Genomic DNA, 70,073 nt, shown 5'->3' on the forward strand with positions numbered 1-70,073 from the left:
GCAAGAAACTTATCCACTGACACTGTAGGAAATGGCCACACATAAACAAAAATGCATGGCCCAAAGAACAAAACCACCACAATGATGTGAGCTGAAAGCGTTGAGAGGGCCTTGGACAAACCACCTGAGGAGCGTTTCCACACAGTAGCAAGGATGAAGACATAGGAGATAATCAGTAAGAAGAAAGTGCCGGTGGAAATGAACCCACTGTTGGCAGTCACTATGAACTCCATTCTGTTCGTGTCTGCACAGGCAAGTTTGATGAACCAGGGAAGGTCACAGTAAAAGCTATCAATCTCATTAGGACCACAAAATGGCAAATGGACAACAAAAGCCAACTGGGCCACCGAGTGAAGGAGACCAATAACCCAAGCTCCAGACAGAAGCAGAGTGCACATCCGTGGGTTCATGATGGTCAGGTAGTGGAGGGGTTTGCATATGGCCACATATCTGTCCAGGGCCATGGCTATCAGTAGCACCATCTCAGACCCACCCAGAACGTGCAGGGCAAATATCTGTGTGACACATCCCTGGAATGAAATGGTATTGTTCCCAGAGTAAAGGTCAGAAAGCATCTTAGGAACCGTAACAGTAGATAGGCACATATCAATGAATGAAAGATTTGCCAAAAGGAAGTACAGCGGGGAATGCAAATGAGCATCAAAGGTCACTGTAAACACAACCAGGAGATTCCCTAGAACAATTATGACATAAAACAATGCAGAGAAAGCCAGAAGGAAGTGCTGCAATGGTCTGTAGGTAGAAAGCCCCAGGAACACAAATTCAAATACTGCTGAGTAATTGGTTGTATTCATTTGGCTTTGATTGTATTACCTGGAAGGTACAAAGGCAAGAAATTATAAAGCAATACACCAGTTATTTAAGGAAGCATATATAATTGGGTTTCAAATTTTATTATTAAATAAAACCTTTTTGATATTTACAATAGTCAAGATCCTTGATTCTGGCTTTGGCCTGACCAAGCCCTGGCCATCTGGCCACCCAGAGGGGCCATCTGAGGGAAGAAATCTGTCGTTCTGCATCTCTTCTCTCAAACTCTGGTAAATTTTTGTTAGAAAAAAAATGGCATTTAATAAAACATGAATTTTTCAAAATACTGAAAGGGCAAAGGCAAGGCATTTAGCATGTAAAATGAGTAACATATGATATTTGTCACTGAGCGTAATGGTCTCCAGTTGGGATCATCTTGTTGCTAATGGTAGAATTTCATTTTTTCTAATGGCTGTGCAGTATTCCACAAATCAGATGACCCACAATTTCTTTATGCGCTCCTCTTTTGAAGGATGTCTAGGTTGTTTCTATGTCTTCTCAATTGTGGATTGTGTTGTGATAAATACAGGATTGCAGGCCACTTTCTCATATGCAGATTTCACTTCTTTTGGATCTACTCCCAGGAGTGGGATAGCTGGGTCATACAGCAGATCAATTGTCTTAGCACTCTCCATAAAGACTTGCATAGTTACCGCACTGCACTACACTCCTACCACCAATGTATTAGGGTCCATTTGCCCCACATCCATGCCAGCATAAAAATATATGCAACATGTGTATAAATATATACTCATAGGTGAACTCTATAAAAGAAACTAGCAAATCAAGAAATGAAGATACGTTGCAGTGTGCATCATTGCTACAGAATAAAAGGAGAACTCCCAATGAAACTGTTAAATATGATATTACATTTTTCATCATTACCAATGCTGATCCCTACAATGCCATGCTACATTTAAATAACAGAATGTTGGACTTTAGACTGTTTCTGAAGAGCTATACTATTGTAATAATACAGAGAGAAATAGTTGGGGATTTGAAAGGGAGGAAGGAAAAGGCAGTGGAGGGATGAATCCCTACACTTACAAAACTGTATCGTGGAAAACAATAACAACAATAAAATAAAATAAGATAAAATGAAGCTCTACAAACCCAGGTATCAAGGTGAAACAAAGCAGAATAGGAAATGAACAAGTCTTCTTTTCACCTATTACTATGGCAAAATTCTCAGCAAGAGACTCATCTGGAAATGCAGCCTTTACATTTTTAATGGCATCTTTTCTAGAGCTATATAGATTTCTTGACTAAGAATGGAGCTTATTTTGAAAAACATAGAGAAGAAATGACAGAATTAGAAGCAAGAGAAAGAGACATAGTTGAGAACCCAGCAAGTTTAATATTCATCCAAAAATTATGAATCAACAATTGGTCTTTGAGGTGTATGCATATTTAATTGACCTTTAAACAATTGGTGGAAGACATGTCAACAGCATATACAGAATAACATGCAACAGACAGAGCTAATATCTGTTGACACACACTGTGCCAAGGAGGCTGCCTCTGGGTTCACTGTCTAATCCACATTTTCAGGAAGTTGGGATGCACTGTCAGGGCAGTAGGCTTCCATGCACTGAGGCTGATACACTCTCCAGACTCCCCTTGGTCCTCACAAGTTCTTTTCTACTTTTCTGCTGGCTAATAAAGTTTCCCAGATATTTATGTTCTCTTCCTCCTTAAAACATGCACTCCTTTATACTTCGGATTCATCCAAAATAACACTAAATTTCCTTTTCCCCCTTCACCCTTGGATCAGAAATGTCAAGCCTTGCATCCTAAAGAATGCCTTTCAGCTGCTCTCGTCTGCATTGCTTCTGGTGATGTCTGATTCTCATTAAATGAAACAGGAGCTGAAGCAACAGCACCAGCAAAAGTTGTGATATTATTTGCAAGATTCAAACATTCATCTAGATTTTCCAATCACCAGCAAACTATCTATTTATCCTCCAGTTCTAGACTATATTTAACTCAAATTTTGAATTCACATTCCATACCCTTCATTGATACTGAAATTATCTCAGTGCACACTCCTTATTTAAATATTCAACATCATTGACTATTTATATATGAGAAAACTGCTTTCCTCTTAAAAAGGAAATTAAAGATTACTATTGAGTTATTTTATATTCTTACCCAAAAATTTTTTTACTAATCTTTGTTATTCAAAAAGTGCTAAAACTGTCTGTGAAGATATATACAAATTTTTGTCTTTCTCCTATGTGTTAGGTGTATCTTCCCTATGATAACTTTTCAGTTATTTTTAATAAAGATTAGAAAATAATTTAAAAAGTAACATAATGCTTTTCCACTCCATATTCCCTTTAACACTGCTAAAAGTCAATTAGTAACCTAGTAAACAGTTTGTATGATACTTGACCAATTGAGTCAGTCACACGGAAAATATTTTCAAATGTCTTTTTTAAAACTATGTTCCTTCAAAAACTTGGGAATATTATAGGATTGTTTTAGGAACTTTTCTCTGACAATTTTATTTGTATATTTTCAGATGCAATAATTTTCTTAGTGTATTCCCTGTCCCTAAAATTTCTATGATACCAAAAGGTAGATAGATGATAGATAGATAGATAGATAGATAGATAGATAGATAGATAGATAGATAGATAGACCCCCTTTAAACAATGTAACATGTATGGGAAAAATGTATCAATGACTTAAACATCTTTCTCAAGTAAATATATCAGTCCAAGAATTTTATATTATGCCTGCATGTTGAATGTATGTTTTGAATTACTTAATCTTTTCTTTTTTGGTAAAAAAAACAAATAGCATCAAGAATCTTCATGTGGGAATAGATGTCAGTGTGTGACCCATGTGGCACTAACGAGAGTACAATAAAGACAAGAACATCATCACTTATGAGAAATAGCAGTGACAGTGATAAAAAAAAAGGGACATTAACAATCTCCGGTGATTTACTTAATCCTACCCAACAAGATTTTATGAGCCACCATACAAATCTCTGTAAAACGTAAGTATTTCTCCAGTTATTTTACATCCACTGATCCGTAAACTTCGAATAACTATCTTTAAAGAACCAAGTGACAACGGCACCAGAGGATAAGTAATGCAAAATGTCTATTCTCTCTAGTAAACCCCATACCGTAACACATTTTATTTTCAGGGTTCTGGTGCTAATCACAAAAAGACTGGTAGGACATTACCCTACTTCAGTTTCTTTTCACTCTTGTACCTGCTTGTCCACCAAGTATGAATCATGGTTTAGCCCTGGAACTACACTTGGGTTTCTCTGTGGTTTCAAGAGAAATATAACATAAATCCTACAGTAGAAACTGTCTCTGAAATCCTCTGAATAAATATGAGGAAGTAATATATTCACCAATATAAAGGTATGGGAAATGGAAAGGAAAAATAGTTCTAATCCCAGTGATTTTTCAAAAACCTTCAATGCACAACCCAGAACAGTGCATTTAGTAGTCCACTGTGCAAGACTCTAGTCTCCCCAGGAAGGTGCTAAGACAGCCACAACAATATTCTCTAGAACCACAAAACAGTCCAGATCCATAAACCAATCAATTATGTTTCCTGGGAAACATAAATTTTACTTTCTCTTGTTCAATGCTAGTAGTTAGGGGCATATTCAATAAATGTTTCTTGAATTGGGAAACAGCAAGTCCTTACACACACAGCATTTCAATGGACTAGCAACTTCAATCTCTCCACTTACCTGATCCAAAACACACAAGAAAAAGAGATGCTGAAGAAGTATGTCAGCTTAGGAATATATTCTGCGTAACGTTCTTTCCTTTGGTACTTGGTGGCTGTTACTAGTAAAGAATCAGGGTAAGTTAGACCTTCCATGGCCCTGACACCAGCCTGTACTGACCACATGTTGCATGGTGCCCTACTTGCCTCAGTCCAGTTATCTCGGGAATTCTGCCTTGGAATCCCCATGGCCTTAAGAGAGAAAGAATTTTAGAAGCTTCCTACACAGTAAGGTAACTGAAAGAAAAAAGAAAAAAATATCCATGGCACAATGTACACTGAGATGAAACTTCAAGGATAAACAAAGCTGCTGGGCAGCAGATTGTCTATAGTTGGCTATGTTGAAAGCTAATATCAGTGAAAAGTTGGTAGTTGTTAACAAGCTAAATAAGCCTACATTGTATCATTAATATAGCACATTAATAGAAGGTTTTTAGATTTACGATTACAACAGTGTAACTGTTGGGTTCTTAACACAATGTCAGACAAACTAAATTCCTGGAGTGCTACCAGAAAATAAATGTAAGCAAGTACAAAATCCGGTCTCAGGTGCCGTGGCATGCAGACCAAGTACTGTTCAGTATTGCAGACATCCCACATGGTTGCTGGCATGTGTCCTGGCTGTTCTGCTTACTGGTTTCGCTCCCTCCTGAAGCATCTGAGCAGACAGTGGTGGATGGGCCCCTCACTCACATGGGAGACCCAAGGGAAGCTCTTAGCTCCTGGCTTTGGACCAGCCCTGCTCTGGTGGTTGTGGTCATTTCGGGAGTGAACCAGCAAATGGAAGATCTCTCTCCTTCCTGCTCTTTGTTACTCTACCTGCCAAATTAAAATAAAAATACATCTTTATAAAAAATCCAATCTCACAATCCTAATCATAGCAAATCAGGGATATACTCATAAGCTCCTTTAAAGACATAGCATTATCTGAAATAAGGATGGCAATGTGAATATTCTTAACGAAGTTGCTATTATTTCTTGCCTGATCACTAAATATTTTGTCAAGTCCTTCATAAACGCTAATCTGTCAAATTTAAAGTGGTTGATAAATGTTGGGAGTTACTTTTTCAAAATCCAAGACAGAGAAGGTACGAACCTGAGTGTGATTTTAAAAGTTGGGTTATCAAAAGTGAGTGAACAAATGCATATTTAATAACAATATTCAGTCCCTTAAGATAATTAAAATCTGCCTTAAAATTAAACACAGATTGATAAACATAAAAATATGATGAATAAAGATAACATTTAGATGTACCACTTAAGAAGTAATGATGATAGGGCCCGGTGCAGTGGTGCAGTGGTTAAGGTCCTCGCCTTGCACGCCCGGGATCCCATATGGGCACCGGTTCTAATCCCAACAGCTCCACTTCCCATCCAGCTCCCTGCCTGTGGCCTGGGAAAGCAGTCGAGAACGGCCCAAAGCTTTGGGACCCTGCACCCGCATGGGAGACCCAGAAGAGGATCCTGGCTTCGGATTGGCTCAGCTCCAGCCGTTGCGGCCACCTGGGGAGTGAATCATCAGAGGGAAGATCTTCCTCTCTGTCTCTCCTCCCTGTATATCTGCCTTTCCAATAAAAATAAAATAAATCTTTTTTTTAAAAAAAGTAATGATGATTAGGAAATAAGTTTTCAGCTTATTCAACATCATGTTAAGTAGAGCATAAAGCTTGTAATTGCAAAGCAAATTGAAAGTAAGCTATTGCTAGGATGAATTTTTAATATCCTCACAAAAAATATGAAATATTCTAGGAAATGGATGTTAACTACCTAGATTAATTATAATTATTAAACATTATATTGATAGCTCATAACTTTACTATAGGCTTTTATGCACTGAACACTGCAAATTTACAAATAATGATTAAAGATTGCCATTTTAAAAAAAGAAAAGATATTATTGCAAAAATTAAAGGAAATAGGAACTAGTACATGATATATTAGGCTAACCCTCTGCCAGAGGCGTTGACACTCTGTATGGGGTCCAGTTCCAATCCTGTTTGCCCTACCTCTTCCCTTTTTTTTTTTAAATGAAGATTTCTTTGAATTTATTTGAAAGGCAGGTTTACAGAGAGAAGGAGAGTCAGGGAGAGAAAGATATTCCAGTGTTGGCTCCCCTGCTATGGAAGTGCTATCCTGACCCAGTCCAAAGACACCAGAACTCATAAACTTTCATCAGACTGGGAATGTTAGCAGAAAGCAGACTTCCTGCATGGGACTGTGGCTGTCTCACCAGCCAAGCATGGCTGAGGATGAATGGTGCCTCCCTTTGCCTGCTTACTCATTAGTTCCTTATAGCCAAGTACGGCCCCTTCCTCAAGTAATTGGTTTGATTGTTAGAATTCATTCCTGAAAAACATGTTTACCCCTTTACTGCTGTGGTGATTTTTACTTTACTTCCTTGTTTGCTATCTTTAGAAGGGCTTTCCCTGTTTACCTAGGTAACCTGCCTATTACACACACACACACACACACACACACACACACACACACCCTATTGAGTTCAATAAACTGGGCATTGCTTCAGTTGCCTTTCACTCCCTGTGTCCTGATATTTCTCAGCTCCATCATCTCACCTCAGGTCCCGGTCTCCTCAGAGGGATCATCCACAACCTGCCAAATGGCCACAACAGCCACAGCAAAGCTGATCCAAAGCTAGGAGCCAGGAACTTCTTCCAGGCCTCCCACATGGGTACAGGGGCCCCAAAATGTGAGTTATTCTGTGCTGATTTCCCAGGGCATAAGTAAGGAGCTGGATGGGAAGTAGAGCAGCCAGGACACAAACCAGCACCCATAAGGGATGCTGGCATGTGTAGATGGAAGCTTAGCCTGATAAGCCACCGTCTTGGTCTGGCTGCTCTACTTTCAACTCAACTCCTTGGTAAGATGCTTAGTAAACTATCAAAGCATGGCTCAGGTTCTTGGGCCCCTGGCTCCTGGTTTCTGCTCAAAAAAATCTCTGAGAGGATGGCTTCACATGTTCTGAGGCACAGGAGACAAGAAGTGCAAGCAGGCCCTTGGTTCACACACACAGTTGAAAAATATCATGGAAACCACAATACTGATTACTAGAGACCAAAAAGGGCGAGAAAGAGGGAGAACAGAGGCAGGTTGGCTAACAGAAAGCAAAGCCTAGTCAAGTGGAAGGAATCACGTTGAGTGCACTGCAGCACAATGGAGTGACTACAATCTACAGTTGCATGTAGTTTATGACTGGTGGAGGGGCAGAGCTCAATGATGCACACATGGGGAGCTGGTAGGGAGATAGAGATGGTGGGTGCTCTGATTGATCACTACAGATTGTGTATGCTTTCATGTGGTAAATGTCACATTATACTCCAGATTATGTACCATTACTACATGTATATTAAACATTCTAAGTAATAATAAAAATATCTAAAATAAATAGCAAACAAGTAGCAGACTGACAACATACCAGTATTAAACTGAATTCACTTGCCCACTACACAACTCATCTAAATTCTGCTAGCACTAAAACTGACACTGTGGTTCAATTTTACAAGATGATGGATGCAGAGAAAAGAGAAGCCTGTGTCATCCTAACAAACAGAAAACTCTGAAACTTCATTTTGTTCCATCTTTATAATCACTTTCTCCTGTATTTTGCTAGACTAAGTCGACTCCTGGTTTGAGAAGTGTCCCTTGGCATGTGAAGTCTCAATCCAACAGTAGGAAACTAAGGAATCTCCCAAGAGGTCGTGATGGTAAGGTTCCAGATTTGGGGCTTTCTCTAAAACACACTGCTGCACGTATTCCCAGTCCTGGCCGCACTCTAAAGGATGCCACCCTGAAGACAACACCTTCTACCAGCAAGTTTTCATCACACAAGCAAGTGGACTTCATCTCACACTTTCAGAATCAGAACCAAGCCCTATCACCAGAAGGATCCAGTCCCACGGCTGACTTCTGCACAGTGAGTTCACCACAAACTGCCTGGGTTTTGTAACTTCAGTTGTTTTTCCAACCACTTCCTTAAGTTTTCTTTTTCTGCAGCATTTCTCCATATCCACCTAGTATATATACTCTGACTATGTTATTTCATTGATCTGTCCACAGTAAAGATCACCAGTTTTCTCTCCCTATTAATTCTTGAGATTCCTGGACTCCTAATAACAGAGTTTTGTACAGTAACAAGCAGCAGCATCCTACGATCTTACACATTCACAACTGCCCAGATTTGGGAAGGAATGATTTTTCACAGATAATTCAATTTACCATAATATTTTCTAATCCCTTTCACAATTCTCCTTGTCCCAGCATTCAATAAAAGTAGCAAATGTGGGAAAACTCAATCATCATAATTAGTAGGGTGAAGTATACTCAACTATGGATTCAAAAAGACATTGAAATGACTTTAAGATAAACTTATACTTTTCCTATCATTTTGGGTTACTGAAATGTGTTAGTATCTGGATTCTCTAGATTCCAAAGTAATGAATGTTACTTAGAATAGAATAGAATATCTCAGTTCAGAAACCTGTTCTTCTCTGTTAGTTTCCTCAAAATCAAAATCTTCCCATAGCCGCCTATACTAGAAACTTTTATACCGAACTCTTTGGAGTCAAATATCAATTTACTCGCAGCTTCTGCCATATGCTAACTGTGTGACCTCAGAAAAACAAACACTTAAATATGCACAATTAAAGTAAATGTTATGATTATTCAAACACAAATCTAGAGTACTTAAAAGAGAACTGGTATATAATATCTGCTTTTTGAACTTCTAGTTTCTAACCCCCTCAGCCAAAAATAAGATGAAGCAAAAACAGAGATTAAAAAAAAGGAAAGTAGGAAGTAAAAAACAAATAAAAGGAAAGTAGAGAGGATGGGAAACGATAAGAGGGAGGGAAGAAAGAAAGGGAAAAAACCCAGCTTAGAAATATCAATATAATGTTCTCAATCTGGGATTAGGCTTTGCAGTTCTAAAATTCAAAGAATATTTCCACACTTGAACAAAAAAAAAAAAAAGATCTTCTGTTTCAAGAGTTGGGAATGGGGAAAAGCAAAACAAATGAAACAAATGACAATCCAGATCAAATCCTGCAAGGATCACAAGAAAAGTGAATATTGATAATTGATCATTGCAGAAATTATATAAACTACAATGTGATTTCTATAAAGAAGATATAGTGGAAACATAGGTTTTATACTTATTTACTGAATGAGTATGATATAAGAGTGCCAGTGAGGTTTGGGTAGAAAAAGAAGTGACTACAAGAAGTGACAATAAGAATCTGACTTAAAAAGAAAAAGTTTTTTTCAATGGTAAAAACAAAAAGTTGAAATATGTTTGGAAAATTCCAAGGTCCCTCACACGATCTAATGTCATTGGAACAACAGCCAGTAGTCCTGAGCAGTCCTCAGCAACAGAAGAACAGTAAACTTCCTTTGGGACTCAGGAGTGGAGCTTCCTCTGGTCCTTACTTAGTTCCAACTTTGGCTCCCCACTCTTTCTTGCAATGACCATCAAGGTCACTTTGGAGCCCCCAAAATTAGATGAGATAGACAGAGACCAATAAGGAAAGCTAAGAACAAAATAAAAGTCAGCTTGGACTCTTATATACCTCATTAGGTAGGACACAAAGATCAGTTACTCCTCACTAAGTGAAAAATTCTCTGCACACTCCTACTAAAACTGTTCTGCTCCTCAATCGTTAAAATATGTCTTGTAATAGTTATAAGTCTGTTTGGGCTATCCTAAAATTCACAAGGTTCAGTAAAAATAACACTTGAATATTATAAGCTGCTAAATATAAAAATCAAAAGAGACATGAGACAGCTGAATAGTACCCTAAAGCCATTTTAAAGTTTATACCAGCCAGTTATGTATAAACTAAAATTCAGATGTTAATAAAGAAGTTACAGGTTGTGGTTAAGAACTTACATTTTATAACATATTGGTCATTCAATACCCTGTCAATTAACTTCATGATGTTGTAAATTTCCAAGTTTTTTCCTGTTGTTGAAGTTGTGCAGTGGCCTTTCATTGGAGGGGATGATATTCTTTCACCTCTACTTTCAGACCAATGATAGTCTCCCAATGAAACTGTACAATAAGATGCTGGACTCTCTGCATGGTCCATGCCCACAATGAAAGATTAATGACTGGTTATGAACTGTACCTCTGTAAAATATGGATGAATTCAATATGAGGGGAGGGTTTGAGGAGTGGTTGGGGGAATCCCACAGCCTATGAAACTGTGGCATAAAATGAAACAATAAAAAAATTCCAAGGTCCACATGCAGGATTCAGTGGCACTTAGGGCACATGAATTCCACTGCATTTACCAGTGGATATAAGCTCTAGTTCTGACACTTCATCCCTCCACAGGATCTTCTCCGTGGAATAAGCAAATACCAAATGTGATCTGTTGTTAAAAATAATATACTTTACATCTGATACATTTATATTGTCAAATTTTAACATAATCATCCTCTTAATACTTATAACTGTACTATTTTCATTGCCCAATTTGATTTTAAAATCTACACTATTCAATCCAATACCAGCAGGAAAGGGGGGAGAGAATATATTCTGATTCCTCCACTGACTCAAACATTTTTCTTGGTTTCTATCCACAGGTGCTTTGAAACCAACTCCTGTACATGAGTCCATGGATGGTCTAAATCATTCTGTGGTTTCTGAGTTTGTATTACTGGGACTTTCCAGCTCCTGGGAAACCAAGGTTTTCCTCATGCTGACATTCTGCTTACTCTACGTAGGGATCATCCTGGGAAACCTCTTCATTGTCTTCTTGGTCATTGCTGACTCCCACTTGCATTCTCCTATGTACTTCCTGCTGGCCAACTTATCCTTAAATGATATTGGAGTTACCTCTACCACAGTTCCCAAGATGATCTCAGACCTTTTAAGAGAATACAAGGTCATCTCCTTTCAAAGTTGCATGGCTCAAATATGCTTCATCCACATCATGGGAGGAGTGGAAATGGTGTTACTCATGGCCATGGCATTCGACAGGTACATCGCAATCTGCAAGCCTCTTCACTACTTGAGCATCATGAGCCCTAAAAGATGCATCTTGTTTGTAGGCCTTGGCTGGGTAACTGGAGTGATCCATGCTCTGTCTCAGTTTGCTTTCATTATTGACTTGCCTTTCTGTGGCCCTAATGAAATAGACAGCTTTTACTGTGACTTTCCTAGGATAATAAAACTTGCCTGCACAGATGCAGCCAAGTTTGGGTTTGTTGTTGCTGCCAACAGTGGCTTCATGAGCATGGGCACCTTCTTCCTGCTAATCCTTTCCTATGTCTTCATTTTGGTCACTGTCTGGAAGCGTTCTTCAGGAGACTTATCCAAGGCACTAGCCACCTTGTCAGCTCACATCACAGTGGTTGTACTTTTTTTCACTCCATGTATATTTCTCTACATATGGCCTTTCCCCACATCATCCATTGACAAATATCTATTCATCGCTGACTTTGCAGTCACCCCTGCCTTAAATCCTGTCATTTACACATTAAGGAACAAAGAAATAAGAATAGCAATCAAACGATTGAGAAAACTCGGACGATTGGTGAGGATTTCCTGAGTGGATTTGTGTTTGGAGTTCTAAAACTGTACAAGCACCTGCCTGATCGACGTCTCCATGAGGACATTGCCAGTTAGCAGGCCAACGGGGGATGGACTCTACCTCACTGAACAGAATCAATTATTTTACATTCATGTTGAACTGTTACTTACCGCTTTTATTTCTAGAGAAAAGTGAATTCACTGCTAAAATGAGGTGTTTCAGCAGACAGCATCCATATAATGTTTTTAACTATTTAACTTATCACAAGTGACACTAAGAAAGGACATGATGAAATTTCTTATTTGCTGAAACATCACAAAAAAAGATTTATTCAAAGATTTCAAAAAATTCGTTATGAAAAGCCATGTGTGCATGTAAAAATATTTGGACCAAAATACATTATTTCTTCTTTCAATATTTCCATAATCTTTTTGAATTCACTCCATGAGCTGCAAACCAGTCTCCTAAGTATCAGAATTCCTCAATCATATCTTTGATGAGCATCTCTAGGATTGCTTAGAAGGGCTTCTAAATGTATGTATTTATTTAGAGACTGGCTTTTACATGCATCAATGGTAAATGACGAGAAGGAAGCCTGCTCACATTGATAAACAGAATTGAAGTGCAAGGCAAAGGTAGCCCTCTAGCAGACGTCATAACAATGGTTTAGAGTTATCTCGATGGAAAGGCAAAGTATTTCCAGTATTTCTGCATTTCTAATGTGTGCAAGTGTCCTTTTCTCTCCAGTGTCTCTCCCATATAAAGTATTCTGCATGTATGTTAGGAATCCAGAAAAAATCTGTCAGATAGATCCTCTGAAGTATACAATCAAGGACCAGTACCAATAAAATTAAAAAGGATAACTTCTAATATTTCTTTGTTAATTATGTAGGAAAATGGATTTCTTTGCTCTTTCATTTACTTGATAATGTCACTTTATATTAACTGTTACATGAGCATAAACATGCTCTGTTTTCCTCAGGTTCCATGAAGCCAGCAGTCCCAAAGGTGTCCATTCAGTAATGAGACTGGGTCAGTAAGTCGGTGGCAACATGCAGGCTCAGCTACCATAGCTTTCTGTCATCTGTCACTAACCTTAGTCCCAACAGTCCACTGTGACTGTTTCAAATTGACAAATTCATCTTCCAACATGTTATTACAAAATAAAGTAAAATTTAACCCAGATTCCCCAAATCAACAATAAAAAGTGGTGGACATTTTTTAAAACAACTTCACCTCTACCACTTGAGTCATTGCCTTTGATTCACTTTATGTCTTTGCATCTACATTTAAGAAAAGGCACCCTTGGGCCCGGCGCGGTGGCGCAAGTGGTTAAAGTCCTCGCCTAGCACGCCCAGGATCCCATATGGGCACCGGTTCTAATCCCAGCAGCCCCGCTTCCCTTCCAGCTCCCTGCCTGTGGCCTGGGAAAGCAGTTGAGGACTGCCCAAAGCTTTGGGACCCTGCACCCGCGTGGGAGACCCGGAAGAGGCTCCTGGCTTCGGATCGGCATAGTATCGGCCCGTTGCGCTCACTTGGGGAGTGAATCATCGGACGGAAGATCTTCCTCTCTGTCTCTCCTCTCTGTATATCTGCCTTTCCAATGAAAAAATAATAAAAATAAATCTTTAAAAAAAAAAAAATAAATCTTAAAAAAAAAAAAAAGAAAAGGCACCCTGATTCATGATGCTATGACTGTAGGACCACTGAAACTGCGGGACCCACAGACTTAGCCTGAGCAAGCTCTAAATCCCTCTTATGGGAAACTCAAAGCTCTAGAATGACTCATGCCCAAAGCTACTCCCTGCACATATAATTCCACACTCAACATAACGCTCTGCAGTAATACCGTTTATGCAAAAAAGCGTGGTGTTGTTCTCACCAGGTTCCAACTGCTTACAAGTTGGAAACAGCTTTATCCATGAAGATAGACTTACAACAAAGCTACTAAGATACACCTTACATAATTTGTTTTATACTCTTAACGTCTCTTTCTGCTTCCTTCACACTTACGCCAGCTAGCACAGAAAATGATAAACAACTTCCACCATTCCCATATTAGAATTTTTCCAGTTTTGCCAGAACTAATGAGGATTTCTGTGCATCTGATTACTGAGATTTCAGGACTCTCAAGCATAAGATGTTCCAGCATGAAATGGGATGCCTTCTATCCAACCCCAGATTTGCTTCAATTTCAAGATCTGGCAGTCCTGTACTCCTCTAATGACCCTCTCATGACGTGAAGTCCTGGCTTATGGGATGGCTTTGGAAACAGTAGCTAATATAGTTCCAAACCGAAAATTGGTTGCTGAAATAACCTTTTCACAAATTATAACAGGGAGAATTTGAGTGAAGCTTGTGGAAGAATACATGCGGTTATTCTCCTGGAAACAGTGTTAGGTCTTTAGAATATCACAGAGTCTGGACGGCGCCTTAGACGCAGAAGTAAGAAACCTCACATGTGCACACCAGACTTACTGCTTCCCAGCCTGAGAATTCAAGTAAGTTACACTTGCAGAAAAACAGCCTCTCACAAAAAGATCCACTTCATAGTGTTATTGTAAAAATAAAGTCAGACTGTGGACCATTATTGTTACAAAAAGCAGGTAGTGCTGCTGCCTTCAATGTTGCCATCCCATACGGACATCATTTCATGCCCCAGTCACTCCACCTCTGACCTAGCACCCTCCTGATAGCCTGTGGAAAGCATTACAAGAGATGGGCTGAGTTCTTGGGTCCATGCCATCCATGTGAGAAACCCAGAAGATTCTTCTGCCTTGGGCCTGACCCTGTGATAATAATCTTTCTACCTTTGCCTGTGCTTACAATACCATGATCCTCAAATAACAGAAAGCTCAACGTGTAACTTTTACTAGAGGGCTATACTACTGTGACAATATGGAGGAAAGGAAAGGAATAATCCCTATACCTACAAAACTGGATCATGGAAAATAGTAATAATAATATATTATTTTAGCCCACTGTCTAGTAGCATTCTTCAGGACACTTATCCTTGTCACTGGTCACAATTTCAAATCACATCATGGTGATGTGCAAGGCAGAAGAAAGAATCCCAGAATTGGAAGACATTTTCTTCAACATTAGAGAAACAACCCAAAAAACTGGAAGAGGAATTGAGTCAAGCTAAGAAAAGTATTCAAGAATTAAGAGACAATATTAAAAGATCAAATATAAGAGTTATAGGAATTCCAAATGACACAGAAAGAGAAGCTAGGTTTAAAAAATGTATTTAGCAAATAATAAAAGGAAACATCTCTAATCTGGAGAAGAATTGGGAAACAAAACACAGGAGGGGCACAGAACTCAATATATAATGAACCAAAAACAGTCATCACCATAATACCATTATAATCAAGTTCTCATCAATGGAACATAAGAAAAATATACCAAAATATGCACATTGAAAGAATCAGTTAGCACACAGAGGAACTCCAGCCAGACTCAGAGCTGACCTCCAGAGAATGTAGTGACATCCCAGATTCTAAAAGGAAAAATTTAAGCTGAGAGTAGCCTACTGAGCAAAGCCTTTCTTTGCCTTTGAAAATGAAAGAAAATGCTTCCATAGTAAAGAAATGCTCAAAGAATATACCTCTTCCAAACCTGCCCTGCAAATGATACCTTCAGATGTTTTATTGACAGGGAAAAGGAATAGCACCTACCAAAACCAAAGGCAAACATACAGAACATCTAATAAAACAACAGAAGACTAAATCAAACAATAAATAACCAATTGCTAAAGTAGCAGGACAAAACTATTATCTATCCATATCAGCCATGAATTTAAATGGCTAAGCTCATCAATCAAGTGCCATAGATTGGTGGGCTGGAGCAAAAACCAAAACTCATCTATCTGTTGTGTGCAGGAGACACATCTCACCAACAAAGGTAACCAGAATTGAAAGTGAAAGGACAGAAAAAGACATTCCAGGCTAATAGGGGAAAAAAAAACTGCTTTAGCCATTCTAAAACCAGATAATACAGACTTTACATAAAAATTAATAAAAGTGATGACTTTACATAAAAATTAATAAAAGTGATGAAGATCATCATATAATGTTCAAAGGATCTATTCAGCAGGAAGTGATCACCTTACTAGTTTCATATGATTTTTTTTTTTCATCTCCAATTTTACTTGGTTTTTCTCTCTTAATTTTCTTTGCTAGTCTGGCTAAAAGTTTGTTGTGCTCATCTTGTTTAAAATGCTTCTTTATTGTTGCAGTAAGTAGTCTTTTAGCTTCAATTCCACCTATTTTTGCTGTGATTTTATCATTTCTTATTTCCTGTGTATTTTTCTTTTTAATAAACCCTTAAGATGTAGTATTACTTCACTTATTGAGATACTTTAGTTTCTGTAAGCACCTGATGTTATAAATGTCCCTCTCCACAGCTTCTTGGCCTTTTGGCTAAGATCAAGTACATTAATGTCCCTCTCAATACTGTTTTTACTACATCTCAGGGAGTTCCATATTTTTATTGTTTCAAAACGGTGTTTTCCTTCTTATTTCCTCAGTAATATGTAGGTCACACAGTAACATCATTTTCAAGATTTTTGATTTTTCTTTTTCATTTCTTCAGTCACACATTGGTTATTCAGTAGCATGTTATTTGACTTCATGGCATTGTAAACTTTCTATTTTTCTTCCTGTTACTGATTTTGTTTTATGGCTTTTCATTTAAGGGGATATACAGTAACTGTGTAATAGAGACTATCATATCCAGATGTGAAGATGCAATGCAGTATGCATCCTACTTCTAAACCAAAGATGGATTCCCAATGAAACTGTTAAATATATCTTGATAATAGGATGCTGGACTCTGCCATTGGCAATACTTACTATGTCAGCATAAACTTAAATAAAAGAATTATGGACTTGTCATAACTGATTATGAAGGGCTATACTATTGTATTAATATAGGGAAAATCATTGGCAAGGGAGAAAACTTGGGGAGACGGAAGGTAAAATCTCAGAGCCTATGAAACTATATTATAAAATAATAATATAAAAAGAGCAACAACAAAGAAAAAGTCACATATGCATATTTTGGAACTTAAACTATATATAAACTAAATTATGTCATGATATATATTGAGAATCATTTGGAATGCACTTTTAAGATTTTTATTAATTAATCCCATAACATTGTATATCGACGCTGATGTTTTGTTGGGGGTTTTAACTGACCGGAACTTTACTCTGTTAGCTCTACCTTCAGACCAGAGAAGGTCTCCCCAAGAGGCCACTGAACTTATCTGGACAATAAGACGCTGGACTTTATGCTAGGTTAATGCTTACAATGAAGGAATTTCAACTGAACTTGAACCGCAGTTATGCAGCAAGGTGGAGCAATCCACTATGGGAGGAGGGGTGTGAGAGGGGTGGGGGGACTCCCCAGTGCTTATAAAACTGTATCACATAATACAATGTTAATAACAAATAAAAAAAAATTTTTTTTAAAAAGATTTTTATTAAAAAATAAATAGCTCCTTCAAAAAAGTATAAAATCTAAAAGAGTGAATAGAAATATTCAATGATCCAGCAATTCCATTATGAGTATGTACCCAAAGAAAGAAAACCAGTATTTTAAAGAGATATCTGAATTCCCATGTTTATTGCAGTCATGGTATGGAAGACATTGTGCTACGTGAAACAAGTTACACACTAAAAAAAAAAAAAAAAAAACCTCCTGAATGTTCTCACTTTTCTGTGAAAGCTTTAAAAGTTGAACTCAGAAGCCAACATCATGGCATTGCAAGCAAAGCCACCGCCTGCAACAAAGGCATCATATATGGGTGCTGGTTTGTGTTCTAGCTGCTCCACTTCCAATCCAGTTCCCTACTAATGGCCTGGGGAAAAACAATGGCTGATGGCCCACATTCTTGTGCTCCTGTTACCTCTGTGGGATACCTGGAAGAATGTCCTGGCTCCTGACTTAGACCTGAATCAGCCCTGGAAATTATGATAATCTGGAGAGTGAACCAGGAAATGAAAAATCTCCCTGTCTCTCTCTCTCTCTCTCTCTCTCTCTCTTTCTCATCTAACCCTTTTTGATAGTTCTGTTCCACAGTAGCGTGCAATGTCTATAGTTTACTATAATGTGCTGTATAAGATATAAAGAAGTAAGAGACAGAATTCAACAAGATCCATAGATAAAGAAATTATGGGGGAGAATCAAGATGGTGGAATAGGGTAAGGACACGTTTAAACGGATGGAAACACATTTAATCAGGATGAAGCATAGAGGACACATTCAAGGAAATAGGAGAGGACAGAACAACAGCAGAGGGGTTCCTGGAGACTAACAGACACGGGAAAGCAGCAGACACAGTGGTGTGGTGTTGCCATGACTGATACTCCAGCGGCATTCAGCAAACAGCAATCCAAAGGGACTTTCACTGCGAGGTTGGGAGGAATACCCAGACAAAGAACTGTCCGTCCTGCTGGTCCGTTTGATTTGACCAGGGGCAGAGACAGAGCAGCAGATCTCAGGCAGGTAGTGTGAGAACAGCGCAGATTTCACAGCCCAGTCAGCCCCCTAGAGCCAAATTGGGCGCCGTTTTGCTTAAGGGGGGAAAAGGCAAGGAAAAGGAATGAGCATACACTGAGCTGGGAGTGAACTCATTTCTCACTCAGTGAACTGCATCAATGTGGCATTCTACAGGGTCCACCCAAGACAGGTCTGGGTAGCCCTCAGACCTGATGGCCAGCAGATCAAGAATTCTAGTAGTGGTACATCAGGCGCCATTTGTACACTGTGGCAATAGCTTTAGGACTGCAGGGAAAACAGTGAACTGCGCATGTGCTGAGCTCGCGAGAACTCACTGAGTTCAGCGAATTGCACTGGTCCCGCAGGAAAATACTACGACTGTGGCATCGTACGGGTCAAAATAGGTCTGTGTGGCACCCAGACCTAACGTCTAACAGGTTCCAACAAGATCAGTGCCACAACAACCTAACTAGATAGGACACCTGGTTTCTCTCTAATCCTGGAACCTTCAACCAGAAGTGGGAGTAAGGTTACAGAGACAACAGTGCAGCCTCAGCATGGTATTACAGGAGGTGGAGAGTGGTGAGCCAAGAGCTGGGGCTGTGGAGACCACGGTGGAAATCTAACATAGGAACCCAGACCTGGAACTTGCTGGAGGTTGTGGTACAAGTGGCTGCAAGCAAAATGTTGTGTACCAACTGCAATAAGTAAAATTGCATTATAGACCTGTGGGTGATATGGCTTAAAAACCTGCCCCAAGGAGAAGACTCTACTAACAGGAAGTACAATGACCAAGAGCAAAAGAAGAGACAAAGGCACAATGAATATGACTGAAAACTCCCCTGCAAAGGAGCAAAACCCAATGCCAACCTGAGTTAACTGAGGAAGACAGAGAAAATGGGACATACAGAATTCATAAAACTCGTTTTAAAGCTTCTGATCAAAAATGAGAAACACATACAAGAGTTCAAAGAATTTAAGGAAGCAGTAAAGCAAATCAAGGCTGATATATCAGAAATTAAGAACACAGTAGAGCAAATTAAAAGTACAGTGGAGAGTCTCCAAAATGGAATGAAGCAAAAAGAAAGAATCTCAGAATTGGAAGATATTTCCTGTCATCGGGGGAAACAAACAAAAAGCTGGAAGCAGAGCTGGATCAGGCCAGAAAAAGCATTCAAGAATTGAAAGACACTATTAAGAGGCCAAATATAAGAATTACGGAAGTTCCAGAAGGTGTAGAAAGAGAAGCTGAGTTTGCAAATGTATTTAATGAAATAATAAGGGAAAAATTCCCTAATCTAGAGAACGAATTGGGAAACAAGTTCCAGGAGGGGCACAGAACTCCCAACAGGCTTGATCAAAAGCAATCTTCACCAAGACACATGATCATCAAGCTCTCTTCAATTGAACATAAGGAAAAGATCCTTAAATGTGCACATGAAAAAATCAATTGACATATAAAGGAATGCCAATAAAACTCACAAGAGATCTCTCACAGGAAACTCTACCGGCAAGAAGAGAATGGAGTGACATATTCCAGATTCAAAAAGAAAAAAATTGTCAGCCTAGGATAACATATCCAGCAAAGCTCTCTTTTGTCTTTGAAAATGAAATAAAATTCTTCCACAGTAAAAAAAAAAGTTAAAAGAATTTGCCTCTTCCAAACCTGCCCTACAAATGATACTTTAAGATGTTCTCTTCACAGAGAAGAGGAATAGCACCCAATGAAACCAAAGGCAAACGGGAAGAACATCCCAGTAAAATGACAACAGAAGACTAAAACAATGAACAACCTATTCCTAAAATGACAGGACCAAAGTACCATCCATACATGTTTAACTCTGAATGTAAATTGCTTAAGCTCAAACATCATAGATTAGTAGACTGGATTAAAAAATGAAACAACATCTATTTATTGTCTAGAAGAGAAACACTTCACCAACAAAAATCAGTAGAAACTATATTGCATGGATTTTGTTGTTTTCTGTAAGTTTCATCTCTTCAAAACACTTTCTTCTGATTAAATCATTCAATGACTCATACAGTAGCATCATTTTCTTCAAGAAGATTCCTGATTTTCATTTCTTCAGCTACACGTTAGGCATTGTGTAGCATGTTATTCAACTTCATGGTGTTGTTAATTTCTTTTTTCTTCCTGATGTTGATTTGTTTTGTGGCTTTTCATTTAAGGGGATGTATAGTAGCTGTGTAATGGAGACTGTCATAGCTAGTAACATGTCATTTAACTTCATTGCATTGTAAATTTCTACTTTTCTTTCTACTGTTGATTTTTTGTATTATGACTTTTCATTTAAAGGGATGTACAGTAGCTGTGAAATGGAGACTAACATTGAAGATACAATGTAGTATGCATTTCTACTTCCAGACAAACATGGACTTGCAATGAAGCTGTTTACTATATCTTGACAATAGGATGCTTGACTCTCTGCCATTGTCCATGCCTGCAATGATGGACATATGACTGTGTATGAAGAATTATATGTTAGTAATGATCTAGAGGAACTAGGTGGGGGGAGGGATTGGGAAGGGGGTAAGGAAAATGCCAGGAGCCTATGGAACTATATCATAAAATGATAATAATAATAATAAAATGTTTTTAAAGAGAAATTTAAAAAGAATTTTTAAAAAGAAATTACGAACAAAAGGAATGACTATTTGCTTGAATTGACTTATTGATGCTCTCTGTACCTGTTAAAATATTCCACTCTACCCCATAAAAATGTACAAGTAATATATGTTAATCAAAATTCATGAACAGTGAAGTAAATGAAAAAATATTAAACCATACTCACCCTTCTCCATTCAGACCACAGTTAACCACCTGTCACTGAAACCACAGAAAGCAAGGCTATAGTAAACTACTGTGTGACCAGTTCTCACTATTTACAGATGGGGTACAAACAAACATGCTCCAATTTGGTAGTTATTACATCAAAAAGAAGGTAAGGTAGAAAAGGAGAAGCAACGGGCGGTTTCAGATTCCTACAAATTTATATCTAATGAATTGCTTAAATCGCATTAAGTGCACTGCATCCATAGTTTTTTTTTTTTAAATAAACTAGTGAATTGGAAAGGGACTGTCTATTGCATTTTGGCCATTTAAAAAAAGACTTGAACGGTCCTCTGAGACACAGGAAACAAGAGGTCAGACAGTTCCTTAAGTCAGAAGTACGGTGGCTACACATGGGCTGGCTCTCACCTGCCCAGCTACACAACTCATGCAAGTTCTAATGGCACCAGAACTAACATCTAGGTCCCATTTTAAGACCTGGTAGTTGCAGATGAAATAAAAGGAAGAGTATTACAGCCTCCACACAATTGAAATGGGAACATTTTAAACTTCATTTTGCTAGATTTTTATTAGAATTTTCTGCTGTATTTTACTCCACTAACTTGAATCTAACTTTGCAAAACATGTTTTGTCTCATTAAGACTCCATTCGGGAAAAGTAGGACACTACAGGATCCCCAAGGAGCTTAATAAGATAAGCCATTCGAAATTTAAGGCTGTATTTGAAACAAACAGATGGACAGATTCCCAGCCCAGGGGCTGAACTCTGAAGTACGCCACACTGAAGAGAACATGTTCTGCCAACATGGGTCATAACAGGAAAACCACGGAGCATCACTTCAGATGTAAGGTGGAACCCAGAGTGAGCCCTGTCAGCTGACAGCATCCAGCCTCAGAGGTGATTCCTGTAGGGCAAGTGTGCCACAAATCGACTTCTGAAATTTTATGTTTCATTGCTATCCACTCATTGAAGATTATGTTATTTGCATTCTCATTTTTCAAAATTATTTGTTGATCTTAGAGTTCCAACTGTGTTGTCTAGTTGCTGTGATTACAAAAAATAATTATGTTTCTTGTCCCACTAAGCTCTGACACTGTGGACTTCTTGGAGCAGAATCTCTCACACACTGGTAAAAATTACTTTCCATCTAACAGGGATGAGGAACATTTTCCTACCAAAAACCATTGGGATATTTAAAACATCATCTGCAAGCCATCAAAACTTAACTGCTTAAAGAGTAGCCTCTTTCAGATTTATTGAATTTTACATCTCAACTGAGGTTGCCTCAAGGACCACACCTAATGATTTTTCAGACTTTAAATGTTCCATGGGTCAGATGTTCTCCAGTGAGATGCCCAGGCTGGGGAACAAAGATTTTTATAATTCAATTATTTGTCTTGATTATTTTCTAATTCATCTTGTGTTTTCTCCAGTCTGCCTGCATTGATTAAGGAAGGAAATGGAAAAGTCAATTATAAGTACTGGTAGGGTGACGTGCACTCCATTTGGACGATGATATTGAATTGACTTGAGCATTAGCAACAATCTCTTCTGTTATCATTGACAATTTAAGTTTGTTTGTCTCTGAACTCTCTACGTAGAACTCAATGCCTTGTTTCAGAATTATTCTTTTTCCCTGGTTCTCTCAAACTCAAGAATCTTGTCATATGTTAGTCCTAGTATGAAAGTTACATCGTAGCTGATAGAACCAAACAGATCTCAATGTTTATCCAGCGCTGCCACATTCTCTGTGTTTCATACAAGAAAATTAACCTTTCACATTTGAGAATAAAAATGTATTATTAAAATGTAATGCTCACAAATGCTTACCCTAGACAGTATACAGTGTGTACTAGTCAACTTTTTAACTTTTCAAATTCTAGTCTAAAAACGTATAAGATAGGGCCAGCACAATGCCTCCAATTGGTTAATACTCCACTTAGAAATGCTACCATCCCATATAGGAGGTGCCTCATGTCCTGGCTATTCCACGTTCCATCCAACTCTCTACTTATAAAATGCAAAAGCCGAAGGGAATAGCCCAAAGCCTGGCTCCTGGTTTCAGATCAGATCAGCTCTGGCCATTGTGGCCATTTAGGGAATGAACCAGCAGATGGAAGATCTTTCTGTCTCTCCTTCTCTATGTAAATCTGTCTTTCCAATAGAAATAAAAATGAACCCTTTTTAAGAAGTAAAAATAAATTTTAAAAAAAGTGAAAAGGAAAAGATTAACAGGAGGAGGGAGAAAAGAAAGAAAGCAAGGGGGCCCGGCGCGGTGGCGCAAGTGGTTAAAGGTCCTCGCCTAGCACGCCCGGGATCCCATATGGGCGCCAGTTCTAATCCCGGCAGCCCCGCTTCCCTTCCAGCTCCCTGCTTGTGGCCTGGGAAAGCAGTCGAGGACGGCCCAAAGCTTTGGGAACCTGCACCCGCGTGGGAGACCCGGAAGAGGCTCCTGGCTTCGGATCGGCATAGTATCGGCCCGTTGCGGCTCACTTGGGGAGTGAATCATCGGACGGAAGATCTTCCTCTCTGTCTCTCCTCTCTGTATATCCGCCTTTCCAATCAAAAAATAATAAAAAAATAAATCTTTTAAAAAAAAAAAAAAAAAAAAAGAAAGAAAGCAAGGAAGAAGAAAGGTAGCAGACAGCAATGTCTAGGCCTTGGTTATCGACATCCACTGAGCAGACACAGAAAAGTACGGTAACATTCTTCCATGAGGAACTCAAACACTGTTCCTCATAAACCATTTACCTGATTATCATCAAAGTTATAACAACCCTCTTGGAGTCCCGATCTCCAAAGAGAGATGATTAATTCTTTGCTTTTAAGTGATTATCTAAGCGCCAAGTAATAACATACAACAAACTCTTAAGTTCTGTAATGTAATTTTTACTAATAAGTCAAAGACATTCTAAACAATTACACAAACAATTCATTGCTTTTAACTCTTAGCTCAAATACATTATGGTTGGCTTCTCCTTCACACACATCCCAAGTAACTGCTCACTACTTTTTCACAGGTACAAGCCCTGGTCTTCAATTAAGCTTGGTGGATGGGATTTGCTTAATCCCTTTCTTTGTTCAAACAACTGTACTTTTTTTTCTACTAGATATATGTGATGTACACATTACCAGGACTAAAAGGCACAGGAAAATAGACAGCATGTATTTACTAAATTCATTTAAAAAGTATAAACTATAAAGATGAACTCTGTTTTAAGTCTGTACAAAGAAGCTGACAAGTGAAGCACATGCCTACGTAACACACGGAAATAATTGAATGTCTGTCAGGAGAGCAGAGCTTGAGCTTGCCGAAGCTTCATATTCCACAAGAGTGTCTAAACGCCCAACCCTGAAGCAAGGGCTGCCCTCTTAGGATTTTCGGCTGCATCACAACAAAGCCCAGGAGCTTAGCCAAGACTCCATCCCTGTCCTGCAGGAAGCAACTCTGGAGCATGGTCTTTTCCTGGGCCTGCTCCACGTCTCTGTGACAGCAGCCTTGGGACTGTGGTGCCTTGAGCTCCTTCTCTCCGCTGGTGGTACAGTTTAGCTTCAATCTGAACTTCTCTGATCTGCTCCAACTTCCCGTTCTTCACTTTTGTGGATCTCAGGATCTTCTTACTTGTCCACCTGCAGCTGCTGCTGGATTTCTTGGTACTGACTGCATATATGGCTGGGACTGTAAGTTCAAAAAAATGGCCCAAATTGACTCAATGGCTATTCAGGTCACCTGACCACTGATATCACTTTGTTAGCACCAATTTTTAAAATCAACAATGTCTTGATCCTTAATAGTGATTTCATTAACCATGATCCCAAGAAGTCAAGGACTGAAAAGCATGATAATTTTAACCTGTATGACTGATCCAAATTGTGCATAGCACAAACAGAAACAGATATATACACAAAAAATAAAATGTGTTAAAATTGTGAGCCTTGAAACTTCAATTTTATCTGTGAAATAGGAAATTCAGATAGGAAGTCCTTTGGTGCTATGTGAGGCAATAAATATTTAAATAACATTTATCATCTGAGATTATTAGCATAGGAAAGTAAGTGGTTTTTAAAGAATGAAAAACGCCTAATTATCCTTTAAAAAAACAAAGCAAAATAAAAATCTAAAAACAGAATCAAAAGGAGGTAATCCACTTACCACAATTTTGTAATTAATATCCATAATCCTTCCTACTAATCATTCTGCTCACCGTCGTAGTTCTTCTTTCTTCTTATTTTGTTATCCAATTCAGTGCTTTATAACTCTAGGATCTTCAACCTACAAAACAAACTAGAAAGATAAATAAGGACCATATGTTTGTAATGATGATTCTGTGTCTTCATCAATATCTGCAGGTGCTTTGAAACCAACTCCTGTACACAAGCTCATGGATGGTCTAAATCACTCTGTGGTTTCTGAGTTTGTCTTGCTGGGACTTTCCAGCTCCTGGGAAACTAAGGTTTTCCTCATGCTGACATTCTGCTTACTCTACGTAGGGATCATCCTGGGAAACCTCTTCATTGTCTTCTTGGTCATTGCTGACTCCCACTTACATTCTCCTATGTACTTCCTGCTGGCCAACCTGTCCCTCATTGATGTGGGCCTATCCACCACGGCAGTTCCCAAGATGATCTCAGACCTTTTAAGAGAATACAAGGTCATCTCCTTTCAAAGTTGCATGGCTCAAATATGCTTCATCCACATCATTGGAGGAGTGGAAATGGTGCTACTCATAGCCATGGCATTCGACAGGTACATCGCAATCTGCAAGCCTCTTCACTACTTGAGCATCATGAGCCCTAAAAGATGCATCTTGTTTGTAGGCCTTGGCTGGGTAACTGGAGTGATCCATGCTATGTCTCAGTTTGCTTTCGTTATCGACTTGCCTTTCTGTGGCCCTAATGAAATAGACAGCTTTTACTGTGACTTTCCTAGGATAATAAAACTTGCCTGCACAGATGCAGCCAAGTTTGGGTTTGTTGTTGCTGCCAACAGTGGCTTCATGACTGCAGGTACCTTCTTCCTGCTAATCCTTTCCTATGTCTTCATTTTGGTCACTGTCTGGAAGCGTTCTTCAGGAGACTTATCCAAGGCACTAGCCACCTTGTCAGCTCACATCACAGTGGTTGTACTTTTTTTTACTCCATGTATATTTCTCTACATATGGCCTTTCCCCACATCGTCAATTGATAAATACCTTTTCATTGTTGACTTTGCAATCACCCCTGTCTTGAATCCTGTCATCTATACATTAAGGAACAAGGATATAAAGATAGCTGTACAAAGATTGAACAAACAGTGGCAGTTTGTCAGGAATTATTGGCAAAATCTGGTTTTGAGTTTTAAAACTGTACATGTTTACTGACATCTCCACTTGGGCATCTGCATTTAACACAACAAAATAATCATCTACCTTGCTGGACATATGAATGTACTAATGCTATTATTATTGAGCATTTAGCCATTGCTTTAACTACCACAAAATATAAGTCCACCATGATATAAATTATTTCAGCTGGTAGCAAAAAGATAAATAATTTTTATGATATAACTTTTATTTTTCCAAATAAAATGTTGGATAGTGTTTTTCCCCATACAGTTTGCAAATAAATTTCAGTTTTACTTTCACAAATGTCAAGTGTTATTATATCAAATGGTTGGATATGTAGGAGTAGTTATCGATGTTACATTTTCTCTGGAAACCCAAAGACAAACTTGCAATGTAGATAACCGATTAGAAGCTGACTCTTGGATTATCACTGAGGACAGAGAATAAGAAGAAAAAGATATTAACGTTAATAAGGACAACTAGGATACAAGCTGACTTTGGTGCTCCAGGAGGTGAGCTGGTCTATCTCACTTGAAGTGCGACAGTCAAAGGTCAGAGAATCTGGGACACTCCTTTACCCTTAGACTGTGTGTTATTAGTTAGACATGTCAACTCTGTGTGCATTTCACATATTTAGTGCATTTTAGGGACCAGAAACAAACTTTCAGGTAATTGTTCTCATGTTTACAGTAAAGAATTTTCATAAGTAAACTTTAACTAAAAGGCCATTTTCCAAGATTGTTTCCACTAACAGAAGTTCAAAACAAATTTTGTTTTTAATTTACGAAGAAAAATGGGTGCATGCCTGTGAAGAAGTCTGTCATCTGAAATATTCCTTTGTTTTTTGCTTTCATAAATAAGTCCCACAAAGCCCACATTGCAGATCCCCCACTCAGCAGCAAGCATGGGCCAGCAAGTCGGAGAAGTAGCCTCGCATGGCAACCACACAGGGCTGTCATCTCCTGTCTGCTACCATGGAAACTGACACCTTAGCTCCACTACAAAAAACTATCACTCTAAACAACAAAGTCTTGTTTTCACATCTGCAAAAACGATGAAAGGAAACAAATATTTTACTTCTATCTCTACAATCATTGTGATTAGTTTGTTTCTATCTCTATAATCACTTGTGTATTTGTGTCTGAATTTGAAAAAAGGCACACCATCAAATGATGCTCTCTAATTAGGGAAACTGTTGCCTTTTGCAACCTTTTAGCCAAGATCAAATGTGGTATCAATGTAGGGAAATGGAACCTAGGAAGCCCCAATGACAGGGATAGAGCACTCTTCCTGTAAGTCGGACATTTCCGCGATTTGGAGCTCTGGAGTTTCCTCCAAAGGTATTTTCTGTAGTTCATGTATTACACACACAGAGTAATGCTATTCACTAACATTACTCTTCTTTGTTCATTCCTGCAACTATTCACAATAAGCCATAATATGGAATCAACTGAAGTGTCGGTCAGTAGTTTGACAGAGAAGAAGATATGGAATACAGTGGAATGCTGTTCAGCCATAAGTAATAACATGTCATTTGTGAAAAGTGGATGAGTCTAGTGGACAGTATGATAAACGAAATAAAGCACACACAGAAAGAAAAATGCTATATTATCTTACATTTGAAAAAATACAAATCAAAGAAACATTGAACACATTGAAATAAAGTAGAAAAGTGGTTTAAGAGCAGAAAAGGAAAGTCACTGAGATAAATAGGACAAAAATTACAAATTTCTACTTAAGTGTGATGAGTAAGTCTAAAGAAGTAATGTCCCTCATAAGGGCTGTAATTAATAATATGACGGTGTACACTGAAAATTTGCTAAGATGTAATGGCTCTTATCATAGAAAGGCTTGCCACACACACGTTATTATACATGATGATATATTAATTTCTATATAGATATCATTTAACTATGTAGTGTATATAAAAACAACACACTATATACCAGAATAATATATGATAAAATTAGTATTTTTTTCCTAAGAAAACACAAGGTGCCGGCCTGGTGGCATAACAAGCTGATCCTTTACCTGTGGCACTGGTATGCCACATAGATACCAGTTCAGGTTCCAGCTGCTCTACTTCCAACCCACCTCCCTGTTTGTGGCCTGAGAAAGCAACAAAAGAATCCTTGGGCTCCTTAACATGCATGGGAGACCTGGAGGAAGCTCCTGGCTTCAGATTGGCTCAGCTCCAGCTGTTGCGGCCATTTGGGGATGGAAGACCTTCTCCTCTCTCTATGAAATCTGTCTTTCAAATAAAAACAAATTAACTCTTTTTAAAAAAACTAAATGGGGCCTGGCGCGATGGCACAGTGGTTAAGGTCCTCACCTTGCATGCCCCGGATCCCATATGGGCGCCAGTTCTATCCCGGCAGCCCCGCTTCCCTTCCAGCTCCCTGCCTGTGGCCCGGGAAAGCAGTCGAGGACGGACCAAAGCTTTGGGACCCTGCACCCATGTGGGAGACCCGGAAGAGGCTCCTGGCTTCGGACCGGCATAGCATTGGCCCGTTGCGCTCACTTGGGGAGTGAATCATCGGACGGAAGACCTTCCTCTATGTCTCTCCTCTCTGTATATCCGCCTTTTCAAAAAACATAATAATAAAAATAAATCTTTAAAAAAAAAAGATAGGGGGAGAACCCTGTTGTGATGAGTTCTTGCTAGCATCTAAGAATAGGAAATAATGCATTTTCACACGTGACACATCTCAGGACGACTGACATGAGGTACAACCAAGCATCTTAATCACTATTTGGCCAATTTCTTTTTGTTTTTTGTTAAAACTTCTGCATCTTATATATATTGCTGACACTTTTTATTGAAGAACTATTATTCAATTATTGAATTGAGTTTTAAAAAATATTATTCAATTCAAATCAAGGTAGAAACTAAAATCTATTCAAATACTCAGCCCCATTTCAAACACAGAGCTGGAAAGTTTCCAGCCCAGAGACTGTGTGTGTGTGTGTGTGTGTGTGTGTGTGGTGTGTGGTGTGTGTGTGGTGTGTATTTACCACCCTGAGCTGCATGCACCATCACCATCATTGGTTACTGCAGACAACAAATTGGACTTCATTTCAGAGTTAAGGTAGAATCTACAGAAAGCTCAAACAACCAAGAAGTATCTGGATTTGGAGCAACTCTTGCACAGTAGGTATATTACAAAGTATTCTGTTTCTTTCGTTTTTCATCCTACCCAGTGCCTTATGAATATTTTGGGGTTAGTATTTTTTTCCATACCTGTGTTACCAGTCTTAGAGTTCTGAATGGGTGAATTTATGATTACCAAAAATATGTTTGTCTTCTACGTGATCTCTGAAACTTCAGTACTGCTTACGACAATTTCAACACTAGCAAAAAGAGACGTCCTACAATCTCACATTTCCACACACACAGGTCGAATGATTTAAACACATCATTTACCTGTTCGTGCTATCTTCTCATTCTGTTCTGCCTTTTGGTTAAAGCAATAAATGCAGGAAAACTCACTAACTGAAATTAGTAAGACAAAGTATAATCCAGCTTGAAGGCTAATGACAATACTGAAGTAGCTTTAATATAAATGTGAACTTCCTTTCATATTATCACTGGTTTTTAAAAATTTATGTCTGCATTGCTGCTGAGCAAAACAAAGCACCTTATTTCACAAATCTTAATGTATTATTTTCCTAGAAATCAGCATTTAGCTCAGAAGCCCCTCATAGTAGGGATATATTGGAGTCAGACAGGCTTAGTCTATACACTAGCTCCTCCACAGTCTAACAGCATCGCTTGGGGGAAAAAATCAAGATTTCACACATGAGAAATGGAAATAGGCATTACAGTTAATGGTTTTAAAGTGCTTAATAATTATCTAGTGTGTAATATATGCTAGTTAATCAACTTTTTAACCCTCTAGTATCTAGCCTGATGAAAGCAAAACATAGAGAAATGGAAATGAAATAAGACAAAGAAAGTTTTAAAAACGGGGGGGGGGAAGGAAGTGGGGAAAGATCTGAGGTAGTGAGAAATCAGAAAAACCAGATTTGACCTTTTGGTTCATAGAATATAAATATCTCTGTGGGGGAGATTTAAATAATACAGATAAATAGTATAAATACAAATGAGTCTAGATTTATGCTAAATCCAATAAAGAACTTTCAGGACTAAAGTAGCAGTTACAAATAAATCTCACACACCAGCGAGCCAGTCAATGACCAATGTGAGTAAGACAGGCATGCTACTCAGTCTGGAAATCAGGATTTTGTGGGAAAATTTTGTGGAGATGTCAGGAGGAATTTCAAAATGCAGGGAATCACAGTAAATAATGAGTGAGACACACTTTACCAAGTCATTTTATAACCACATTTTCCTATTGTTTATATGCTCAACAATACATTGATTTCTGAAACGTAGGGTGTATATATACATAGGAGATGCAACATTAGATTTTTAGACTTTATTCAATATGGCAAAGTAGAGATCCCCATAATACATTTTGTCACTATATACCAAAAACATCATTCTGATTTCTTGCAGGAAATGAAGATTTAAGCATTGGAACGTCCTCTTATATAGAAATTTACTGCCCACATTTTTAGATATAAGATTGATTTTTGTAAGAATTTTGCTTCAAAATAAGCCAATCACAGAAAACAAATATTATACTATCTCACCTACATGTGGAAGCTTTAGTAAAACATGATCTGATAGAAGTTAAAGGTATAATAATATTGGTTACCAGAGATTGAGGAGAGAGGATTTGGGAGATGGCTAATCAAGGTATTATGCTTTTGAGTTAGATAAGTGCAAGAAATCCGGGATTCTATTACACAGTAAGGTGAGTGTATACAATACTAATTTGCCTCATGTTTCTCTAAAAGAAAAAAAAAGACAGAATTTTATATTTTTTCACCATCAATAAATATTTTAAGAGCTAAATATGTTTATCCTAATTGGACATTTTATATGTATGCCAAAATATCACATAGTCTCCCATTAGTAAATATTTTCTGCTGAAGTGAAGTCTGCTTAAGTAAAAAGATTTTCTTAAATGAATCAAAAGAGAGAATTGTACGTCTGACTAATAATGTTTTTGATCTGCTCTTCCATACTTGGCTAGCTTTTCTTCTTAGTCACAAGATTGTGCAGAATCTCAATCTAAAGCAAATTTGTTTTCAATGTTGAGTTTAACACAATGACAAGATTTGAGTACACACTTGCTCTCTAGAACCTGAACAATAAGTTCCTGCTTCTATTCCAGAAGTTCTTAATTTATCTCTTTGTCTTGAGTTCCACCAGCATAGACCCTACTCAATGGAAGGAGCAAACCAGTCTGTGGTGTCTGCCTTCATTTTTCATGGACTTTGTAACTCGAGGGAGCTCCAGACCTTGCTCTTGCTGCCGTTTTCTTTACTTTACCTGATGACACTTGTGGGTAACCTCCTTGTCGTGCTATTGATCGTCACGGACCACCATCTCCACTCCCCTATGTACTTCCTCTTAGCTCATCTCTCATTTATCGACCTCTGCCTGTCCTCAGTTACCACCCCTAAACTGACCACAGACTTCCTCAAAGATAATAAGACCATCTCCTTTGCTGGCTGCATGAGCCAGATTCTCTGTGTGCATTTCTTTGGAGGGGGTGAAATGGTTCTTCTGGTGACAATGGCCTATGACCGCTACGTGGCCATCTGCAAGCCACTTCATTACTCCAGCATCATGGACAAACAAAAGTGCATGGGGTTGGTTTTGATATCGTGGATCATTGGCTTTCTTCATGCCATAAGTCAACTGCTTATGATCGTGGATCTGCCCTTCTGTGGGCCCAGAGAAGTGGACAGCTTTTTCTGTGATATTCCTTTGGTGATTGAACTAGCCTGTATGGACACAGATACCTTGAGAATGATTATAAATGCAGATAGTGGGGTTTTGGCAACAACTTGTTTCATTCTCTTGATAATCTCCTATACTTATATCTTATTAACCGTCCCTCTCAATTCTAAAGATGGCTCATCAAAGGCTCTCTCTACCTGTTCTTCCCACATCACAGTGGTGGTGCTCTTCTTCGGACCCTGTATCTTCATCTACCTGTGGCCAGTCAGCATCACTTGGGTGAACAAGTTTTTGGCTGTATTTTATACTGTAATTACACCTCTCATGAATCCAGCCATTTATACGCTAAGAAATAAGGAGATTAAAAGTGCCATAAAGAGACTGATAAATCAGCATGTGAGCTCAAGGGACAATTGTTAGAAATCTCACAAAATCAAAAAATATACTATTTGGATTTGTATGGCTGTAAACTGAACAATCTATACAACTTATATCAATAATCTATGGATAATCCAAGATATATAATTTGTGCTTTTACTATAAAAATGTACTTTAAAATCCAACATTTTGTTTAGGTTCTTACCACAGTAACTGCAGAAATAACCTTTGCATATATTTAACGATCAGCATTACATAAGCTGGTGATTATGATCTCTATCTAATATCTACAAGTCAATAGTTATATAAACTATACTTATTTATTTCTTTATTTCTTGAACATCAATTAAAAGGACTCATAATGGCAACATAACTGATGTATTATTGATATGCAAACATTTGCATTCATACTTTGCAAACTAGACGCTCATTGAAGCATCAGTCATACCTGTGTAGAGACATACAAGGGGACACATGGTGACTTCTTGAGGAATTTTTTGACAAATTGAGATAATCTCAGTTGTGCTCCCTGATACAGTTCTGATTCATCAGTGACCTAAAGTTCTCACGTGGCTTCCTCTCTAATTTCACCTGGCTAAAATAAAACAACAGTGCATCTTGGCTCACTTTTAAATTATGTAATTAGGTCTTGTAGAGAAAAAGAATAAGATCTTACCATATGCTTTCAAAGAATATTTTTTAGCTCATCAGCAATTCAATACCATTTACTTCTAATGAACTCACATTTCAAGAAGAATCACAATGGGAGCTTTTCAAATTTTGAATTGAGTCCTGATAAAAAATGTAATCATTATAGAAGGCAAGGAGTGTGACAGTCAGGCTTCCAAGGGTGCATACTTTTAAAACAAAACATGTGGAATCAGCCCCTCCAAGAGCTCTGGGTATCAGCTCCAGAGGATCCATTCCCTAAATCTGAGAATTTTCTCAGTGCCAGTAACTTCAGTTATCCCTCTTCTTCCCACAGCCCTAAAGGTAGCAGCTTATGTCTATGCTAACTTTCTCCATGACAGTTTTCACACTTGAGAGCATCCAGACAGCATCTGAGTAATTTCAAATGATGTGCAACTCTTCATGTTAGAAACATGTTGTGTGGGCCCAGTTGTTCAAAAAGTAATTATATTCGAAAAACCTGACATGTCAGGCCTTAGTAGTTACAAAAGCAGAATTTTGACACTTGGCTATTTTTAAGTTCGGTGAATGTGAAATGTTAAATGATAGGAACAACTGCTCTTTCATTTCAGGTTATCATGCTGTGAAAATAAGGAGACAAGGTTTTTTAGTGAACACCCCAGCCCACAATACAGAATACCAAATCATAAAGTACAAATCTAAGGAAGGCTGTACCTTTGCTAATTCACAAACTATAAATGGGAGCTTTCACAACAGGATAGATCATTTCTGACATTAAGAACAGGATTTTAAACAATGTAGTAGGCACCAGTTAGTGTCCCAGCAGCTCCACTTCCCATCCAGCTCCCTGCTTGTGGCATAGGAAAGCAGTAGAGGACAACCCAAAGCCTTGGGACCCTGCACCCACATGAGAGGCCCAGAAGAAGCTCCTGTTTTCTGGCTTTGAATCGGCTCTTCTCTGGCCTTTGTGGCCACTTGGGGAGTGAACCAGAAGATAGAAGATCTTTCTCTCTGTCTGTCTCTCTTTCACTCTGTAAATCTGACTTTCCAATAAATAATTAAATAAATAACTATCTTTCCAGAGAGAGGGATAAAAGAATTTAAAATAATGAAGAACGCCTACAAGACATTCAGGAAACCATTAAACAAATAAAACTTTACATATAGGAGGAACTCCTAAAAGAGAAAGGGCTGATTGAAAACTTGCTAAATGATGTGAACTGAACACTTGTCTTCAGAGAAATATGGAAATTCAGGTAAAGAACTTCAAAGAAACTCAACCTGACTCAACCAAAAAGATCTTCTATACACTTTATACTCAAATTGTCTAAAAGTAAAGACAAGGAAAAAAAAACATTAAAATCAAGAAAAAATAACGCTAATTTCACAAAGAAATAGCATTTAGTCTAATAACAGACTCCAGCAAAAACCCTACAGGTCAGAAAAAGTAAGGTGATTTATTCAATTTATAGCAAGAAAAAGTATTCCAACAAAGAATATTATATCCAGCAAAGCCACATTTTGTAGTAAAAGTACTTCCCAAGTTGGAGGGGAAGGAAGAAATGGAGAAACTGCCATTGTGGCACAGTGTCTTAAGGTGCTAGCATTCCAAATTGAAGTGCCAGTTTAAGTCATGGCTACACTGGTTCTGATTCAGTTTGATGCTAATACATCTGGGAAAGCAATAGTAGACCACCTATTCTTATTGTCACTCTACTGTTATTAAAGAGAGAGAGAATTCATCACTGCCTTGTAAGCAACCCTGATGTCCTACATTAGCAGCAATCATCAGGTCTGGTGTGATGGCTTTGTGGATAAAGTCCTCACCTTGCACATGCCAGGATGTCATACAGGCTCTGTTTCATGTCCCGGCTACTACACTTCCCATCCATCTCCCTGCTTATGGTCTGGGAAAGCAGGGAGGATGGCCAAAAGCCTTGGGACCCTGCTCCAACATGGGAGACCTGAAAGAAGCTCCTGGCTCCTATCTTCAAATAGGCTCAACTCTAGCCGTCGTGGATATTTAGTGAGAGAACCAACAGATGGAAGATCTTTCTATCTCTATTTCCTTCCCTCTGTAAATCTACCCTTCCAATAAAATCAAATAGATCATATTTTAAAAATACTCATCAAGAAAATGCATGGAAGTAAGATTAACAAAGCAGAAAAATGCATAACCAAGCAACAAAATGATACAGTTCTCTTCTATCAATATGAACTTTGAATGTAAGTGAACTAAATTCTTCAACCAAAAGATACAGGTTGGCTGAACAGATTTAAAGAATCAAGACTCAACTATATGCTTCCTATAATAAACTCACTTCACAGATAAAGATATACAAAAATCAAAGGTGAAGGGTTGGAAAAAGATAGTCCATGCAAAAGCAAATCCAAAACAAGTTGCAACAGGTATATTTATATTAGGTAAAACAGACTTCAAATCAAAGGCTGTAAAAACAGACATGAATGGGCATTAGTATTTGAGAATTAATTCAGTAAGAAGATGTAACAACTGCAAATATATGCACCCAGTAAGACTACCCAGATATGTAAAGCAAATATTGCTGGTCTTAAACGGATATATAAACTACAATACAATAAAAATTGGAGACATTGCCACGCCCCTTGTCAGCAAAATGACTAGAATTTGAGTGAAAAAGAGTAAGACACAAAAAGACTGATACTACATGATTTCCTTTATATGTGGAAGCAAAAGCAAAAGCCATAATCAGAATACAGGACATTCATTGTTAGAGATGGGGAGGAGCAGGAGAGGTAGAAGAAGTTAGGATCAAAAATGCAAGGGGAACTGTGCAGTTTACTGACTGACAGTTACTTTAAAATGTCAACAACAGGAGAAATGGGTGCAAGGTGTATAGGAACTCCTTGTATTACTTCACAGTTTTTTCTTATAAAAATAAAACTACTCCAAAATGAAAATTTATATAAAATAAATAAATTTATACAACTGTTCACAGTTGTGCAAAAATACCTCTGTAACCCTGTAGTTACTGCAGGCTCTTTTTTCTTTAATAGATATGGAAAAAGGAAAGTTAGATCTTTGACATGGGTGCATCAGTCTATTCATGAAATTAAATAAGCCAAAAACAGAAATACAAATACTATATTATATCACTCATATATTGAATCTAACAAGTTACTCTTAAAGAAGTTGAAATCAGAACAGTAGTTACCAGAGACTGGGGAAAGAAGGGAAGAGACATGGGGAGTGGTTGGACAAAGGGTTAGTTACACGGAAATAGGAAGAATGAATTCTGGTGTTCTGTGGCACAGCATGTGGAATGTGGTTAACAATAATACATTTTGTGTCTCGGTATGTTGTAAGAGAAGATTGTGAATGTACTCACATAGAGAAATAGTAAAAGCACATGCTAATTACTGATTTGATCATTCCCTAGTGTACATATTACTTTAACTATCACATTATGTTTCATAAATATGTATAAATATCATGTACCAGTGAAGCAGTCTTAAAAAGAAAGTATATGATTTAAGGGAGCAGTTCAATGTAACAACAACAAGAATTTGTAAGAAGCTGACTCTAAACCTTGTGGAAGCGTTGGCTGTGCTCAAGATACCGGATGAGGAAGTAACTGCAGCTGTATATGCTAGGAAAAGAAACAAGAGAATCAGAACTAGAAATAGTGCATGAAGCTGTGACTGAATTATGACAATCTCATGATAAAATGTTGATAGATGAGGATTGATTTCTCATGAATGAGCCAAGAATTGATTTCTTGAGATAGAATCTACTCTTGTGCAGATGTTATTAATATTGTAAAAATGACCCTAGAGGATTTAGAACATTAAATAAACGTAGTGTTATATAAAGCAGAAAGGGTTAAGAAAATTGACTCTAACTTTGAAAGAGGTTCTACTATGAAGAAAATACTATCAAATAAGCATCATATGATACACAAAAAACGCCTCATGAAAGGATGTGACAAACTCCATTGTGGTCTTGTTTAAGAAACTGCCACAACCAACCTATGTTCAGGAACCACCACCCTGATCATTTAACTGTCAATGTCTAAGCAAAAAAAAAAAAAACCTGTAATTCAACTAAGGCTCAGATGAATGCTGGAACTTTTTAACAATTAGGTATTTTTAATTTAAGTATATTTAACTTTCAGACATATTCCTGTTGTATTCTTACTGAGCTACAATCATAATTTAAACAACTTTTCTGTTCACTGAGAAACAAAAAAATTATGTGATTCATTTTATTTCAATATTCTAGTTGGTACAGCAATCTAAAACCAAGCACAGTAACTCAGATGTGCCTGTGGTCAGAGCACTTAGTGGTGGTAAGTCTCTCACTAGATATTAACGCCAAACACATGCAATCAGTAACCTCAATTACTTCTAACAATTCAAAATCACATTTAGTCTGAAATTTGAGAAAATACTCTCCTATCTGTGTAATAACTGCTCATCAGCAGGCGTTATTTCATTCCCCAGTGCTCTGTTCTCCATCTGATACAGCTCAGCCCTCGGGAGAAGCAGAGCGCAGCAATGACGTAGTTTCTTTGGGAAGCCAATAATGGAATCGATTTCTGATCATTATTTCAAGTTCTGCAAATTGCTTACTCCTTATAGGCAGGAAAAGTTTGTCACTATGCATCCTGAAGTATCATGGAGACTCTAAAAGGGAATACATCTCTGTTGTTCTCATCCCTGGAACCTGTTGAACCTATGCCCTGCACCTGTACAGGTAAGCACATTGACCCTTCTTTAGTCCTTCACTCTCATGGCATATAATCATACCCAATTTTTCCACCTACAATCTAATTTTTTTTCTTTTCTCTCACTTTCCTTTCTTTGATCTGATACTGAATGCTTTACACTCTTTTTTTTTTTAACATTTCCTCCTGGTCTTTTCTTCAAAGTTAAATTTGCACTACCAGATAAACACAAAATATCCTTCAAAGTAGAAATATTTTCCTATTAAAGTGGTATGTGAAATATTTCGACTTTTTCGTATACTTTCTAAAAATTGGGATCATAGAAATGAAAAGCTACGTCTCTGTCTTGATTACTTCATTCCCACACAACGTGGAAAAGCATGCAAGCGTATTCATGCCACAAGAATTCAATTGTTGTTTGCAAACTAAACAACTCCAGGTTTCTTGCATGATAATTATTCCTGAAAATGAATATTATGCAAGGCATTTCACATTTGCTGTATAGCCAAGTCTCCTATTTGTTGCAATCCATTTAGTCCCAAAGTGATCATTTGAGGGAATGATTCCTGGTCTGTTCCTTTGCAGACGAAGAACCTAAGGCAGGAGTTGAGTGACTTGCCCTGGAGCACACCTCAGGCAGACTGAAGACTGCAGGATGCAAACTGCTGACCTTGTCTCTGTGCGCCTGCAGAATGCTTTAGCCTGTGTGTTTAGAAAATGCTACTATGTAAATTTTCCTTTCTCTCCCATAATTTTGACATTTTTTAAATTTCTAAACTAAAGGAACAATGCATTTTTCTTTGACACTTTATCAGTTGTCACTATTAGAGAAAAGCCACATGCTGACAGTAACGAAGCATTTGGTACCGTCTGCCACTACGACACAACTGTATAAATCCATATCCTTATTTTTCATATACAATTATGTAAGAGATAAACAAGCTTAGTTGCAAGTATTTATCCTACTGAATTATACGAAGTCTTTTTATTTTTTAAGTTGTGAATTTGTAATATTTATGCATTATGATGGGGTAAAATGCGGTATTTGATATACATGCATAGTGTAAACTTCTCAAACCAGGATATTAGCCTTTCTATTTCTTTATCCAACATTGAAAGGAGTAAACTAGCTTAGAGAAAAGAAACATAATATCTTTTCTATAACAGTTAATGTAAACTTATCATAAAGCCTACTTTGAAGAAATGTGCCCATCGACTTAGTCCTTTATTCTTCAACAGTTACTTGGTTAATGTTGTGCAGATTTTTTGAGCCCCAGAAAATCATCAGGAGTCTGAAGTCGGTGCAAACCCTTAAAGGCGGTTTATTCAGGCTAACGCAGGCTCCCAGCCACCACCCCTATCCAGCAGGATGGGGAGCAGTAACATCAGAATCAGCATCAGCAGCAAAAATGGCAGAAGAAGGGCTTCTTCTCTATTACACTAAGTGGTAATTTTGGTCTAACTCTTGATTATGTTTTTGTTCCATTTTGTGTTCAAGTCAGCATAACTAATCATTGTTTATTAGAATTTACAATATATTCTGGTTTCCTTTAGAGAGAGCATTCATTTTGTCTCCAAATTGCTGATATACCTCCTTTTCAAATTTCCCTGAGTTTTTTCTTAGTTTTTCTTTAGAAGTTATTTATGTAAAGTGAACTGATTTTGTGTATTTCACGAAGCAGACTTGAAGCATAGTGAGAGTTCTTGTCCTACCCTCCTGCCACATTCCCCATCCAAGCTTCATTTTCTTTCCTCTTTTTATATTCTTAACAATGGCATACTTTCAGTTCATTTCAAAATTACATGCTTAACACTCCATTCCTGAGGGTTAAAATAGTCCTTCTTTCTCTTGTTCTGTTCCAGCACATATTCATGAGTCATACAAGAACACTGCAGTTATTCCCTGGATTAGTTCAGTGATAATAAATGTTTTTATAACCTAGAGTCTTTTTCTGTTAACATTAATTGAATTCCCATTTTACTGAGAGCTTCAAATATATCAGAAAAATTTGTATTCTTTCACTAGAGTCCATACATTTTACCTCTTTCCTTTATATAAGATTTTATTAATTTATTTTAAAAGGCAGGATCACAGTGAGAGAGACAGAGAGAGCTCTTTTATCCCCTGGTTCACTCCTCAAATGCCCACAATGGCTGGACTGATTGAGTCTGAAGGCAGGAGCCCAGAACTCCTCCAGGACTCCCATGTGGACAACAGGAACCAAAGCATTTAAGCCATCTTGCTTCACTTTAGCAGAGACCTAGATAGGAGACTAAGCATACTGGGCAGTGAAGCTATGTTGCAACAGGTATCTCCCTGTGAAATGGCTAAACATACCTTGACAATATGATACCAGATTTTGTACCTTTGTCTATGCCTATGAAGTCACGCTATACTTAAATAGCAGAATCTTAAACTTGCAACTGGCACTAAAGGACTATATTGCAGTAATTATAGGAAGGAAAATGAGTAGGTAAAGGGGAGAATTCCTAGGCCTACAAAACTGTATCATGGAAATTAGTAAGAATAATTGAAAAAAAAAAAAAGGAAGCAGAGCAGATGGGACTCAAATCAGTGCACTGATATTGGGATGCCATCCTATCAACCAGCTCACTGTACCACAGCCACACTTGTATCCTTTATAAATGACAACCTTTACCCTATTAACAAGTTACTATTGACTATACATTTATTTAAATACTGTTATTAGATTTGTATATTCCATTTAACTGTCTTAAGTTTTGTGTAATTTGGCAATTAGTGATTTTAGTTTCACTGACTTCTTTTCAATAGTATTACTTGATTTGCTCTATAGTACCTGGTTAAATTATAATGCTAACAGACATCTTTCCCAGTGTTATGAATCTTAATGTCTCTTTTATAACCAAATGCAGGTTTAAAATTTTCTCTCAAAGTATTACAAATAAATAGTATTTAATACTTCCTATTCTACTAAAATTTTGAAATTTAGTAACTATAAGGCTAATTCTCTTTTTAATTGTTGTTGAAATATTCCCCTGATATCACATTATACTGTCTTCACTTATAGTTTGTAATATTATATGGATTCTCAAGAATTTTCTCTTGGTAGACTACTAAAACATTTATATTAGGAAGATAAATTATCAAATTAACTCTTCAATAGATCTGGAAGCAGAATATGGAATGGCCTAATCTTCAAGAAATATGGAATTAGAGAAATTCAGTACCACTTTTTATTGTCAAGAGAAAATACAGAAAAATGAAATTAAAGATCATAATGGAAATAAAGAGGATCCGAATTGTGTAAAAATTACTGAGGGACAAGAATACATTACAGACTTCAATACTGAGCGTCTGGGAGAACAGTAATGGTGTTTATTAAAACATTAGGATGGATTAAGTCAGAGAAGATTGGAGTTGAGTAGAGTAGATCTGAGTTGCCTATGCAGCAGACAGTTCAGTTTTGACCACTTGAAAGTAGAAATGGAATTCCATAGACATAGGTGTTATACATAGTTTGGGGTATATAGCTTTAATGTTCAGAGATAAAGCTACAGATTTAGAAATTAATATGGAAACACTAGAGGAAATTAGTAAACTAGCACTGAAGTGTCTTCAAATAAGATCTGATTTACAGTGGATTGATCTAGAAATTAGTTCTCTTATATTACAAGAATTCTGAAAACAGACAGACCATTGCTGGCTTGGTTAAATGACGCCACATGCCCTTTGGCTACTCTTTTCAACTTCTGTTTGCCAACTTAGTCTATGCTTTAGAATATTGTGATTGCTTCACTGGTAGGAATAGCAATCTCATTAAAAGGAGAGAAATCAACCAAAAGAAACTGTTCTCCAAGTAAAAGCTCTCCAGATAATGTATCATATTGCAAATCACTGAGCAGTTCAGGGTTACATGCCCCAGCTTAGAAAAACACATAACCAAGGAAAATGGGATTATCACAAGTTTGGAAAAAAATGACACACCAGCCTCCAATCTGGAATGGAAGTATTCTCATCTAAATCAGATACATGTCAGCCCCATGTCAGCCCACTGCCTTAAAAAGTGGAGTTTTATTGGTAAGAAATGTGAAGAATCATGATTTTATAGAAAGTAAGAGTAGAAGTTATAGAAACAAGGCCATGACAAAAAATAAAGTCTTGTATGGAAATCAAGTGAAATAACTTTTTTTAACATTCATTAATTTTTATTCCAAAGTCAGATATACAGAGAGGAGGAGAGACAGGAAGACCTTCCACCTGTTAATCCACTCCCCAAGCAGTCACAACATCTGGTGCTGCGCCGATCTGAAGCCAGGAGCCCAGAGCCTCTTCCAGGTCCCAAAGCTTTGGGCCATTCTTGACTGCAGGGAGCTGGATGGAGAAGCATGAAAGCCAGGACTAGAACCAGCACCCATATAGGATCCCGGTGCATGCAAGGTGAGAACTTTAGCTGCTAGGCTACCACGCAGGGCCCTAGTAAAGTAACTGAAATGTAACCACTTCATAGGACATCAAGAAACAAAATTTCCATCTGTAAAAGAAGCAATCTATCAATACTGGAATATTTTAATATGTTGACTAAAGGAAAAAAATTGTCAGTGAAACACTGAATAAAGAAGTAATTATAAAGGGAAACAAATTTCAGAGATTAGGTATTTTTTAAAAGAAACTCAGTATCTTAATAGTTCAAGGAAAGCACAAGTTGAAGGAAGTCTAATTAATGGACACTCGGGGAAGATCTACAATAACTTGAAGGGCAGAACACCATGGTTAGGGGTCATATATTATGGTGCTTTAAACCTAGAGATGCAAGTTCTTACTCCAAAAATTAATCCCTCTTTTTTCATTTTTGAGTCTACTAAAATACATATTTTGAGAACCAGTAAATTTGAAAAGCCTAAACAAAACAATGTGCTAATTGGAGTGCCTAACATTTTTGAAAACTCCAATAAATGTTATTTATTAACATCACTGCTTCATGATCACCTTTCTTCCGAACAGGTATTCTGTGATTGTATCAAACAAGCAAATGAATATAGAAGTCCACGTATACAGTATGAAAATGAGTTGTGAGTTGTGACCTCAATGGTAAATTTTTCAAAGAAAATCAAAACATACACACAAGATGAAATAACGTGAAACATTTTAAATAGTTTTAGTGTGAAAGCATTGCACAGTGAAGAAAGGAATTCAGCTGAGCAATGCAGTATGGGGTTAACTAGGGGGGACATGCCACAGCAAAGAACTCACCACTTGGAATGAGCTGCATCAGTATCTGAATAGCTACTTCAAGACTGACTTCCGATGCTTCTGTTACAGCTTCCTGCTAAATGTGCACCCTGCGAGCAAACAGGTGATGGTTCAAGCACTTGGGTCTCTGCCATCCAAATGAAAAGCTGAGGACGAGATTAAAGATCCTACTGAAGACTTATCCCAGACCTGGCTGCCGAGGAAATTTGGAGAATAGGTCACAATTTCTCTCTTCTTTCAGATAAAAGTTAAGGAGTTTTTCACAGACAAAAAAATAACACCTTTGGAGACTTTGCAAATTGGTCAAAAACGTTAAAGCAAAAATGACAGAAATGTTACTTGAGATTATTAGTGGGACATTACTTAGAAAAGTGGCCATGGACATTTTCTGAAAGTGCTTGAGAGAGGAAAAAAGATCCGGCAAGAGAATGAAAAGGGAAATAATTAAATTTTCTGTCTTTATTGCATTCATAACTTCATTTCTCTTTTAATGTAATCCCATCAATCATGAATAATACTCCTTTTTCTCATACAATTCAACTGTTTCTGATGCTAGGATATGAAACCCATAGAAAAACCTAGCAGGATAAAAGAGAAATATACTACTGTATTGTTGATTCTTACTCTTCATCGGTATCTGCAGGTGCTTTGAAACCAACTCCTGTACACAAGCTCATGGATGGTCTAAATCACTCTGCGGTTTCTGAGTTTGTCTTGCTGGGACTTTCCAGCTCCTGGGAAACCAAGGTTTTCCTCATGCTGACATTCTGCTTACTCTACGTAGGGATCATCCTGGGAAACCTCTTCATTGTCTTCTTGGTCATTGCTGACTCCCACTTGCATTCTCCTATGTACTTCCTGCTGGCCAACCTGTCCCTCATTGATGTGGGCTTTTCTACAGTCACAGTTCCCAAGATGATCTCAGACCTTTTAAAAGAATACAAGGTCATCTCCTTTCAAAGTTGCATGGCTCAAATATGCTTCATCCACATCATGGGTGCAGCAGAATTGGTGTTACTCATAGCCATGGCATTTGACAGGTACATTGCAATCTGCAAGCCTCTTCACTACTTGAGCATCATGAGCCCTAAAAGATGCATCTTGTTTGTAAGCCTTGGCTGGGTAACTGGAACGATCCATGCTATGTCTCAGTTTGCTTTCGTTATCGACTTACCTTTCTGTGGCCCTAATGAAATAGACAGCTTTTACTGTGACTTTCCTAGGATAATAAAACTTGCCTGCACAGATGCAGCCAAGTTTGGGTTTGTTGTTGCTGCCAACAGTGGCTTCATGACTGCAGGTACCTTCTTCCTGCTAATCCTTTCCTATGTCTTCATTTTGGTCACTGTCTGGAAGCGTTCTTCAGGAGACTTGTCCAAGGCACTAGTCACCTTGTCAGCTCACATCACAGTGGTTATTCTTTTTTTCACCCCCTGTGTGTTTCTGTACGTGTGGCCTTTCCCCACATCGTCAATTGATAAATACCTTTTCATTGTGGACTTTGCAATCACCCCTGCATTAAATCCTGTCATCTATACATTAAGGAACAAGGAAATAAAGGTAGCAATACAAAGACTGAACAAACAGAAATACCATGTCAGATTTGGGTAATCAGCTGTATCTGATCAAAATACAAGAAAAGCAAATGAAGTTAACAGGAGCAGACAGAAATCACAGAAATCAGTGTTTTGGGTGGATTAAGATTCTCCAATATTTTTCTAGTCATAGAAACATCAATTTTATCAACTGTCATGGAATAAAGTTTTTTCATAAGTGCTAAAAAAAATAACAGATTATATCCACTGAACACAGAAATAAGAAAAAATGCATTTATGAGGGTCAAATAACAGTGTGCCACAATCCACATCACCCTCTCAACAATCTCAGGGCACACAGCACACAGAGAGAGAGATCATTTGGGGAGTGAACAGTGGATGGAAGATCATTCACTAAATCTGCCTTTCACATAAAAATGAATGAATCTTTTTTTAAAATGTCAGTATTGCCTGAGTTTCTTTTTTATATGCAATATTTAGTTGTCTTATATTATGGGTTTATTTTCTGATGTCACAAACTAATCCTTTTGATTAAGATGTTTCTGTATTTTCTACATGGTTTTGTCTTTGTACAGTATGTAATGTTTTTAAAATATTATTTCAATTTATTTAAAAGTCAAATCTACAGAGAGAAGGAGAGATGGAGAGATTTTCTATCATCGCTCACTCTTCAAATGGGAACAGACAGAGCTGACCTGATCTGTTGCCAGAAGCCAGAAGTCCAGGTCTCCTTCATGGATGCATGGATCAAGAACTTGAGCCTTCATCCACTCTTTTACCAGTCCATAAGCAGGACGCCAGATGGGAAGTGGAGCATCTATGGCTAGAACTGGCACCCACATGGGGTACCAACACTGTAGACAGATTATTAGCCTATTGAGCCCCTGGGCCAGCACCTTTTATGTTTCAATGTGTGTGGGCTTTCCCTGTAACATCACTGAACAACTGATTTTTGATTGGTTTTATTGTTGCCTGTATCTTCAATCCTGGCACCTACACATTAAGAAACAAATACTCCAAATTTTTCATAATTCTGGACAAAAGGATTGTGGGTTCTATAGAATCTCATAATAAATGATGTAGATCTAGAGTAGAAGATGATTGAGGCTCACCAACAACCATGAGATAGGCCAGCAAAGGTGCATATGAAAACCTTGTCAACTCAGATGTTGCTATGATTGGTCAACCATAAATGGTATTGGTTTCATCTGCTTCAATTGAGAAGGGAAATAGAAACAGAAAACAGCCAATTTCAGCCAACTTGATGTTCAAAAATCATTGTTCTGATGACATTTTCTGGGACATGTTAATTATAATTGCTCTCTACTAGTAATAAACACATCAAAATTAATAAATGTATCTTATGGTAAGTTTACTGCCAAATGAAATATAAACTTAGGTTAAAATAAAAATCAATAAGCTATATATTTAAAATTTTGATTTTAATTACAACTTAAAAAAATAAGGAAAAAAGCAATTAGAAATTGTTTCTGTAAAGCTCTAAATTGAGACTTGCTTTGCCTTGAGCTCTGTCAGCTTAGAATGCTGTTTTAAGTTTGTGTTCTGGTTTGAGTATTTACTAATTTCTTTCACTATATCAGTTATTTGGGAGGATCCAGACAGGACTTCTGCAGTATTATTTCCTACCTCATTTTATCATAAAAATGAATACCTTTCTTTATTCAGTCATCCCAGTTTGCTCTTTAAAATGCATAGCAATAGCTTTTGTTTTACAACAGAATCAACTATCACCCAGAAACGTGCATTGAGAGGTCCTGGTTGCCTTTAATATGCTTTCCTGGTCAGGGAAAAGATTCTCAGAGCTGAGACATTTGATCTGTGGCTGATATTCTTGGACATAACAAAGTTTAAAATGTTGAGACATGTTCAATTATATTAACACTTCTACATTTAAAATAAAAACTATTGAAGCAGGGTCAGCACAATGGTTCAACTGACTGATCCTCCACCTTCCAGCACTGGCGTCTCATATGGGTGCTGATTCATGTCCCAGCTGCTGCCCTTCCTATCCAGCTCAGTGCCAATGGCCTGGGAAAGCAATAGAGGATGGCCTAAAACCTTGCCCATTTGGAGAATGAATCAGCAGATGGAAGATCCTTCTCTCTAAATTCGTCTTAAAATTTTTTTTGTTGAATGGAAAAAAGAAAAAGTGGAGGGAGAGAAGGGAAAGAAGAGGGACAGAGGGAGGCGAGCAGCCAGGACTGGAACTGGAGCCCATATGGAATATATATGGGATATCAGCACTATAGGTAGAGGCTTGACCTACTACACCACTCCACCCTTTATGTGTTTTATAACAGCCAGTCCACATACCAGCATCAGTCCTGGAGGATGTATACATAATGCAATCTGACAGATAAACCTTACACATCCAATTGGGACAAATGAGCATCTTTTCTTTCTTTAATTGCACACCACTCCGTCTTCAAAACTATTCATACCTCATGGGTCACTGTGGATGTAATTCCAAGAAATGGAATATGAGGTGCCAGTGTTATAATGCAGCAAAATAGTGTTCCCAGCAACTCATATTAGAGCAGCAGCTCAAGTCCAGGCTGCTCCACCAATCCAGCCACATGGGAAAGCAACGTGAGATGGCCCAAGTTCATGAGGCCCTGACACTAACACGAGGATCCAGGCTCTGGTTTCAGCCTGGCTGAAAGATTCATTCTCTCTCTCTCTCTTTCTCTCTCCTCTTTCTTCTCTCTCACTTTGCCTTTCAAATAAAATAAATTTTAAAGGAAGAAAGAAGTGGAATGTGAGAGGAAATCTGCTGAGTGCTTCTAGGAAAAGTCTCCTTAAGAAGATGCAATCCAATATGCATTCACATTCATTGCACTATTTTCAATAACCGAAAGATTAACAGATACACAAAATATCATACAGATAAAGGTTTAAAAGGATACTCTGACTGATGCTACAGCATAGATGAACTTTGGGCATTTTACGCTAAGTGAGATAAGCCAGTCGCATACACACAAGAAATATTGCCTAATTCCACTTACATGAAATACCTAGGAGTAGTCACCTTCATGGAGTAGAAAACAAACCAGTAGTTACCAGGATTTGGAGAAGGGAGAATTAGGGAGTTTTTAATGGATATAAAGTTTCAGTTTTTTAAAAAGAATGTTACAGATGGATGGCAGTGGTGCACAAAAGTAGAAATGTACTGAATGCTACTGAGCTACATATTTAAAAATACTTACAATGGTAGATTGTGTGCTGTGTGTGTTTTAGTACAGTTAAAAATAACCTGGAAGAAAAAAATACTATAGGTCAAGATCATTCAATGGCCAGAAACTATACTCTCTTCAAGAACTGGCAGTGTGGATCAATGAGTTACCACCTGCAACAGAGTGATGGTGGGCCCCTCCCTCGCACCAGTAAGCATATAAAACAATGCTGCCTCACTAATGATTAGGAAAATGAACCTCAAAACCGCAATGAGATATCATTCTAAGCATGTAAATGTTGGGATATGGTGTCTCAGTCCAGCCACAGGAGAAAACAAGGCTTGAAAGAAGTCTGTTACGCTAACAGGTCCCAAAGAAAAGACCATCAATCCTCATATGTGGCAAAGGATGATATTGGAGGTACGCAGTTTGGGTCAGGTGCAGAAGACAGGAGGAGCCTTTACTACAGTTGCAGGAAAGGAAGGACATTGTAGTACTAGCTGATTACAATGATTCCAATGGGTTGTGGGCTTTGGGGATAGTCCCCAGTTACCTGGTGCCAAGCCCCTGGGATGATTGAAGGAAACAGAAGTCCTGGGGCCTGACATAAAGGCTCACTGGCTCAATCCTCGCCTTGCACATCCTGGGATCCCATATGGGCACCAGTTCTTGTCCTGGCTGCTCTACTTCCCTTCCAGCTCCCTGCTTGTGGTCTGGGAAAGCAGCAGAGGGTGGCCCAAAACCTTGGGACCCTGCACCCACATGGGACACCCGGAAGAAGCTCCTGGCTAAATAAGTCAGGGCTTTTTGTACTTTTATAAAATTTTATGATCATTATCATTTTATGATACAGTTCTATAGACCCTGGAATCTCCCTTACCTGTTCCCCAACTCCCTCTCCCCCACCCTCGAGTTCCCCTATAGTATTACAGTGACATTATTCTTCATAAACAGTCATAAGTCCATCATTGTGAGCATGGGCAATGGCAGAGAGTCCAGCATATTATTATCAAGATATATTCAGCCGTTTCATTGCGAGTCCATCTTTGATCTGGAAGTAGAGTGGCATATTGCATTGTATCCTGTCATCTGGATATGACAGTCTCCATTACACCATTACTATACATCCCCTTAAATGAAAAGCCACAAAACAAAACAACAGGAAGAAAAAAAAGAAATTAACAACACCATAAAGTTAAATAACATACTACTGAATGTTGCTGAAGAAATGAAAAAGGACATCAAGAACCTTCTTTTAAAAAAAAAAGATTTATTTTTATTATTTTTTTATTGGAAAGGCAGATATACAGAGAGGAGAGACAGAGAGGAAAATCTTCCCTCCGATGATTCACTCCCCAAGTGAGCACAACGGCCGATGCTATGCCGATCCAAAGCCAGGAGACTCTTCCAGGTCTCCCACGCGGGTGCAGGGTCCCAAAGCTTTGGGCCGGCCTCAACTGCTTTCCCAGGCCACAGGCAGGGAGCTGGATGGGAAGGGGGGCTGCCGGGATAGAACCGGCGCCCATATGGGATCCTGGGCGTGCAAGGCGAGGACCTTAACCAGTTGCGCCACCGCACCATGCCCAAGAACCTTCTTGAAGAAAATGATGCCACTGTATGATCTATGAGTCAGTGAAGAACTGAATGTGAGGGAAAAAAACTGTTTTGAAGAAATAAAACTACAACCAAAAACATCAAAATCCATGGTATGGTTTCTGCTGATCCTTTTTGGTGAGATGAGTCAAGAATCTCCAAGGAAAGACTGCACACCCTAATGTTTAAGAGTACAGAAGGCATCCAAAGGCACACATTTACCATTCAAACACAGGAGGAAGATGCAATTGTTCTCCTCCTATTGGTTACATACACTGTGTCTACAGATCAGGAATCAAAGATACAGCCCTTTAAATTTGAGTGAGATGGACAAATTCTCTTTCCCTCATCTCAACAAAGCTTTCATACTCCAAACAGGGATAATTTTACATTGACCCATGTCTGCTTTCATCACCAGGCAAAATTCTTTTTTGATACTTCTCTCTTGGGAAATCAGTGTGACTCAAAGACATAGTTCCCACGAGAAATTAGCAATGAGCTGGGTATTGGCCATCTCAGTACCATCAGAGCCTCTTTCCTGTGCAGCCAATTAGCTTTGCCTCCATTGTGTGGAAATTTATATACAGCTTTGTGTTTGGAAGTACTGTTGCAGAAATGAAGACTAAGCTAACTAAATCTCTTCTCCAGAAACAAATTTACATCCAATGATTGAACTGGATGTTCAAGTAAGAGATGAGCTTTTAAGTAAGTAAAATAAGCTTTGAAATTGCGAAAGTAGCCCCAACTTAGTTATTTCACTTTTGTTTTCCCTCTCATTTAGTTTTAATTCTGCCCTTCCATAACTATTTATGTCAGGACTTTCTCTTTCCTGAGAGAGAAATTTTTGCCGCTTTATTCCGTATCATCTCTCTCCTAGGTTCAAATTTCAGTCACTGAAGTATGTTTTCTCACATAAAGTTAAATCTGTACACACCTTTCTCCAATGTTTTCAATTTCTCTCCCTAGAGGGAAAATTTTTCAAGATTTGCATTTCTTACATTCATATAATCCAAATGACCATAAACTTCATCTTCTACTGTGCAAAGTAGACAGCTGGGTTCATCTATTTCCACTCTGTTGGAAGAACAGAATGTTGATTAAACCACAGGAGCATCATCTCGAGCCTTGACCTCCCTTACGTGGGTGTGGTTCTCTCTCTCTTTGAATGCCAACATTTCCTCCTCCTCTGAAGGTGCCAAGCAACCCCTAAGGTAAGGTAGCATGCTCATTAAGTAATACTCTCTTCACCCAGTGGATGGCATAAAGGTGGCAGTATGAGGTCTGAAAACAAACTATTCACAGACTGACCAAACTGAATAAACAAGAAATGGAATTGGTGAGTATAATGCACAGTAGGAGAATGAAAAAGAAAGAACCCTTAGAAGAGAAAGATAATTTTAAACAAAACAAGAACTCAAGGAATAAAAGAGCCTTTTAAATAGGACAGAGTGATCCTACCAAAATGAGCCTACAGTTATTTTTTTTTAATTACTATCTGAACTAAACAGATGTGAAGAATTATTGCAAAAGACCGATGAACTGAAACTCAGAGACAGGTTTCAATTTGAAATATAGCCAAGGACAGTGTCTGGTGGGCAACGGGTGGGGGTCTGCTGGAAGAAACCCTAAAACCTTCCCCTCCCTGAACCTTTATAAACCTTTATAAACATTTCTCACCAGCTTGTTTCCTGTGGTTCCTCAGCCAAAAAACACCATCACCTCACCATCAGTGACCTCAGGGCCTGCTGGCAGAACCTGAACCCCTAGAAGTAATTGAAACTATTTTTATATTTTGAACAAACAACCCATTTGTCTTTATACATACAGCATTTGAAATTCAAATACATCATGACTTATGTGTTAGTTTAGGGTGCATTGATTTAGTTACATCTAGCAAACAGTTTTCAAAGGGTTCCAAATGTTTTTCATGCATTTATGTCCTCATTTATAATTTTTAAAGATTTTTGTATTTTTATTTGAAAGGCAAACTTAACAGAGATATAGAAAGAGAAGGCCTTCCACCCACTGGTTCACTTCTCAAAGGGTCACAATGGCCATTGCTGAGCTGATCCAAAACTGGGCACTAGGAACTTCTTCCTGGTCTCCTGAAGGGTGCAGGATCCCAACCCAACTGTCTTCTGCTGCTTTTCCAGACCAGAAGCAGGTAGCTGAACTACAAGTTGAGCAGCTGTGACATGAACCAGCACCTTATGGGATGCCTGCTGCACCACCACACTGGCACCTCTCATTCACAATTTTTAATGTAATTTTGTTACTCCTGATGACATCTTAAAATGTTTGTTGAAATTCAGTTTCTATTCCATATACAATCTTAAAGTTTTCTCACAGCCAATATTCATTTATTTTTGTTGTGAATCTTTATCCTTTAATTTTGCCATAATTCTTCCATTTTATATATTTCTTTTTAACTTCTGTCACTGTCACATACATTCATGTATTTGAGCAAATGAATGTGTTTAAAATAGGTCAGTTCTAAATGTGGCTGTGTCAGTCCCACAAAAAACTTCTATAAACTTACTTCCCAATATCTTCTTGATGATCAACTGCTGATCAAATTGAAGAAATGTTAATTTGATAAGTTGTAAAGTGTCAACATTTAATAGATCATTTTCCATGCTTCTAAACTTATTCCCTTTTTTTTTTTCCCCCTCCTTCACTTCAGAGTCTTCCTTTGTTTCCAAGACAATGGACCACGTAAATGGCTCTACAGTAACTGAATTTGTCTTGCTGGGACTTGCACAATCCTTGGGACTGCAGCTTTTCCTTTTTCTCTTCTTATTATTATTCTTTCTGGCAGTTATCCTAGGAAACCTTTTCATTGTATTCACAGTTATCTTTGACCCTCACTTACACTCACCCATGTATATTCTGCTGGCCAACCTATCACTCATTGACTTGGGTCTTTCATCTACCACAGTTCCTAGGACAATCTCTGATATTTTCACAGATTATAAAGTCATTTCCTTCCATAACTGCATGATACAAATGTTCTTTATTCATGTCATGGGAGGAGTTGAGATGTTACTGCTCATTGTCATGGCATATGACAGATACACAGCAATTTGCAAGCCTCTTCACTATCTAATTATTATGAATCCCAAAATGTGTGTGACTTTGGTAGCAGCTGCTTGGATCATTGGAATAATTCATGCTGTGTCTCAGTTCCTTTTCATCATAAACCTATCCTTCTGTGGCCCTAATAATTTGGGGAGCTTTTATTGTGATTTCCCCAGAGTTATCAAACTTGCATGCATGGACACTGACAGACTAGAATTCGTCGTCACTGCCAACAGTGGCTTCATATCATTAGCAACCTTTATTCTCTTAATTGTATCATATATCTTTATTCTGCTCACTGTCAGACAACATTCTTCAAATGATTTGTCCAAAGCGTTTTTCACTTTGTCTGCTCACATCGCTGTAGTGGTTTTGTTCTTTACTCCATGTATGGTCCTCTACGTTTGGCCTTTCCCTACTAAGTCGTTGGATAAGTTTTTTGCCATTGTGGATTTTGTTATCACTCCTGTCTTAAATCCCACCATCTATACATTAAGGAACAAAGACATGAAATTGGCAATGAGAAGGCTTAGTCAACAAGTTTTTAATTCTATGGAGATGACCTAAGAGATTTCTTTGACACGAGTTCAGAATAAATATCTGGACCAACCAAATTCCCCTGACCACCAGGAATGCTTTAGAGTATGAAAACTTTATCACTACCTTAAAAAATACTGAGAAATCTAAAGAAAAAGGGAGCATTCAATCCAAGAATTTAATTTCAGGTGGAACTACAGCAGGTTTTCTTCATCATAAAAAAAGTATTATGTATTTCTTTCAGAATCGCACACCTAAATTGTATTAACCAATGAGTATATTTAATTTTCATGTGATTATTGTATCTTTATTGAAACACATGTATGATTTAACTTTATCAGTATCTTTAGCTTAAAATAGGCATCACTGAAAGTAATAGATATTTCTTACTGAAATTATGTGGATCCAATGGACAAAATACAGTTTTAGAAATCCACAGAAGTTAAAATAAAGAAATGGTTCTCATTTTAATCATACTTTTAGATTAGCAGAAAAGATTATAATACTTCATATTTTTTCAAACTAATTATTGGTGTACTGTGTATGATGTCATTTTATAAGTAGACTCTAATATTTTGCATTATGCAAAATATCTATGCTCTGGATTTTTTTTTATTTAATTTTGACAATCCTTACAAATTTAATTGGGGTAAAAAAGGGTCAAGGTCTAAAGGGGGATATAGAGGAAGAAGCCCCACCCAGTCTCCCGCCCACCCCAAGTCCCGGGTGTGGGGCGCGCTCCGAGATACTCGATCAAGTGGTTCCAATAGTTCACCATTCATGGGTCATTGCCAGTCTCGCCACCCCAATCATGATGTGGTCATTGAAGAGTTCATTGATTGACACAGTCCCTTCTAGGGTCTCCGTTTGCCCAGTCTCTGCTGCCAACAGATGGCTGAGGTTGTTGCTTGATTTGTCCTGTCTTTCCCTGGTTAGGACTCCGAGTCCGGTGTCTCGAATGGGAAGATCCTCGAAGAAATTTTGAGGTATTCCCAGTCCAGATTCCTGCTGTTTTAGTAGCATAGGGCCCGTCACAGTCCACTGCCCCGGTCAGCTGGCAGCTGCAGTTGCTGGGCTGGTTCTGTCTCCACCCGTGTCCTCTTGCAGTCCCGCCTGGTTCCACCCTGGACGCATTTGTCCCTCGCACGTACCAGTAGGAGTTGCAGCCCAGTCAGGGCGGCCCACAGTAGCCTCAACCAGGCCCACCTCCTACCCTGGCTTGCCGGTATATATGGCATACTAGCCCAGTCTGTCCCCAGTACCCTTCTGTTCATATTCTTGCCAACAGGTGTTGCCACCTATTTCCATCTAACTATCTCCTCCTACCGTCCCTAACGGATATTGTTGGGTGTCTGTCTAGCCACCCCAGCCCCTGTCCTAGTTCCCATGCCCTCTCGTGGGAGGTGATGACCCATGAGGGAGGAACCCACTATTTCCCTCCCAGGTCGCTCCCATTCCAGTTATGCCCTCTCCATTTGGCCCTGTGGTTCAACTCAACGTGTCTAACCCTTTGTACCAGCTTCCGCCAACTGGTGCTACAACTAAGCCCCAACAACCCTCACCAACTCTGATTGTAGCTTGCTCCAGTGGGAATAGTCAGCCCAGCCTGGTTTACACCCAATCTGGTCCCCATGAGGCGCTGTGTCTCTGCCTGGTCTAGTCTACCCCCCACCCAGCTCCCGCTCCTCAGTGTAATTTGCTGTTCAGCTAGGGAACCTCCCCTTTTTCTCCTGTCAGCTCTGCCGCCTCCTTTCCTGGTTCTCACATGTGTTGGTTGGGTGCTGCGGCTGCATCCGGCTCAGGCTACCTCACCTTGGCATTCCAGCTTGTGTGTTGCTTTTGTTACGACTGGACCTGGTTCGACCCACACTCTGTTCTGGCAGTCAGATTTACCAGTGGATGACATGAACAGATTCAGCCTGGTCTGCCCCCGACCCATGCCAAATGCATGCCAGTGGGACTCTTTCTATGACCTCTTGGCTGTTGCCTTGCATGTTCCTTGCGCTGACCTGCAGGGTCTGTGTCCTGCCAGAGGGGTTGCCTGAGCTCCTCCATCAGAACCCCTCCATGTGCCAGGTTTCGCGCATATCAGTGGGTCCATGTGCCAGTTCGCCTCTTATCCTAGTAGGAACAGTGGTCTTTCCTAACTGGCCATCATCCCGTTCTGGTTCTTGCTGTAGAGTGTTTCAGTGCAGCCACGGTCATCCATGCCCCCATATAGCTTGTACATGGCTAAGTTGAGGTTGGGACCTAGCCTAGTCCATCCCACATCCACCATGGTACTCCAGATATGCTCTGGATTTTTTTAAGATTTTTTTTATTTTTACTGGAAAGGCAGATTTACAGAGAGAAGGAAAGAAAGATCTTCCACTCTCTGATTTACTCCCCAAGTGGCTGCAATGGCCGGAGCTGAGCTGATTCAAAGCCAGGAACTGGAAGTTCCATCCAAGTCTCCCACGCAGTTGCAGGGTCTCAAGGCTCTGGGCCATCCTTGTGTACTCTCCCAGGCCACAGGTAGGAAGCTGCATAGGAAATGGAGCAGCCAGGACATGAGGCAGCATTCACAAGGGGTCCCAGCCCTTGAAAGTGGAGGATTAGTTGAGCTGTCACACTGGGACCCTATTCTCTGCTTTATTTTAACTGTACTTATTTGAGAGACAAAGAGAAAAAGCTTGCATCTGTTATTTCCCTCTTCAAATACCCACAACAGCCTGGGCTAAGCAAGACTGAAGCCAGAAAGCAGAGATTTTACCCATGGCTTTCACGTGGGTAGAAAGGCCCAACCACCCAAAATGTCACTGTTATTTCTCAGGGTTTGAATCAGCAGGAAGCTGGAGCCAACAGCTTGATCCAGGACTCCAATCCCAGCACTCTGATCCAGGACTCAGACATCCTAATCAGCCCATGGGCACCGTCACCACATGGTATCCGAGTCTTGCCTGCTGGGAGGCCAGAAAGAGAGATTTCTCCCCCACACCCACGAGTACACCATGAGGAAATCCTGGGATTGGATTAAAGCCTATAGCCACGCCCTGCAACCACCACCATGTGGCAGCAGGAAACTAGACCATGGGAGTTCAAGCTTGGCGGCTCCAGTGACAGCAGCCCTCCACAGTGGTGGCAACCCGCTTGCAGAGAGTACTCAGGTCAGGTCAGACCCAATGCCCAGAACTCAGCCCATGGGCACTATCGCCACACAGTGAAAGAGTCCTAGGCTTTGGACATCCAGCGAGCCTATTTAGCACCAGGCTCTGCCTGCTGGCCACCCAGCGGCAAGCTCTGGGGTTTTTAAGTTACGTAATTGCTGCCTAGGTACATCCAGGGATAAGGCTAGTGTGAGTGTAGGTGAGGGATAAATTCTGTGTGATTCTTAGTGATGGAGTCACCAAACTTGCTTGCAAGCATGGGGACTGAAATCCGAGGGTTTGGAGGCAAGATTCCATAAGTTCTATTTGGGCCAGACTGATTCATCAAGCCACATGGGAATCCTGAGATGGGCTGCTAACATAGAGCATCACTGACTGCCACATACCATTCCACATGAAAGCTACCAATGGGGGCCTGTCTGGAAGGGTCAGGACACTAACCAACATGCAAGAGAAGCATGTGTGACCATGGAACCTGCCATCACTTACTGGTAAAGGAACCGACAAAAGTCTGGGAAGGTCAGGGCAACAGCACCCAAATGTGCATCCTAAAACAGGATGTGGGGTGGGCCGAGCTGCAAACGGAAGGGGGCAAACTGGGCAGGGCTAAGCTGGAATAGGGGATGGGTCAGATCAATCAGGCCAAGCTACAGCACCCATTGGCAAATGTCGAGGTGAGGTGGGCCATGCCAAATTAGGCCACAGCACCCAACCAGCACACATAATAAACAGGAGGGATGGGAGTAATTCTAGTAGGGGGAATGTGGAGTGCTTCCCTGCTGAACAGCCACTCCCACTGGAGAGTATGAGCTGGGATGGAGGCAGACCAGACCAGGCAGGGCTACAATACCTGTGGGCTTCATGTGAGCTAGATCTGGGAAAAGCCAGGCTGGGCTGACTGCTGCCACTGGTGCAAGCATAAATAAAAGTGGTTTAGGGTTGGCTGGGGTTGGCTGATGCTTTGCCACAGCATCAGCTGGCAGAGGCTGGCACTGAGGGCTAATTCTGTCAAGTTAAACCACAAAACCACCTGTAGAGTGCATAATCTGGCTGTGGGAGTGGCCTAGGAGGGAAATAGTGGGCACCTCCCTCATGGGTTACCAATCCCACTGGAGAGCATGAAAACCAGGATTGGGGCCAGGGTGGCTAGACAGAACAGCACCTGCCAGTATGTGTGTGGGCTGGATAACAGGGCTGGTTGGGTTGAATTAGGCTTCAATGCCCATTGACATGTATGTGAGCTAAACCAGGTGCCGGGCAGACTAAACAAGTCTGCAATACATACTGACATGCATGGGAACCAAGGTAGGGAGCAGGCCTGTTCGGGGTGATGGAGAGTCACCCCAACTAGGCTGCAGCTCCCACTGGTTTGTGTGAGGGCTGAGTATGAAGTAGGCAGGATCGGGCTGGACTGCAGCACCCATTGGTTCTCATGGAAGACAGGACTGGAAACAGAACTGACCCAGCAACTGCAACTACCGGCATACACATAAGCTGACTGGGGCGACGGATTGTGATGGACCCTGTACTGGCAAGCACACAAGAATCAGGACTGAGACCACCTCAGACGAAGTTTCTCTGGGGATCCCTCCAACTGAACTGCTGATCTCAGAACCCCAACGATGAAGAGATTATGTCAACCAGTGGATTCTGAATAGATTTCATCATGCTTGGAGCGGCGAGATTGGCAGCAATTCAGAACTGTTGAACTATCAAAGCTGCTTGAGCAGGACCCTCAGAGCATGGGGTGAGTGGGAGGATGGGTGGGTCTTTTTCCTTTATCTTTTCCCTTACCTCGGATACAGAAAAAAAAAATATTAATGTGGAAACGATGGTCTTACCCACTTTCCTGTAGCCCTTGACCCTTCATGTCCTAATCAACTATGTAAAGATTACCAAAATAAAAGAACTTTTTTAAAAAAAGTATTACTACTTACTGTCTTATAAACTCATGTGGATGCCAACTTTTTTTTTAGATTTATTTACTTTTACTTGGAAGACAGATTTATAGAGAGGAGAAATAAGTGAGAGATCTTCCATTCGCTGGTTCACCCCCCAAATGGTCTCAAAGGCCAAAGCTGAGCCAATCCAAAGCCAGAAGTAGAGAATTTCCTCTGGTCTTCCACACATTTGCAATGTCCTAAACAATTGGGGCAGCCTCTGCAACTTTTTCAGACCATAAGCAAGGAGTTGAATCAAAAGTGGAGCATCTGGGACAGGACATAGAATTAGCCAACTGAGTCATCATCCCAGGCCACCCCACCCCTCAATCCAGGTATTAATTTTGTCTTATTTTACTGTGTTTCTTTCAAGTCATGCCTAGAATCAGTCACATAATAAAAGCAGCAAATGGATCAAGACATAGTGGCAACGCCCCTTCACTCAGGAAGAGTCTGTGTGTTTTCTCTAGTGGCCAAGGGAAGCCTCACAAAACTCTAAGAACGAGTCTCAGTCCTCAAAGCACACTCTGCCTATTCCCAGATCACTGCACTTGTGACTGGTCACTTTCATAAAGGGCTCTTAATCAGGTGGCTTACTGAGGGCACTCATGTCAATAATATACTCCCAGATACATCATGCTGTAAGAGAAACAAACAGAAGGAAGTTTGTGCTTCTCTTTCTCTAAGACTGATGTGTGTACCTTCGAGTTATGAAAGAGGTAGGTGGAATACTTCAGTTGAAATACACTAGTAGAACTAGTAAGATTGTGGTATTTTATTGGTAATAATATGCTTTTTTTCATAGGAATCTGTTTTCATAAATCCAATTATATGCTTATCTCAGGAAAATAAAAAGAGTCTATAAGATTTTCTTAAAGACTTAAAATTATTAGTATGATTAATATTAAAAGTAATGGCCCTTTATTAGTGTTTTGCCAGCTATAGTTGTCAGATCCTTCTTCTGATTCCACTAGGAGAACCTATTCTTTCTTCTGCTTAGTGGTGCTTTTGCCTCATCTTTAACCATCTCCAATTTTCCTAGTCACTTTTTTACCTTATTCCTATAATAACACTGAAACCTAATTTGGGATATTTATCCCACGTAAAGATATGAATCACACTGTTAGCGCTGTGGATATTTTGATACCAGCTTTCTGCTCATGCAAACCCAGAAGACAGTGACTGTAGTGAACTGAGTCCCTGCCACCCATGAGCAAGAACTGGATGGAGCTCCAGGCTCTGGCCTCAGCCTGGCCTACGCCTGCCGTTGCAGCCATGTGGGAGTGAACCAGCACCCAGAACACTTCTTTTGCTCTCCTTCTTCCCACTAAGTAAATTAAGATTTATCATCTGTATTGTTAATGATAAGAATAACTATATTTACTACCAGGCTAAGCTGAAGAAAACCAAAATCAATTTTCCTGGTTTATTGCCCTGTTATATTTTCCTTTATTCTTAAAAAGAAATTCAGAATCCCTAAATTTTTGTGGGACACTGAAAACAGTAATTTGGTGCTTCAGTGGGTAGGACTAAGGAATGAGATTCAGGGTAATGAAGAGGAAAACGTAACTTTTTAAGAGCAATGAAATAACTATGATTAAACAAATGGCAAAAATGTAAGTATTGTTGTTTTAAAAAAAATAACAACTTGGCAAGTATACTCTCTGAACTCTAATGTCTTCTTCAGAAAGGGGAAAAAAAAACACTTCTCCTACATTTTGCTTGTTGCATTAACTCTTAACACCACATCTGATCAGAATTCTCATGGTTGGGAACACTTTCATTGGTTACTTCACATCACTGGTGAAATTCTTAGGGCAGCATTTATTTTCTTTCCTTGATATGCAATTTATGACTGACTCAACGTGTGCCCATTGTTGTAGGTTGGGTGGGCAGCGAGCCCCTCACAGACAGTGGCAGTAAAAGGAACAGTAGCTCAACGTATCCAGATAGCCATTAGATTTTCCTCATTCAATTTTTATTCCTGATTCTAGAATAAATGCGTCCTATGTTGATAAAGTTTTTGTAACTGTTTTAAGTTAAAGTTATCAAAATGATCTTAATTATTTAGAACAAAAACTATGGAATGTATTTTTTCCTCTCCCACATTCTACTGACAAATTTTCTATCATTACTCCCTTAATAAAAGCTTTTAAATATTGACCATTTTCTATGTGGTACCAAATTCATATATGTGTCATCAAATTGATAGGAATCATATACCACTATAGTGAAGACAAAATCAAGATTTATGTGCAAAAAAAAATGTATGTGCCTGGTCAATAATACCTATTCAAAGCATTTCTTTGAAGCAGTGCTATTAACAACCATCTCTTGCTGACATGGTCTTAAGACTCACGGCAAAGTGACTTATCCAGGGTCGGCCAATTACAGAATCAGTGCACACGTTAAACCCTGACACCTTAGTATGCGTGCATCTCCACCTGTGAACTCTCATGGATGTTCTCCCATTTCTTTCCTAGCCACACAGCCACACAGCATGCAGTTATTACTCATTGTTGAACTTAAAACAATCACTCGGATTGTCTTCCAAGTGTCCCATCTTAGAATGTGAGTTGAGGAGAGAATTAGCTTATTAAATAAGTTCTCATATTTTTCAGTAGCTCTTAAATGTCTTTGTAACGAACACAAGTCCCTTTACAAGCATTCCAGAACAGCTTTCAACCCTTATGCCCTATTAAATATTCACTGTTTTACCTCACAGGACTATTATTATATTTTTCTCTCATTTTCTTACTCTGCCATTGCATTCTCTATGATCTTATTCCCTCCTAACTTTAAATCTTACACTTCTGAAATTTTATCTCTCTTTTATTCTCTTGTTTACCTTTCATTATGTTTTTGTATATGTCTTTATTTCTCCTAAGAATCTTAATATCACCAAATCACATAAAAAGCACTACAGATTATAAACTTTTGAAATTCTAGGAAAAAGGATATAAATATGCAATTGTGGTATACATCTAATCTAAGGAAGGGATAGCATAAACAATAAATGTCTTGTTATATTTTCTTGATAGAGAGATCAAGAAGACTTTGCTAGCTCAACTATAAAGATATAATCAGGGAAGTGGTATGGAATAAAAATATGAATATAGGCTGTCAAATTTAAAAACCTTTATGCAGTGAACTACAGAAACATTTTTATCTTCAGAAAATTCATTTATTTTACAACTTTCAAACTGAAGAATAAATACAAGCTACTAAGAGATTTGAGTGTCAAAATTACAAGATTACAGCCTGAGTCTTCTGCTTTCAGATTTTCCATCTCCCGTGCAACCAGCTTTTCTCTTATCCATAGTTGGCCTTTAAGTTTTTCACCCTAAATATAGAAAGGGTACAACGTTTTAAGATAGGAAACCAATATAAAGTCACAATGGTTTCTAGAGTTTACATACCTGCTAGTGCACACAAGAATCTGGCCTGGGAACACCTCAGATGAAGTTTCTTTGGGGATCTCCCCAATCGAGCTTCCGAACTCAGAACCCTAACCATGAAAGGACAGAAGACGGAACAAGTCAATCAACCACCTCAGCTATAGGTTGGCAGAAAAATACCTGGAATGGAGACACTATTATGGACAATATCAATCAATGGATTCTTCAACGACCTCATCGTGTTTGGAGAGGCGAGATCGGCAGTGATTCATAACTGGTGACTATCTCAGAGCATGCCCCACATACAGGACATGGGGTTGGTGGGAAACTGGGTGAGACTTCTCCCTTAATATCCCCATTTACCTCAGATACATGAAGGAAACAATATGGAAATAATAATGTTACCCACTTTCCTGTAAAAAAAAAAAAAGAGCTCAAATAAACAGCTTCGAAGCCAATGATCTTTGCTATCTTCAAACTCTGTCTCTTCCAAACCTGCCACAACTCAGTGGTAACTTACTCTCAGTTCAAAGATGAATAGAAGGTGGCAGCTAGAGAGAAAAGAGGGCCACAGAAATTTTCTGTTCATGCTGAGAGAGCTGCAGTGAAAGAACATGAGCCACAAGAAGATGATCTATGAACTGTGTGACAGCCACCAGAAAGGAAAGCCCCCCTGTTTTCAACACTTCTGAATTTCTTATGCCCTGAGACTCTATGACACAAATTCACTTTAATGCACATTGGTCTCAAAACTAAAATTAACTGAATCGGGGGTGCTGCTTTCCCAGTCCTGGGTAGTTGGCAAGTTTCATCACCTGGAAGTGTGATGCTCCTACCGGGGAGATTTCAATGGAGTTAGGACAGTTAACAAGGTAGGTGGCCTGGGCCGTAGAAACCCATTCTACAAGTGAGCAGACTCATTCCAGCAGATTCTAACATCCTTCTCATTCTCGTCCCTTAGGTAACCGTGGAGTATATTTCCTGGAACAAATCAGTAGCTGAGACAAATCACTCGATGGTGACTGAGTTCATTTTTCTGGGACTCTCTGATTCTCTGGAACTACAGATTTTGCTGTTTGGGTTCTTCTTTGTGTTCTACGCAGGCATTGTAGTTGGAAATGTCCTGATCATTGTAACTGTGGCTTTTGATTCCCACCTTCACTCCCCCATGTACTTCCTTTTGGCCAACCTGTCGCTGATTGATCTGTCTCTGTCCTCAGTCACAGCCCCCAAGATGATCACTGACTTTTTCAGTAACTCAAAGGTCATCTCTTTAGAAGGCTGCTTCGCTCAGGTGTTTCTCCTTCACTTGTTCGGTGGAAGTGAGTTGGTGATCCTCATAGCCATGGCTTTTGACAGATATGTAGCAATTTGTAAACCCCTACATTACACTACCATTATGTGTAGCAAGGTGTGTGTTGGCATGGTGGCTGCTGCTTGGGGCACTGGCTTCCTCCACTCAGTGAGCCAGTTGGCCTTTGCAGTGAACTTACCCTTCTGTGGTCCCAATGAGATTGACAGTTTTTACTGTGACCTTCCTAGGGTAGTCAAACTCGCCTGTGCTGACACCTACAGGTTGGATATCATGATCATTGCCAACAGTGGTGTGCTCACAGTCTGCTCTTTCATTCTCCTAATCATCTCCTACACGATTATCCTAATGACCATCCAGCGTCATCCTTCATTAAGGTCATCGAAGGCCCTCTCCACTTTGACCGCTCACATCTCTGTTGTCCTCTTGTTCTATGGACCTTGTATCTTCATTTATGCCTGGCCATTCCCAATCAAGGCCTTAGATAAATTTCTTGCTGTGTTTTATTCTGTGGTCACTCCTCTCTTAAATCCGATTATATACACGCTGAGGAACAAGGACATGAAGACTGCAATGAGACACCTGAGGAAGTGGAATGTGAACTCTAGGGTGAAGTCTTATTAATTTAAATAACCATGAAATTAATCTGAGAAGATGGCAGAGTATATGAAAGCATTGACAAATTAAAACTTGAGAAAATTGTAACTACAATTCCTTTGTCACTAAGCAATAACCAAATAACTTTCGCATACTTGCCTGATTTTATCCATCAGCCACTTTATATGTTGTATTTTTGGATACAAATGCAAAGTTAATATTATTATTTTAAAACATTTTCCCCATTTTAAAAGCAATGGAAAATAAAACTGTGTTACATTTTTGCACACTTTGGTTTCAAGGTGATCTTGAGTTTAACAGAAACTAACTTGGCTTATAAAAATTAATTTTATTTGGTTAGCTTCCCCTAAAAATACTAGGAAACAAATTACCACAGGCTTGACTCACAGATTATGAATATTTGCATCAGTGCATCAATTTTTAAGAGGTTTAAAAAAATCTTTCTAGTGTAACAGTTTATGATTCATTTCCTAGCACTGTAGCAATTCATGTAAGAGTGTATAGAAGTGATAGGGAGATGAATTTTGCCTTGAAAGCATTTTATATCCAATGATATATGACAACTATTCATTAACAGTAAAAATAGTTTAGAAGGCACCCAACTCTCAACACGTTCATTGGATATAGCTATGTCATATTCCAGAGATAGCTTTTAAAAATAAGATTTTAAAGTCAAAAATACATGCTGGTTACACAATATCATGTCAACTAATTCCATTACATTATAAATTGTTACTAATGTAATGTCGGGGCTTTCAATTGATTGGGATGATTCTCTTTCAGCTGTACCTTCAGACCAGAGACTGTCTCCCCATGAAACTGTTGAACTTATCTGAACAATAAGATGCTGGACTCTATGCTTTGTAGATGCTTGCAAGGAAAAAAAAATCTCAACTGAATTTGATCTGTGGTAATGAAACCAGATGGAAGAATCCACCATGGGGCGGGGGGGGGGGGAATCAGGTTTTGGGGAGGGGAGGGGGGAATCCCAGTGCCTGTAAAACTGTGTCACATGATGCAATGTAATAAAAAAAAATAGCTCAGTTAAATTCTGTTTAGCCCTTAATAATCATGGCTTTTGATCTTTTTTAACCTCTATCTACATCTCCCACATAGATGGCAGGGAACATCACTTGAGTCATCATCCATGGACTCCCAAGGCATGAAGTAGCTGCGCACTGAACTGGAAGCACAGTGGCCAAGACTCAAACCACACACTCTGACTTGTGAGGCAGGCAGCTGAAGCAGTGCCTTAACCATTGTGCAAGTGCCCATCCATGAACACACCAGATGCATTTGTAAGATTTTGCAAAGATTTATTTTATTCATTAGAAGAGAGAGAGAAATCTTACATACAATGGTTCACTCCCCAAATGGCCAGGTGACCAAGGCTGGGTCAGACCAAAGCCAGGAGCCAAAAGCTTCTCTCAAGTCTTGCATGTGAACACAGACCTAAGCATCTGAACCACCTTTATTGCTTTCCCAGGAGTGTTAGCAGGAAGCTGGATAGGAAGTGGAGCAGGTGAGATTCAAACTGGTACCCACATGGGAACAGGTGTCACAGGCAGTGACTTTACCCACTATAACCACAACACTGGCTGCTAACTTTATACCTCTTGGTGTTCACATGCCTAAAAAGTAAGTACATTTGGTTATTATTAGAGATAATAAGACCGACTATATAAATCAAATAAAATGGCTTATGGCATTTTAAATGCTCAATAAATATGATTTTATTATATATGTAGTCTGAACATCAGCAAAGCCAAAAACACTTAAGCTTTATTTTTCCGAATATGCTGGTTGCAAATGACACATTCTCACTGCATATTTATTTGGGCTATTGTAGTTAGAAATTAGCCCGTATGTGTAGGGACATGTGTGGATATTTCCTTTGTGTTCATATGTTTACACTCTACCCCCCTGGAAAGGCATGCTGAAAATTCACAATAAAATTAGTGTGGAGTACTAGTTACAAAAACACTTGGCATATGACTCTAATAACTTCTTCAGTAAAAACCACTCAACAAGGTTAAAATCACAAAACACCCAGAATATCCAAAACAAGTAGAGGGCCTGGAGCAATGGCCCAGTGGCTAAACCCTCTCTTGCATGTGCCAGGATCCCACATGAGTGCTGGTTCATGTCCTGGCTACTCTACTTCTTGTACAACTCCCTGCTTGTGACCTGGGAAAGCAGTGAAAGACAGCCCACAGTGTGACATCCTGCACTCAAGTGAGAAACCTGGTTCCTGGCTTCAGATTGGCTCAGCTCTGGCCATTGTGGACACTTGGTGAGTGAATCAGCAGATGGAAGATCTTTCTCTCTGTCTCTTCTCTCTATAAATCTACCTTTGCAATATAAATAAATAAGTCTTCAAAAAAAAAAAGCAAGTTGAAAGCATCAGCATGGCTTTCTGTCATAATAAAAATCTGTAGTAATTAAAACAACATAATACTGGAATAAAAACCAACACATCAGTTAATGAAACAGAATAGAGAGCTAAAAAATTAATCCAACTTGTTTTTTTTAAGATTTTATTTATTTTTACTACAAAGTTAAATATACAGAAAGGACAAGAGACAGAGAGAAAGATCTTGCGTCCAATGATTCGCTCCCCAAGTGAGCGCAACAGCCGGTGCTGTGCTGATCTGGAGCTAGGAGCCAGGAACCAGCAACTTCCTCCAGGTCTCCCACGTGGGTGTAGGATCCCAAGGCTTTGAGCCATCCTCCACTGCTTTCCCAGGCCACAGGCAGGGAGCTGGATGGGAAGTGGAGCTGCCAGGATTAGTACCAGCACCCATATAGGATCCGAGCACATTCAATGCAAGGACTTTAGCCGCTAGGCCATGGCACCGGGCCCACCAACTGATTTTTGACAAAAGTTCTCAGACCATACAGTGTAGTAGATAATCTCTTCAACAATAGACACTAACAAAATTGGAGAGAGAGATAATTGATAGGTGGGTAGGACGATAGATACATATATACATACATACATATTCACATAACACATATAGAGAGAAGAGTGAAATTAGATCCATACCTCCCAGCATGTACAGAAATCAATTCAAGTGACTCAAAGACCTAAATGTAAAACCTGACACTATAAAATTGCTGGAAGAAAAGGTATGGAAATCCTTCGCTACAACGTCTTGGACAAGACCCCCAAAACCCAGGCAACAGAAGTAAAACTAAACAAATGATTGTATCAAGCCCAAAAGTCCATGCCAGCAAAGGAGACAATAAAGAGACACACAAGAAAATGGAAACATTATTCACAAGCTATCTATATGACAAAGCATTGGTACACAGACTGAAACAGTAACTTAAATCAACAACAAAAAAGTACTAATCCAGTTTAAAAACAGGCAAACATCCTCAACAGACAGTTCTCAAAAGGAGAAACTCAAATGGCCCAACAAATACATGAAAAAAGACTCAACATCACTAATCATCAGGGAAACACAAGCCAAAACCACAGTGAGCTGTCACCTCCACTCTGTCAGAATGGCAAGTTCCAAAAGAAAGAAAGGAACAAATGTGGGCAAGGATTTGGAGAAAGAGGAACACTTATACACTGTAGGTGGGCATATAGTAACTGTAGCCATTGTGGGGAAGATGTGAGATTTCTTGAAAGCCTAAAAATAGCCTTGCCTTATGATCTAAGAATCCCACTGCTAGATATGTACACAAAACACATGAGCACATTGATATATCAGAGATAGCTACACGACCATGCTTACAGCAGCATCGTTCACAATAGCCAAAATTTCAAATCAATCAAGGTGTTCATCATCAGATAAGTAGATAAATAAAACGCGGTTTACATACACATTATAATATTACTCAGCAATAACAAAGAAAAAAACGAATTTGCAGCAAAATGGATGCAACTGGAAGACATGTCGAGTGAAAAAGTTGAACACAAATACCACATGCTCTCCTTTACGTGTGGGAGAAATGGGGTAGGAAACAGATCTGTGAAACAAGACCACTGCCTTACACTCTGTAAGAAAACCAACTCCCAATGGGACTCGGATATTAACTTTCATATTACTGGGGAAAACACTGTGTAATATTGGTCTAAGAAGGAACTTACTGAAAAAGAACCACAAATAATAAAGCAAAAGAGACAAATGGGATTACATCAAACTCAGAATCATCTGTAGAGCAAAGGAATTTCTCAGCAAATTAAAGAGGCAACCAGCAGAATGTGAGAAAATGTTTGCAAACCCTCTGTTTGATAAAGGATTAATACTCAGCACTTATAACAACAAAACAAACAAACAAACAAAAAACAGACTGAGGATAATAGAGACTATAATATCCAGATGTGAAGATATAATGTAGTATGCATCTCTACTTCCAAATCAAAGATGGACTCCCAATGAAACCACTGGATTTCATAGATAGATAGAGTGCTGGACTGTCTGACATTGTCTGTACCAGCAATGTTAGGACACAATCAACAGTCTGATGGACTTATGACTGCTTATGAAGGACTATACTATTGTAGAAACATATGGGGAAAATCAATCAGGGGTGGAAATTTGGGAAGGGGTAGGGAAATTCCATACCCTATGGAATTGTACCATAATATTCAAAATTTTAAAAAACAATAATAATAAACAATTTGAAAAAGTAGGCTAAGGATATGAATAGGTATTTTCAAAAGATAAAATAGAAAGAGCTGTTGGACACAAGAAAAATTGCTCAAGATAATCAGCCATAGAGAAATGCAAATAAACTCCACAATGAGGTTTCATTTCACCACAATTAGAATGACTTACAGTAAAATAACACAATAGCAAACGATGTAAAGTGACGAAAATGTATCACAATACACTGTAGGTAGACATGTAAACCAGTGGAACCATTATGGAAGACAGTATGGAAAATCTTCAAAAATTTAAAAATAAAGCTACTACATGAACCAGTCATTCCATTCCTAGAAATTTACTCAGAGGAAATAAAGTTAGCATATGAAAGAGTTATCTGCACCCCCATGTGTTTTTTTAATTTTATTTTATTTTTAATGTTGTTCACATAGTTGACAAGGATGCATGCCCAGGAGGACCACTGATTAGGGAAGGGAGGGCCAAGGACTGGAGGAAGATGATGGGACAAATGCTTCCAGTCTTCCTTTTTCTCCTGTAATGAAGGAGGGGACAAGAGCAAGAGAGTAGGGCAGTACTAGCTGCCAAGCTGCATTAGCACCTGAGGATGGGAGATGTCCACTTGATGCCAACCTTGAAACATTGATGTGGAGAATAAACTTCTGCAGGTATTGCTTGAATGGTTTTGATAGTTTTGAAACATTGTTGGTTTCATTGCTTCAAGGTTGAGAAAATCCTTGCAAGGCCAATTGGCTGACAAAGCCCACACTAGTGCAATCACTCATCCTGATCCTTGCTGCCAAAGCTTGACCAGGAGAGTTGTCCCTCTGTTCCAATCTCCATCCTTGAACATACCACTTGACGTCCTCTGCAAGCCTAAAAGAAATAGCTGTCATGTGCATTTAGACATACCATCCACTGCACATGCATCAGCAATTTATGAGACCCAGTCCTAACACATGCAGTCCAAGGTCAGACCGCCGATTCTGTGATTTTTTCCATGTAGCCAGTTTTGACTTCAGTAATCCAGTTGGGGGATCCACCAAGCAGCCTCGCCTCAGACCTGACTCTTCTGTGTGCCAGTCAGTGAGGGTCCTGTCAATCCACCTACTGCATCAGAATACACACACACAGGTGATTGCAGTTGCCTAGCCAATTCTGTCCCCAGCCCCATGTCCTATGCAAACCAAAAGGCTGCACCTACATGTTTATAACAGCTCAGTTCATAATAGCAAAAATCTGGATTCAACCAAATTGTCCATAACTGATGACAACTAAATAAAGAAAATATGGTGTATATATACATGCAAATACTGCTCAGCAATAGAAGAGTGAAATCCTGCCTCTCACAACATGCATGAATATTCAATCAGATATGCATGGATTAGAATGATTTGGAATGTCAATGGAACAAATAATCTAGAAATTGGCCTAGATTATTAAAAAAATGCAGATAGTAGAAAAGATGGATTAATGAATCTGTCTAGATTAAAAGACTGTGAAGCTTAGAAAT

The 70,073-nt window shown here is 39.0% G+C and overlaps 7 protein-coding genes across 7 annotated transcripts in view; 6 read left to right on the top strand and 1 right to left on the bottom strand.

The window, feature by feature from the left end:
• The window catches only part of LOC121148941 (olfactory receptor 4F15-like), a 939-nt gene extending 124 nt beyond the window's left edge, over window positions 1-815 (bottom strand). The window contains exon 1 of the mRNA XM_040969320.1: window positions 1-815. This exon is cut by the window's left edge and continues 124 nt beyond it. Within this exon, the coding sequence (XP_040825254.1) occupies window positions 1-815 (815 nt within the window).
• Window positions 816-11,225: 10,410 nt separating this feature from the next.
• LOC121149068 (olfactory receptor 4F21-like) lies at window positions 11,226-12,161 on the top strand. Its single transcript, XM_040969503.1, has one exon. It carries the CDS (start codon window positions 11,226-11,228, stop codon window positions 12,159-12,161), a length of 936 nt encoding a protein of 311 aa, XP_040825437.1.
• Window positions 12,162-25,844: 13,683 nt separating this feature from the next.
• Window positions 25,845-26,822, top strand: LOC121148365 (olfactory receptor 4F21-like). The gene has a single exon (XM_040968426.1). It carries the CDS (start codon window positions 25,845-25,847, stop codon window positions 26,820-26,822), a length of 978 nt encoding a protein of 325 aa, XP_040824360.1.
• A 5,260-nt stretch (window positions 26,823-32,082) lies between these two features.
• Window positions 32,083-33,021, top strand: LOC121148367 (olfactory receptor 4F4-like). The gene has a single exon (XM_040968427.1). The coding sequence runs from the start codon at window positions 32,083-32,085 to the stop codon at window positions 33,019-33,021; it is 939 nt and encodes a 312-aa protein (XP_040824361.1).
• Window positions 33,022-44,244: 11,223 nt separating this feature from the next.
• LOC121148368 (olfactory receptor 4F21-like) lies at window positions 44,245-45,180 on the top strand. Its single transcript, XM_040968428.1, has one exon. The coding sequence runs from the start codon at window positions 44,245-44,247 to the stop codon at window positions 45,178-45,180; it is 936 nt and encodes a 311-aa protein (XP_040824362.1).
• A 7,432-nt stretch (window positions 45,181-52,612) lies between these two features.
• On the top strand, window positions 52,613-53,557 carry LOC121149059 (olfactory receptor 4F6-like). Its single transcript, XM_040969491.1, has one exon. The coding sequence runs from the start codon at window positions 52,619-52,621 to the stop codon at window positions 53,555-53,557; it is 939 nt and encodes a 312-aa protein (XP_040825425.1). The 5' UTR covers window positions 52,613-52,618.
• A 9,412-nt stretch (window positions 53,558-62,969) lies between these two features.
• LOC121148369 (olfactory receptor 4F4-like) lies at window positions 62,970-63,947 on the top strand. Its single transcript, XM_040968429.1, has one exon. It carries the CDS (start codon window positions 63,027-63,029, stop codon window positions 63,945-63,947), a length of 921 nt encoding a protein of 306 aa, XP_040824363.1. The 5' UTR covers window positions 62,970-63,026.
• The last annotated feature ends 6,126 nt before the right edge of the window (window positions 63,948-70,073 follow it).

Source organism: Ochotona curzoniae, unplaced genomic scaffold (assembly GCF_017591425.1).
Source record: "Ochotona curzoniae isolate NIBS_2020 unplaced genomic scaffold, NIBS_Ocur_1.0 scaffold_4701, whole genome shotgun sequence".
Taxonomy (NCBI): Eukaryota; Metazoa; Chordata; class Mammalia; order Lagomorpha; family Ochotonidae; genus Ochotona; species Ochotona curzoniae.

Coding starts and splice junctions, on each gene's coding strand:
- LOC121148369 (XM_040968429.1), top strand. CDS start 63,027: ATGGTGACTGAGTTCATTTTTCTGGGACTCTCTGATTCTCTGGAACTA.
- LOC121148367 (XM_040968427.1), top strand. CDS start 32,083: ATGGAAGGAGCAAACCAGTCTGTGGTGTCTGCCTTCATTTTTCATGGA.
- LOC121148365 (XM_040968426.1), top strand. CDS start 25,845: ATGGATGGTCTAAATCACTCTGTGGTTTCTGAGTTTGTCTTGCTGGGA.
- LOC121148368 (XM_040968428.1), top strand. CDS start 44,245: ATGGATGGTCTAAATCACTCTGCGGTTTCTGAGTTTGTCTTGCTGGGA.
- LOC121149068 (XM_040969503.1), top strand. CDS start 11,226: ATGGATGGTCTAAATCATTCTGTGGTTTCTGAGTTTGTATTACTGGGA.
- LOC121149059 (XM_040969491.1), top strand. CDS start 52,619: ATGGACCACGTAAATGGCTCTACAGTAACTGAATTTGTCTTGCTGGGA.